This window comes from Arachis ipaensis, chromosome B7 (assembly GCF_059453495.1).
Source record: "Arachis ipaensis isolate K30076 ecotype BB chromosome B7, ASM5945349v1, whole genome shotgun sequence".
NCBI lineage: Eukaryota > Viridiplantae > Streptophyta > Magnoliopsida > Fabales > Fabaceae > Arachis > Arachis ipaensis.
The window spans coordinates 25,621,120-25,693,208 of NC_142442.1; the positions used below are offsets into that span (position 1 = coordinate 25,621,120).

Consider the following 72,089-nt stretch of genomic DNA (forward strand, 5'->3'; position numbering starts at 1 on the left):
AAAAATAATCCAATTGTAACTCTAAATAAGAAATAAGAATATGGAATAATAAAAGAGTAAGAAAACAAACTAGAATAGTATCTTCAATGGAGGTGATGACTCTTCAATATCCAAAGCAAAAGCAATAAACTATGAAACTATAAATGTAAAGAAAACCTAGAGGAAGAGTAATTTTCTCTCTAGATTCAGATCTAAAAACTAAAACTATGCTAATGAGATTGTGTCTTGAGTCTCTACACGTTCCCTGGCTCTAGTCTGTGTTTTTGGGCCGAAAACTGGGTCAAAACCCGGCCCGAAATTGCCCCCAGCATTTTCTGTCAATTCTGCAAATTGCGCATGTCACGCGTACGCGTCAGTCACGCGTGCGCGTCGCTGGTCGTTTTGGCGTGTCACGCGTACGCGTCAAGCACGCGCACGCGTCTTTGTGCAAACTCCAATCCACGCGTACGCGTTAGGCACGCGCACGCGTCGCTGTAAATTTCTCCATATCGCGCGCTCGTGTGAACTATGCGTGCGCGTCGATGTTCGCTAGTTACCTCCTTAGTTTCTTGTGTTCCTTCCATTTTTGCAAGCTTTCTTTCCATTTTCTACACTATTCCTGCCCTATAAAGTCTGAAACACTTAACACACGGATCACGGCATCGAATGGTATAAATGAAAATTAAAATACACAAATTAAATATTTCTAGGAAGCAAGTGTTCAACCATAGAACAAAACTAGGAAGAAATTGTAAAATCATGTAAATCATATAAATAAGTGGGTAAGGACTTGATAAAAACCACTCAAATGAGCACAAGATAAACCATAAAATAGTGGTTTATCAACCTCCCCACACTTAAACATTAGCATGTCCTCATGCTTAGCTCAAGGAAATCAAAAGACTAAATAAGGGAAAAGTAAGACTCATGCAATGCAATGCAACCTATGCAAATACATGCTAAGATGATTCCGTTTACTTGGTTAAAAGTAAATAGATTCTTCAAGACAACATCAATCAAGTTCCACTAATTCAAATCATATAATAAAAGACAAGTAAACTTGTGAGAATATAGCTCATAAAAGCAGGGAACATACAATCAAGCATTGAACCCTCACTGATGATGTATATGCACTCTAGTCACTCAAGTGTATAGGGTAATTACTCTGCTCTTCTCTAATCATGCCTTCTAAACTTTGTTCTTCACCTAACCAATCAACAAGTATTTAATGTACCAATGCAAAAATCATGAGGTCTTTTCAAAGTTGTAATGGGGGCTAAAGTAAAGGTGAGGGTATATATATACGGCTAAGTGAGCTATGAATTGAATCCTTGATTAACCTAAGCTCTCACCTATACATACTCTATATACTTTTAAATTCATGCCTAGCTGCCCAAAATTCCCACTTTTGCATTACATACTCATGCATCAACCTTTCTTTTAATTTTATCACATATGCATTGATCTTTTATTTAACTTAACTTAGCATTGGGGTAATTTTGTCCCCTTATTTATTTACTTATTTATTAAATATTTTTAGATTTTTTTAAATAAACATAATATATCAATGCACATGGATTTTTAATTTTTCTGGTCTCGCATGAATAGGTACCCAAATTCCCAATATTTTATCAAAGTAAAAACATATATTCCCTTATTAACCCATGTTCCCACAGTTTTTCCACACTTGATTGACACACAATCTCTATCTTAAGCTAACCAAAGATTAAATTTGGGGTATTTAATTGTTTTTCCGCTTAAGGCTAGCGATGTGGTAAATTATAGAATAATTGGGGATTAAAAGGCTCAAAGTGGCTAACAAAGGTGATTTAAAAGGGTAGGCTATTTGGGATAAGTGAGCTAATAATCAAATGATGGCCTCAATCATATGCATGCATATAACACATTAAACATTGGACATATAGGATAGAACAAAATAAAAATTACAATCATAGAGAAAAAAACACACAAGAATAAAATATTATGATTAATTAATGTAACCATGCAATTAAGCTCAAGTCTCACAGGTTGTGTGTTCTAACTTTAAACCATGTTCCAATTTACAGTCTTCAAACAAGTTTTAACACAAAAGTTTTGATTTAAATTAGTGAAATTTTTCAAAAATAGGGTTTTAAACAGAAACTTATTATTTTTCAACCAATTAGAACATGCATGCAAATACCTATTACTATGCAATCTATCATATCCTAACAAAAGAAAAATAAATATCCTATTGGTGCTAAGAAAGAGCAGTTACCTCCGGAAGTCAGGTACTGACCGACCTCCCCACACTTAAAGCTTGGCACCATCCTCGGTGCCATCAGTCAGGAACAAAAGGGGGCTGGTAGCAGCATCTCCACAGTCGGGATTGTCATGGCTCCCTGTGCTAGTAGATGAAGTAGAGTCCGGAGTGTGTGATTCTTCTTCAGGTGGGTGGTTACCAACAAGCAGCTCCTTGAGGTATGTAAATCGGCGCTTGTTATGGTGCTCTCTTCGCTTTCTCTGCCGGTCAAGTTGGTCTAACTTCTCAAGTATCTGAAGGAGCAGTCAATTTGTTGAAGGTGCTTGTGATGTGGAAGGAGAGGAAATATCTCCGGCCGATTCTGCAGGCCGGCTAGTAGTAGTTGCTGGAGGTCTGATATACTTCCTGTTAGGGACGTACTGATCATCCCGTGGAATCATGGCCTTGGTGTCCCCAGCTCTGTAGGTGACTCCGGCTGCTAAAACTAGATCTGAAACCAAGGCGGGAAAGGATAGGTTGCCCGCAATCTGTACGTGTCCCATAGCATGTCGAAGGTGTCTTGGTAAATTGAGAGGCTGGTCTGTAAGGATACACCAGAGGAGAACAGTCATGTCTGCAGAGAAGGAGGACTCGTGAGTGCTCGAAAAGATGCAATGGGACATAATCTGTGTCCATACTCGAGCCTCCAAGGTGAGTGCTGAAGCAAATATCCCTTAGGTCGGGATCGATGGTATCCATAGATCCATCTGCTGCCAGGTTGTGCTATAACTCTGAGGACGGCGTCCCAGTCAAATTGGTATGTCTGGCGCTCGAAAAAGGCTTCTTGGAATGCGTCCAATCCTTCTAGAGCAGGGGAAAGATCTAAAGCTCGCTGAATGGATTCTTCAGTTATGGGAACTTGCTTCTGACGGACATAGACAGATTACAGGGTTGGCATGTAAAAATTGGAGTAGAATTCAACTACCCAAGAAAGATTAACCTGTCGTGGCTGTCTCCGTAGGAATCCCCATTGTCTTCGCTCAATGCGGGACGCAACAAATTCAACAATGTGGGTCAGGAGGATGAGTAGGTGCTCATTGTTATAGTTCCGCTTAGCCAGAATGGGGAATATCTGCTCACAGTAGCGGTTAGTGAACTGCGCAGTGTCCTTTGCTGGAAAGGCTTTCTCTTTTTCATCAACCTTGATGATCCTCTTGACTCGCTTTGTTGAGGGCTTTACTGCTGTTGAAGAAAGTTCTGCAGCTAATGCTCTTTTTGTTCCTTTCCTTGCCGATGGTTTGGGAGTAGCTTTCCCTTTACCCTTCTTGGTGGCCATCCTGAAAAGGAAAAAGGTAAGTAACATTTAAGGCTAAGGGTTAGAGCAAGGAAGAGAACGGTACAAGTGATAATCATTGCACGGTAAAGAAGGATGTCGTTAACACATGCTTGCGACTACATATGATAAGTTCATCAATGGAAATATAGCAAGTGCATGTTATGGCAAGTAGATGCAAGATGTTTATTGGCATGCCAGCAAAGGCATGAGTAGCATAGATCAAGCATCAATAACTTAAATGTATTATCACTCGTAACAAACTAGCCATCACGTTTGTATTGACAATTATATTCAATTAATAAAATATTTAAGGAATTTTGTGAAAAACATGCATTAGAGTAGAATGATGGAATAATTAAAATGCACAATGCCATACGGGCTTTTTTACAAACACTTAGTATGCATGGTAGGTATGTTATTGAAAGTATTAAAATTGAACATGCAACAATCCTTAAGAAGTAATATTAATTGTCAAACAATGCCTCAATATATTCACAAGCAAAATATAGAAGAAAATAATCACCCAATTAAATTTCTAACACCAATTAAAAGGATGTAAAAAGAAAAAGAAAGACAAAGAAAGCATAGATAATGAAAGTAAAAAATAAAAAGAAGAAGAAAATATAAATAAAAGTAATAATGGAAAAGTAAAAAGGGAAGGAAGAAAAGAAAAGAACCTTGATGATGAAGATGAAAAAGGGGGGAGAAAGTAGTAGAAAGTAAGAAAGAATAAAGAAGAAAGAAGGAAGAAAAAAGAAATAAGAAGGGAGAAGAAAGAATTAGGATTGGGGGAGAAAAGATAAGAATTCTAGTGCAGATCTAGTTAAACTGTGCGTCGCATGTGACGCGGACGCGTGTATCATGCGATCGCGTGGGTTGTGCTATTTTCAAGTGACGCGTACGCGTAGAATGAATTGTGCTATTGGCGCGAGAGCAGCCTCGCGTACGCACAACTCTCTGTTCAATTCGCACATTTGCCAAAAATTCAACTGACGCGTGCGCGTGAGGGACGCGCACGCGTGGATGGCCTGGAGGGGAGAGTGATGCGTTCACGCTAGGGACGCGCACGCGTGATGTTGCTCATGCTCCTAGCACCATTCCAGCATCAAGGCATCACAACTCTCTACCCAAACCTTATTTACGTCGATTTTTCAGGGTCACGCGTACACGTGGGTGACCACACGCGTGGATGGCTGATTTTTCAAGTGACGCGGATGCATCAAGGATGCGTACGCGTGGGCGTGTTTGTGCCTAAAGCACACCTCCAGCCATGCTCCCGCGCAACTCCCTGTTTCTTTACTTCTTGTTTCAAATGCACGTATGACGCGTACACGTCAGCAACGCTCGCACGTCATGTGCCCCTTTTTTTTATGCAAAATGCAAATGCAAATGCAGACTATATGCAGAGATTATAAGAAGAGTCACTAAGAAAAATAAAGTAGAATAAAATAAAACAAAACTAAGATTGAAACGGAACGATCATACCATAGTGGGTTGTCTCCCACCTAGCACTTTGCTTTTACGTCCTTAAGTTGGACGGTCTTCAAGCTCATTCTGCTTCTGTTGGTGGGTCCTCCAAGAGGAAGACCTCTAGCTCTTTGTGTTCCTTCATCTTCTCACCATGATAAAGCTTTAGGCGATGTCCATTGACCTTGATGCAATTGGAACTTAAGGGATGACGCAGGTGGAAGACGCCATATAGCTCTGCTTTCTCCACTCTGTAGGGACCTTCCCATCTGGATCTCAGCTTGCCTGGCATGAGTCTCAGCCTGGAGTTGTAAAGGAGAACTAGATCTCCTGGTCTGAACTCTCTCCTCTTGATGTGCTTGTCATGCACAGCCTTCATCTTCTCTTTGTATAATCTGGAGTTATCATAAGCTTCGAGTCGAAGGGTCTCCAGTTCTGTTAGTTGCAGCTTCCTTTCAGCACCAGCTTGCTCGAATCCCATGTTGCACTCCCTCACAGCCCAGAAAGCCTTGTGTTCCACCTCTACTGGAAGGTGGCAAGCTTTTCCGTACACTAAACCGAAGGGGCTCATCCCAATGGGTGTCTTGTATGCTGTCCGATATGTCCAAAGCGCATCTTGTAGCCTGGCACTCCAGTCCTTCCTATGAGGATTGAATATCTTCTCCAGGATACGCTTTATCTCTCTGTTAGATACCTCTGCTTGTCCATTGGTCTGGAGATGGTATGTTGTTGCTACTTTGTGAACAATCCCATGCTTCTTCAGTAATCCTGCTAATCTCCTGTTACAAAAGTGAGTGCCTTGATCACTCACGATTGCTCGTGGTGATCCAAAGCGACATATAATATGATTTCTAACAAAGGAAACAACAATGTTAGCATCATTAGTACGGGTAGGAATTGCTTCCACCCATTTAGAAACATAATCTACAACTAACAGTATATAAAGGTAACCACTAGAGTTTGGAAATGGACCCATGAAGTCAATGCCCCAAACATAAAAAATTTCACAGAATAACATAATCTGTTGGGGCATCTCATCCCTCTCGGATATATTCCCAAACCTTTGGCATGGGGAACAAGATTTACAAAAAGCAGCAGCATCCTTAAAAAAAGTAGGCCACCAGAATCCACAGTCTAAGATTTTTCTAGCTGTTCTTTGAGGGCCAAAATGTCCTCCACTCTCAGAAGAGTGGCAGGCCTCTAAATGGACTGGAATTCTAATGGAGGCACACACCTTCTAATTACCTGGTCAACACCACACCTCCATAAATATGGGTCATCCCATATATAATATTTGGACTCGCTTTTTAGCTTGTCTCTCTGATGCCTAGTAAAATTAGGAGGGAAAGTATGGCTAACTAGATAATTGCGTTTTCTGCACGTGGCGCAAGTCACGCGTACGCGTCAGTCACGCGTTCGCGTCATTTGTGCAGATTCCAGTCCACGCGTTCGCGTCAGGCACGCGATCGCGTCATTGCGATTTCCTCCATTCCGCGCGGTCGCGTGAGCCATGCGTCCGCGTCGGTATTCGCTGGTCATCTCCTTGGTTTCTTCTCTTTCTCTGTAGAAACTTCATCAAATCCATCTGAATGCTACCTAAAATGAATAAAATTGCACAAAACTCAAAATAACATCCATAGTGGCTAAAATATAATTAATTCTTAATTAAACTCAACAAGTTAGATGCAAATTCACTAGGAAAAGATAGGAAAGATGCTCACGCATCACAACACCAAACTTAAACTGTTGCTTGTCCTCAAGCAACCAAAAACTAATATAAGCTTAGGATGTGAATTTGCATGAGAATGAGAGTTCGATTAAGCTCATGTCTCTTCTTATAGTGGGGTTTACAACTGCAATCCTGAATAGTTTTGGCATCTCACTTTATCCTTTGAAGTTCAGAATGATTGGCATCCATAGGAACTCAGAATCCAGATAGTGTTATTGATTCTCCCAGTTCAGTATGTTGATTCTTGAACCACTACAACAAATAAGGCTTTTTGCAACGGTCAAAAACCGTTGCCGTAGATTGAAAAACCGTTCCCAAAACTTTAGGCAACGCTTTGGCAACGGTTTTTGACCTGTGGTATATGCGGCCGTTGCCAATGCTCAAAGGCAACGGTTTTTTACCTAAGGCAACGGTAACAGAAAAATCGTTGCCACAGTTAGTGGCATAGACAACGGTTTTAACGGAAAATTTTAAACAACAGTTTTCATCCGTTACTCAATAAGCAACGGTTTTAAACCGTTCCTATTAATATGACAACGGTTTAAAACCGTAACTGAATAGGCAACGGTTTTAAACTGTTGTAATTTTATTATTCACAAAGCCAACGGTTTTAAAGCGTTGCCATTGATGTCATTTTTTTTGCAACAGTTTTAATACCATTGCCATTTTATAGTTGTCTTTGACAACGGTTTTAACACCATTGCTTTTTGTGACTTTTGACGACGGTTTTTTGTAAGATATATTCTTTATTTACAATAGTTTTCTCATTAATGAAATTAGTTCCAACTTATTTTTTTAATTTAGTGTCAATAAATAACCTAAACTATTTGAATCAAATTACTAAAGAAAACTTATTGAACATTTACCATCAAATTTGACTTATAAAAATTGTTGTAAGATCTACAATCGCAATATATCATCATTGTAAAATAATACTAGTCTAGGTCATAACTGCTTTTACTTATATCATCATCATTTTTCAAAACACCATAATAGTATACCCTAAGGTTGACAATTTCTTCATTTTTCTTCAAAAAAGTTGGTGTGGTAACTCTTCCATCACATCGCACTTCCCCGGCCTTCTCTTTCCCAAATATAGATTGGAAAGCTCTAATTGCTGATTCTTTAGACTTTTCATTCTCAGCTTGCAGATGTGCCTATATTAATTTGAAAAAAAATAAGAATAATTAAAAAAATAACTACACAATTGGACTAAAAACATATATCATTTGACAACATCAAAGTAAATAGTAGAAATTAAAAATAATATCAGGAGTCTTTAACTCAACTGTAAACGTAAAAGTAACAACAATCGATGGACAAATTGCCAAGAGACAAGAAATCTATAACCTATTTTAAATCAACCCCAAAGCTAGCTCAAAGGCGAAGAATGTCTCACATTTATAAACCACCAAGAAACCTCATTTTTTAATGATGTTGGATTTGTAATGCTGGCAATGTTCATTACCTCACAAAAGTCACCAGAAATCTGCTTAGATTTTGCTTGTAAAGTCGTATGGTACTCACGCAACAAGCACTGGTCAAGAGTTTAAAATCTACCCTCTCGTATCTGCATCAGTTAGACGGTTTACATTATAGTAAGCAGCTTTTTGTATGGAAGGAAGAAAGCATAGTAATCAAGAACTCAAATGAGTTTTGACAAGAAAAAGAAACTCACTGATCTCAGGAAACCTTCAAGCTCAATGGCAAAGCTTCTTTAAGTCTATTTAGGGTAGAAATGCACCATGCATCATTTGTTTCACTTGCCACTCTTTCCTAATGGAAATTTAAGTAATTAGATGGAAAAAAAACCATAAAATGTTACCAGAAAGTTAAGCCACTCACAATAGATAGATGTTAATCCAGACTAGCTGGTACAAATAGAGTTAATGAGATAAGAGACTACAACTAAGAGCAACACTAAAGACATTTTAGTAGCAGAATAAATGAAATTCTAAGATAAAGTTGTGCTGGAGGTTCTTAAATTTAATGGAAGATGTAAAGCTCACCAAAGAATCAACAATCCGTTCCATTGTGTCATGGCAAAAGCATTTATCTACAATTTCAATCCTGAAGAAAATGAAACGTATAAAAAAGGGCTATCTTAAACTGTGAATCAGAATATAAGAAACAAAGTTAGTAAAGAGAGCATCTAAACAGCTATAGGAATTTTTCATTTTCAGAGAACCAGTTTCCAAATCAAAATCAGAACAACATTAGACATGTATCTTCTCAACACACTCTTGCAGACTACAGCATACACATATCAACATGTTCTACCTTACTATCGTAAAATCAACAAGAGGCACAACCAGTCACACATTTAATCTACAACCAAAATCCATTACATATGAAGCATTCAACTATTCGTAATAATCCAGTAAACTTTTCAGGCATTCAAAATTTAAAATATTTAATTTAATAAAATATTCCCTACCTCGATGTCACAACTCGCGAAAATCACTAAACACAGCAGCTCCATCAGTGGTTCCAATACCAGCTCCCATGGCAGCAGCAGTAGTGATTCTGGGCAGCTCCAGTGCTGGTTCCCGGCGACTGAGGACTCTGGCAACTTGCAGAACCTAGAGGCGAGGCAGAACAGAGCCGTTTTCCTCAAATCCCAAGTAGCAGCTTCCCTGTTTTCTTTTCCATTCACGTTCCTCTCCATGGCCACGGTGAAACAACGGCGGCACCCAGCGGCTCTCCATCCTCCACGTGACCTTTTCTCCTTACAGACGCGACAACGAGGCTGGCACCATCAATCAACAACGACAAATGCTCCTTGCGACTTTATGGATGGCGATGGGATTGAACGGCGGCGTAGCCAGGATGCAACGGCGGTGGCTCCCTTTCCCTGGCCCCTGGCTCATGCGTAGTTCTTTCTCTCCGCAACATGAAAGTGACGGAAATGGAAGCTTCTGTGACAAAAACGCATGCGACTGCATCGGCTCAGCGACCCCTCGACGGCTCCTTCTCCTTTCTCGCACGATGATGGCGACCGCTCAACGGAGGCGACGACGTAGTGGCGTTGCGGGGTTGGCGCGGCTTCTCTTCTCCGTCCCTCACTCTCCCTTTGCGGACTCTCTTTCTCCTTCGGGCTTGGCAACGACGGCGATGGTGGCATGATGAGCGGATAATTTATACGCTTTTTGACATTGTTTTTAGTATGTTTTTAGTAGGATCTAGTTACTTTTAGGGATGTTTCTAATAGATTTTGTGTTAAATTCACATTTCTGGACTTTACTATGAGTTTGTGTGTTTTTCTGTGATTTCAGGTATTTTCTGGATGAAATTGAGGGACTTGAGCAGAAATCAGATTCAGAGGTTGAAAAAGGACTGCTGATGCTGTTGGATTCTGACCTCCCTGCACTCAAAGTGGATTTTCTGGAGCTACAGAACTCAAAATGGCGCGCTTCCAATTGCGTTGGAAAGTAGACATCCAGGGCTTTCCAGCAATATATAATAGTCTATACTTTGGCCAAGAATTGACGACGTAAACTGGCGTTCAACGCCAGCTTTCTACCCAAATCTGGCGTCCAGCGCCAGAAAAGGATCCAAAACCAGAGTTGAACGCCCAAACTGGCACAGAAACTGACGTTCAACTCCACAAATGGCCTCTGCACGTACAACACTTAGGCTCAGCCCAAACACACACCAAGTGGGCCCAGGAAGTGGATTTATGCATCAATTACTTACTCATGTAAACCCTAGAAGCTAGTTTATTATAAATAGGACCTTTTACTAGTCTTTTTGACCATCTCTGAACGCATTGTTCTTAGACCATAGGGGCTGGCCATCTCGGCCATGCCTGGACCTTCACTTATGTATTTTCAACGGTAGAGTTTCTACACTCCATAGATTAAGGTGTGGAGCTCTGCTGTTCCTCAAAGATTAATGCAAGTACTACTGTTTTCTATTCAATTCATCTTATTTCGCTTCTAAGATATCCATTCGCACCCAAGAACGTGATGAAGGTGATGATTATGTGTGACGCTCATCACCATCTCCCCTATGAACGCGTGCCTGACAAACACTTCTGTTCTACATGAATTAAGCTAGAATGAATATCTCTTAGATCTCCTAACAGGAATCTTCGTGGCGTAAGCTAGAATGATGGCGGCATTCAAGAGAATCCGGAAGGTCTAAACCTTGTCTGTGGTATTCTGAGTAGGATTCAATGATTGAATGACTGTGACGAGCTTCAAACTCGCGAGTGCTGGGCGTTAGTGACAGACGCAAAAGGAGGGTGAATCCTATTCCAGCATGATCGGGAACCGACAGATGAATAGCCGTGCCGTGACAGGGTGCGTGAGCATATTATTCACTGAGAGGAGGGGATGTAGCCACTGACAACGGTGATGCCCTTGCATAAAGCCAGCCATGGAAAGGAGTAAGACTGATTGGATGAAGATAGCAGGAAAGCAGAGGTTCAGAAGAACGAAAAGCATCTCCATTCGCTTATCTGAAATTCCTACCAATGATTTACATAAGTATCTCTATCCCTATTTTATTATATAATATTCGAAAACACCATTATCACTTTATATCTGCCTGACTGATATTTACAAGGTGACCATAGCTTGCTTCATACCAACAATCTCCGTGGGATTCGACCCTTACTCACGTAAGGTATTACTTGGATGACCCAGTGCACTTGCTGGTTAGTTGTATCGAAGTTGTGACAATTATGTATTGAGATCAGAGCACCAAGTTGCTCACGTTGCCGGGGATTGTTTGAGCCTGGACATCACAATTTCGTGCACCATGGCACCTAACACGCCGGCGCCGTCCTCTTCTCCTTCCTCCTCTCTTGTCCGTGTGTGTGTGTGTATGTGTTACGCTTATGAGTGGGGGTTGTGTGCTCAGTGAGGGACTGAGGGGGTGTTTAGGGTTTTGGAATTTGGAAATTAGGATTTTTTATTTAATTTGGGAATTTAGAGTTAGAAATGAGAGATTTTATAAAAGGATATAGATAAAATACATATTTTGATAAAAATGGGTGGATAGAATAATAATTTTAAAATCTAATATACTATATTAAAATCATTTTAAAATATTATTTATCAATCTATTGCTGAATTTAAATAATTATTTCTAACAAAAAATATATATTTGTTATAACAAAATAATTATTTATAATAAAAATATATAATATTTATTATAAATTTATTTTAATTTTATTTTTCCAAAAATAATATTTGCTATATATTTGCTATATAATAATCAATAATAGATATATAATATTTATTTTAAAATTATTTTAATTTTATTTCTTTATATTAATATTTATTATATATTTATAATAAAAATATATAATATTTATTATAAATTTATTTTAGCTCTATGTGTTCAAAATATAATATTTTTTATATATTTATAATAATATATAATATTTATAATAAATTTATTTTAATTTTATTTTTTTAAAATAATATTTGTTATTTATTTATAACAATAGTTTTTGAGTATTTTATAAATTCAGTATTTATAGAAAAAATAGTTTCAATTTATATAATTATCTGAATTTATTTTTATTAGTATTGTTTAATTTGTATAATTATTTAAATAATATTAGAAAATAGTTGTTTCATAAATAATTGTTGTAATGGTTGTAAAACCGTTCTTTAAAATAGTCAAAAGGAACGGTTTTATTTTGTTACTATAGCATAATGAAAAAATGAACTTCAACAACAACACTGTAAAAACCGTTGTCTAAGACCATCTAATGGAACGGTTTTAAAGTGTAGCATTTCGGCAACGGTTTTAATGCGTTTCTTTTGTACAATTCTTTAAACAACAATAAAAAACCGTTGCTTAAAGCCAAATCATGGTAACGGTTATAAAACCGTTCTTTAAAATAGTCAAAGAGAACGGTTTTAATTTGTTGCTAGAAATTGATGAAAAACTGAATTCAACAGTAACACTTTAAAAAATCATTGTCTAAACCTATCTAAGAGAACGGTTTTAAGGCGTTGCAAAATTTGGCGTTGCTAAAGGCCATATTTGTTGTAGTGAACACAGCTACTTTATGAGTCTTGGCCATGACCCTAAGCATTTTGTTTTCCAGTATTACCACCGGATACATAAATGCCACAGACACATAACTGGGTGAACCTTTTCAGATTGTGACTCAGCTTTGCTGGAGTCCCCAGTTAGAGGTGCCCAGAGTTCTTAAGCACACTCTTTTTGCTTTGGATCACGACTTTAACCGCTCAGTCTCAAGTTTTTCACTTGACACCTTCACGCCACAAGCACATAGTTAGGGACAGCTTGATTTAGCCGCTTAGGCCAGAATTTTATTCCTTTGGGCCCTCCTATCCATTAATGCTCAAAGCCTTGGATCCTTTTTACCCTTGCCTTTTAGTTAAAAGGGTTATTGGCTTTTTCTGCTTGCTTTTTCTTTTTCTTTTTTTTATTTTATTATTTTTTTCGCAAGCTTTGAGTTTTTCACTGCTTTTTCTTGCTTCAAGAATCAATTTTATGATTTTTCAGATTATCAATAACATTTCTATTTTTTCATCATTCTTTCAAGAGCCAACAATTTTAACATTCATAAACTTCACTATCAAAAATATGCATTGTTCAAGCATTCATTCAGAATCATAGAAAATACCACCACATCTAAGTAAGTGAGACTACTCTAAAAATTAGATTCAAATTCTCATGCACTACATCTATTCTTCTTTCTTTTTTATTTCAAGCTTAGTGGGCAATACATGAGACATCTTTCAGAAATAAAGCACTTAACAGAAAAATTAAACTATAACCTATGAATCTACTAATAAAGGATCATGTAGCAAACAAAGCAAACTAGCAGAAAACCGGAATATACATAATAAAAGTGGGAAGGAAAAAAATGAAAGGAACTCAACCACCTTAGTTATCTGAGCGGTCATTTTATTCTTCAGGTTGTGCTCCTTTGTGAAGATAATTTGCCTCCCTTTTGGTTCCATAGGAATAAACAGAAAACCCTTAAGCGAAGCGTCAACACCAAACTTAAAGGTTTGCTTGTCCTCAAGCAAAGAAGAACTGAAAATAGAAAGATACAAATATTATTATGAAAGAAAAAGGAAAGGATAAAAGAACAAGAGAGAATAGGGATTGGGAGAGAGAGAGAGAGAGAGAGAAAGAAAAATGGGCGGCGCAAACGACACGTTCGCGTACAGCACGCGATCGCGTACAGCACGCGATCGCGTACGTCGCGTATTCTTCAACGCGTCAGGCACGCGTCCGCGTGCGCTGGATTTTGTGCGATTCGCGCAAAGCCAGCCACGCGCCCGCGTGACTTTCTGTTCGCATGGCTTGGGAGCCAAATTTTCATACGAAGCGTTCGCGTCATGCACGCGTACGCGTGGATGGCCATTTATGCAAATAACGCGGACGCGTCGGTCACGCGTTCGCGTGGGCAATTTTGTGCTTTTAGCATACTTCCAGCCCCAAGCCAGGATAACTCTCTGTCCAGACACCTTTTACGTCGATTTTTTGGGTCACGCGTCCACGTGGGTGACGCGGACGCGTGAAGTGCGAAAATCATGAGTGACGCGCACGCGTGGGGTACGCGTCCGCGTGGGCTTGTTCGTGCGAAAGGCTTCATGCCGGCGCCACTCCCGCGCAACTCTCTGTAACTTTTTTTTCCGGCTCCTGTTCTAAAATAGCTGCGTGATCAGAAAATTAGTAAGAACTTAATAAAAATCAAATAAGTAAGAAAACTATTACTACGAAAAAATAACTAAGGATACGAAATTATCGGGTTGTCTCCCGACAAGCGCTTCTTTAACGTCACTAGCTTGACGGTCAGCTCTGCTAGTTCAGCAGATGAGTGGACCTCTGGCGATCAATCTCACCTCCAAGATAGTGCTTCAACCTCTGGCCATTCACTGTAAATTTCTTGTCAGAATTCTCTTCCTGTATTTCCACATGACCGTATGGTGAAGCTCTGGTAACCACAAATGGTCTTGACCACCGGGATTTCAGCTTTCCGGGAAAGAATTTGAGCCTTGAATTGTATAGAAGCACTCTCTGTCCTGGCTCAAAGACTCTGATGGCTATCTTCTTGTTATGCAATAGCTTAGTTCTCTCCTTATAGAGCTTGGCATTCTCATAGGCTGAGTATCTGAATTCATCAAGCTCATTCAACTGAAGCATTCGCTTAATTCCTGAAGCTTCTGAATTAAGGTCCAGGTACCTGATTGCCCAGTAAGCTTTATGCTCCAGTTCGACTGGCAAGTGACAGGCTTTGCCATAGACCAACTGATAAAGGGACATGCCAATAGGAGTCTTGTACGCTGCCCGGTATGCCCAGGGAGCATCATCAAGCTTCCTAGACCAGTTCTTTCTTGAAATAATGACAGTCTTCTCTAAAATTCTCTTAAGTTCCCTGTTGGAAACTTCAACCTATCCACTTGTCTGAGGGTGATAGGGGGTTACCACTTTATGACGGACTCCATATCTATGCAGAAGAGAGTCCAGCTGTCTGTTACAGAAGTGACTTCCTCCATCACTAATGAGTGTCCTTGGGACACCAAACCGGCTAAAGATATATCTCTGAAGAAAGCTCATTACCACCTTGGCATCATTGGTGGGCAAAGCCACAGCTTCCACCCACTTGGACACATAGTCGACTGCCACCAGAATATAGTTGTTTGAATGTGAGGGTGGGAAAGGTCCCATGAAATCAATACCCCACACATCAAACAACTCAACCTCAAGAATCCCCTGCTGTGGCATTTCATGGTTGGCAGGGAGATTCGTGGCTTTTTCACATCTGTCATAGTGCTTTACAAATTCTCTTGAGTCTCTGAAGAGAGTCGGCCAGTAAAACCCGCTCTGAAGGACCTTTGTAGCTGTCCTTTCACCACCAAAGTGACCTCCATACTCAGAACCATGACAGTGCCAAAGAATCTGCTGTTTTTCTTCATTTGGGATACACCTCCGGATAATTCCATCTGAACACCTTTTAAAAAGGTATGATTCCTCCCAAATGTAGTATTTTGCATCAGTCAATAGCTTCTTCACTTGTTGCCTACTATACTCCCTTGGGATAAAATTCATGGCTTTATAATTTGCAATGTCTGCAAACCATGGAGCCTGCTGAATGAGGAACAATTGCTCATCCGGAAATGTCTCAGTTACAGCTGTGGGTGGTTGCACTCCTGCTTCAGGCTCAATTCTGGAGAGATGGTCAGCTACTTGATTTTCTGACCCTTTCCTGTCTTTTATCTCAATATCAAACTCCTGAAGGAGCAACACCCATCTGATTAATCTTGGTTTAGAATCCTGCTTGGTTAGAAGGTACTTCAAAGCAGCATGGTCAGTATAAACAATAACCTTAGAACCAAGTAAATAGGACCTAAACTTATCAACAGCATACACAACAGCTAATAATTCCTTTTCTGTAGTTGTGTAATTCTTTTGAGCATCATTTAACACACGACTGGCATAATAAATGACATGTACAAGCTTACCATGCCTCTGACCTAAAACAGCTCCTACAGCAAAATCACTAGCATCACACATTAATTCAAATGGTAAATCCCAGTCAGGGGGAGCTATAATGGGAGCAGAGGTAAGGTTTGCTTTTAGAGTTTCAAAAGCATGCAGACAATCAGAATCAAAGACAAAAGGAACATCAACAACCAACAGGTTGCTCAATGGTTTAGCAATTTTAGAAAAATCCTTTATAAATCTTCTATAAAATCCTGCATGTCCCAAGAAACTCCTGATTGCCTTAACATTGGTTGGTGGTGGTAATTTTTCAATTACCTCCACCTTTGCTCTGTCAACCTCAATCCCCTTACTTGAAATCCGGTGTCCAAGAACAATGCCTTCTGTAACCATAAAATGACATTTTTCCCAATTTAAAACAAGGTTTGATTCTTGACACCGTTTCAAGAGAAGAGATAAATGTTTAAGACAGGATTCAAAAGAATTACCAAAAACAGAAAAGTCATCCATAAATATCTCAATAAACGTTTCAACCGTATCAGAAAAAATTGAAAGCATACACCTCTGAAAAGTTGCTGGAGCATTGCAAAGTCCAAATGGCATTCTCCTATAGGCAAATACTCCAAAGGGGCATGTGAATGCTGTCTTCTCTTGATCTTGAGGGTCCACTGTAATTTGATTATATCCAGAATATCCATCTAGAAAACAATAAAAAGCATGACCAGCTAACCTCTCAAGCATCTGATCAATGAAAGGGAGGGGGAAATGATCCTTCCTTGTAGCAGTGTTGAGCCTCTTGTAATCTATGCACATTTTCCATCCTGTGACTGTTCTTGTAGGAATAAGCTCATTCTTTTCAATCTTGATCACTGTCATCCCTCCTTTCTTGGGAACTACCTGCACCGGACTTACCCAAGGACTGTCAGAAATAGGGTAAATAATACCTGCTTTCCATAACTTCATTACTTCTTTTTGGACCACCTCTTTCATAGTTGGATTGAGTCTCCTTTGTGGTTGCACAACTGGTTTGGCATCATCTTCAAGGAGGATCTTGTGCATACACTTGGTTGGACTAATCCCTTTCAAGTCACTAATGGTCCATCCAAGAGCTGTTTTATGGCTCTTGAGCACTGAAACAAGTGCCTCTTCCTCTTCAGGCTTCAGGGAAGAGCTAATAATTACTGGATATGAATTATTTCCACCCAAGAACACATATTTCAGAGAAGGGGGTAAGGGTTTAAGCTCAAGCTTGGGGGCTTTCTCCTCCTTGATTGGCGTGTTCATCAGCTCCTTTTGGGTGGTGAATCGTCAACTTCAACTAATTCACACTCAGAAATAGGATCCAGAACATCATTAAGTACCTCAGTTTCCAGTACTTCTTGAACAAGTGGTTCAATAACATCTATTTTCATGCACCCCTCAGAATCATTGGGGTGCTTGAGGGCTTCAAAAACATTTAGGACCACCTATTCTTCATTGACCCTCAAGGTTAATTCACCCTTTTGCACATCAATCAAAGCTCTACCTGTAGCTAAAAAGGGTCTACCAAGTATAATAGAGGGTTTTACCTCCTCTTTCATGTATAATATAACAAAATCAACAGGGAAAATAAATGGTCTTACTTTAACAAGTAAATCCTCAACCACACTCACAGGTAATTTAATAGAAAGATCAGCAAGTTGAAGAGAAATACGAGTGGGTTTTACCTCCTCAATTTGAAGCTTTTTCATCATTGAAAGTGGCATGAGGTTGATGCTAGCTCCAAGATCACATAAAGCTCTCTGAATGCCGACTTCTCCAATGGTGCAAAGAATGACAAAGCTCCCTGGGTCTGGCATCTTCTCAGGAAGGGTGTGTTGAATAATAGCACTGCATTCCTTGGTTAACACCACAGTTTCTTGCTTCTTCCAATTTCTCTTGTGGGTCAACAACTCTTTCATAAATTTAGCGTAGAGAGGCATTTGCTCCAGAGCCTCTGCAAAAGGAATGTTAATCTGTAGCTTCTTGAAGACATCTAAAAATTTAGAGAATTGCTTTTCTTTGGACGCCTTCTGAAGCCTCTGAGGATATGGCATTTTTGGCTTGTATTCAGGGGCCTTTGGTAAGGTGGGATAAGTGTCAAGAGAGTCAGGAAATGGGTTGTCTGCACGCTTAGGAGGGGCGTGCTCTACTTCTTCCTTCTACTCCTATGGAGTTTCCTTTTCAACTAGATCTTCATTGACCTTGGTCTCAGAACCAGCTACCTTACCACTTCTCAATTGAATAGCCTTGCAATCTTCTCTTGGGTTCACCACTGTATCACCAAGGAATGTATTTGAAGACCTTTCAGGTAATTGCTTGCTCATTTGACCCATTTGTACCTCCAAGTTTCTAATGGAGGCTCTGGTCTCTTGCATGAAACTCATCATCATCTCCCAATTAGAATCTTCTTGGGATTTAGAATTTGCCTGCTGAGGTGGTTGTTGTTGCTGAGACTGAAATTGGCAGTTATTATAGTTGTTCTTAGGGGTGTTCGCGGTGCGGTTTGGTTCGGTTTTGAAGGAAAAAGTCATCCGATCCGAACACTTAATTTATGTGCGGTGCGGTTTGGATTGAATGAACATTTTTTGAAAATCCGATCCGATCCGATCCGATCCGATTACAAGCGGTTTGGATCGGTTTGGATCCGCGGTTTTTTAAATACAAAATAATAACTTAATTTATAAAGTTATATAACCTTTCCAATAATCCATTATAATAATAAAACAAAAATTCCATAAAACATTATAAACTAACATGTCCAATTTTCCAACAATCCAACATATTCAACAAGTCTTGATAAAATAATAATTCTTTAGCATCAAAATAACTAAACAAGTCTCAACAACACAAAATTAAATAACATAGAAAAGTCTTAATAAAAACATAACATAAAAAACTCCAAACTGAAAGCTGAAGCACTGATCACTAATCAGATTCATCACCAGAGCCTTCTTCATCTATTAGTTGAGGAATTGGCTCAAGTTCTACAATAAAATGTAATAAAATAAATATTAGTAAGTTAAACATATTATCAAATAGTAAAGTTAATCACTGTGAAGATAAAATAAAACATAATATTAAAGAACATTACCTTTCTCAAGTTTTTCAAATTCTTCAAAAGACTCCTCAAGGTCAATTGGCAATGAATTGGCTCGAAACCAATTTTGTGCACAAATCAAAGCTTCAACAGTTTTTGGAGTAAGAGAGCTCCTATATTGATTAAGCACTCTACCTCCAGTGCTAAAGGCGGATTCAGAAGCAACCGTTGACACTGGCATAGCTAGAATATCCCTCACAATTTGACTTAAAACAGGATATTTGTAATTGTTAGAGCTCACTTTCCACCAAGTTAAAATATCAAAACTACTTGGATCAACTGGTTTCTCCAAGGACTCCATGAGATATAAATCCACTTCATTTGTGTTGACACTCTCACCTGCTTGTACATCATTTTCAAATGCTGCCGCAAAGCGAACATCATCAAAGGCACTATCATCCATATCCACATCTTGGCTGTGTTGTGCAGATTGGTGTGCTTGATCACTATTGAGAGCAACTCTATAGCTGTTAAACAAGTCATTGAATACTTCCTTCACCTTATCACATAAAAAATCAGCATCTTCCTTCTCAAACAACCTTTGAAAACTCCACTCAACAAACTTAATCTTGTATCTAGGATCAAGTACCACAGCAACAAAAATCATCATATTCATGTTCTTCAAGTTACCCCAATATTTATCATGCTTAGCCTTCATTTTTGTAGCCATACCCTTAAGTAGTATGTCATTACTATCAGCCCAAGCCTTCAAAGAACTAAGAATTGAACAAAAGTGATGAAAATATGAAGAAGAAGTCACAAATGTAGAACCCGAGACTTTTTTGGTTACATCAGAAAAAATCTTCAAAAACCTCACAAAGCATCTTGCATTATCCCAATCTTCATTCTTTGGAATGCCCCCTTGCATCATTACAAACTCAGCATCCCTCTCACTTAATCTCTTGAAGGCCTTTTGGAATTTTAAAGCACTATCAAGCATTATGTAAGTAGAATTCCACCTAGTGGGGACATCTAATTGCACACAAGAGCAGTCTTGGATCCTAGCCTCTTTAATGCAACTTTTAAACCTATCCATACGACTAGGAGAAGCACGGACATATCTAACAGTATTTCTAATTTTACTAATTGAAGAATGCATATCCTTCAAACCATCATTCACCACCAAGTTCAAGATATGAGCACAACACCTAACATGCAAATGTTCACCTTTTAAAGGATGTGAATTCCAATATTTCCATTCTACCTTTCAAGTAACAAATGGCAACATCATTTGAACTAGCATTATCAACTGTGATGCTAAAGACTCTACTTATTCCCCAATTCAAAAGACATTTTTATATCTTCCTACCAATTGTTTCACCTTTATGATTCTTGATGAGACAAAAGTTAAGAATTCTCTTTTGCAACTTCCAATCTTGATCAATAAAATATGCAGTGAGGCAAAGATAGTTTAGATTTTGTACAGAAGTCCAACAATCAGTGGTCAAACACACACTTTGATTTGAGTTTACAAAGACACTCTTCAACTTATGTTTTTCATTCATGAACAAGTTCAACAATCCCTAGCAACTGAAATTCTGCCCGGAATATGGAGTTTTGGCTGTAAAACACTCATGAAATAACGAAATCCCTCCCCTTCAACAAATCTAAAAGGCAACTCATCTATGATTATCATTCTAGCAAGAGCTTGTCTACATAAATCAGGATCAAATGATACAGAAGTCAAACAATTACCCAACCCATTTCCTTCTTCTTTTTTAAGTTGCTGCATAACAAGTGTTTTTTGAGTGGGATCAAGTGAATCTTTTGGAAATTTTCTACACTGACTCAACAAGTGACTTTTAAGATTGCTAGTACCATTTTTATGTGAATCAGCCGCATAAGATGCTCCACACCACTTACATATAGCCCTAGGTTTGGGACCACTATCATCTTTTTTAAAATGCTCCCAAGTCCAAGATCTAGGTCTAACAGGTTTTTTAGTGTTACCTGTACCTTGTTCCTCAGACTGGCCAGGATTAGATGACTCATTAGCAACATTTGCTTTGCCTCTCCACCTCTTAGATCTAGTTCCTTCATTGTTCTGATCACTGTGCGGCGGCAGTGGCGGCAGCGATGGTGGCTGCGTCTGCGTCTGAGTTTGTGGCTGCGATTGCTGCTGTGGAGGCGGCATTGACTCTAACTGTCCTGAAGATCTGACTGATTCAAAAGTGGATGGAGTAGCACTGGAAAATCCTGGCTCGCTACTTTGAACATCCTGTGATAACAAAGATAATTAATCAGTTTATGTTATTTTAATATTTTTCTCAATTAATTAACATATTGAGTTGTTACCAACATACACATTACACAATAAAAAATTACCTCAGGATATGAAGCTGACATTGTTGACCTTCGAATTGAAAGCTAAAATCACTGGAACAAATATAAAATCTGCAAAAGATAAAAAAATAGAATTCAATTTCAATCAACAAGAACAAAATACTTAATTTAATACAAAGTTTAACAAATAAAAATTAAAGCACAGTTTAACAAGTAAAAATTAAAGCAAGTAAAAATATACCTTGAACAGTTTAACACAGATTAACAAGTAAAAATTAAAATTAAACAAAATAAAATCTTAAAACAACAGAACAAAACAAAATAAACAAAAGCAAATAAAAATATACCTTCAACAATGAACAGTTTAACACAGATTAACAAGTAAAAAATAAAATTAAACAAAATCTTAAAACAACAGAACAAAACAACATAAACAAAACCAAATAAAAATATACCTTGAGGCTTGAACAGTTTAACACAGATTAACAAGTAAAATTTAAAATTAAACAAAATCTTAAAATAACAGAATAAAACAAAATAAATAAAAGCAAGTGAAAATCTACCTTCAACAATGAACAATTTAACATAGTTTAACACAGATTAACAAGTAAAAATTAAATTTAAACAAAATCTTAAAACAACAGAACAAAACAAAATAAACAAAACTAAGTAAAAATATACCTTGAAGAAGAGCAGCAGCACCGAGGGGAGAAGGCGGCAGCGGCGTCACCGCGGAGAGGAGCCGCCAACGGCGTCACTGAGAAGAGGAGGCGACGAAGGGCATTACTCAGAAGAAAAGCGGCGGACGACGTCGGCGTGTGTCAGTGGGAGTGACTGAGAGTGAGTGATGCTGTGAATCTGTGATAGTGAGAGTGAGTGATGTTGTGTAAGGAACTAAGGATGAAGAACGAAGACTAAGGACTAAGGAGCGAGAGAGAGCACTGAGCAAAAAGGGTTTCTTACTTTCTTTCTTTAGTTTAGGGTTTCAAATGGGAATCGGCGCTACTGCACTAGTGTGCTAGTGATACGGTAGGTATTATTATTATTATTATTATTATTATTATTATTATTATTATTATTATTATTGTTATTATTATTGTTATTATTATTGTTATTATTGTTATTATTATTATTGTTATTATTGTTATTATTATTGTTATTATTGTTATTATTATTATTATTATTTGTAATATATGCGGTTCGGTTCGGTTCGGTTCGGTTATGTAGAGTGGAACCGCAAACCGAACCTAACCGTAATAAAACCGATCCAAAATCCAAAAAATATCCAAAATAGAGTAGTTTAATTCGGTTTTCGGTTTGGATCGGTCCGGTTTTGTGGTTTTTTTTGGACCGGTTTGGATCTGAACACCCCTAGTTGTTCTGTTGAAAACCACCCTAAGAACTATTGTTGAAGTTCTGAGGTCTCTGAGGTTGATCTCTCCACCCAAAATTTGGGTGATTTCTCCACCCCTGATTGTATGTCTTGGAATATGGATCATTGTTGGGATTCCTCGGACCACTCCCCATGTAATTCACCTGTTCAGAAGAGGGTTGAGCATAATCATAATTATCATTTTGCATAAAGTTACCTGCCATGTCATAGGAGACTTCCTGTGGTGGATTTTGGGTGTTGATAGCTGAGACTTGCATGCCACCTATCTGTTGAGTAAGTAGATTTATTTGCTGAGACATCAGCTTGTTCTGAGCAAGAAGAGCATTAATAGCTTCTACTTCCAACACACCTATCTTCTGGGGGGTCTCAGAGTTCACAGGATTCCTGTTAGATGAGTATAAATATTAGTTGCTTGCAACCAATTCAATCAGCTCAATAGTCTCCTCTGGTGTCTTCTTCTTGTGCAATGAACTGCCTGCAGAAGTATCTAAGCTCATCTTGGACATCTCACCCAAGCCTTCATAGAAATCTATTTGGGTCCATTTGGAGAACATGTCCGGAGGGCATTGCCTAGTCAGTAGCTTGTATCTCTCCCAGGCTTCATAAAGTGTTTCTCCCTCCTTCTGTCTGAAGGTCTGAACCTCTAACCTAAGCTTAGTCAGCTTCTTTAGTGGGAAAAATTTAGTGAGAAACTCTGTAACAACCTTGTCCCAAGTATTCAGACTCTCCTTTGGTTGTGAATCTAGCCATAGCTTTGCTTTATCCCTCAGAGCAAACGGAAAAAGCATGAGTTTGTACACCTTTAGGTTAACTCCATTTGTCTTCACAGTATCACATATCTGTAGAAAATCAGATATAAATTGATTCGGGTCTTCGTGAGGAAGACCATGATACTGGCAGTTTTGTTGCACCAGGGTGACCAATTGTGGCTTCAACTCAAAGTTGTTTGCAGTTATAGGAGGCACCACAACGCTCTTTCCATAAAGATCTGTAGTAGGAGCAGAATAAGAGCCAAGCACTCTCCTCTGTTGATCATCCCCATTTGGATTTACCACATTGGCATTAGCGTTATTATTTGCCATATTGGATTCTGCAGTCTTGTAAAGTCTTACTTGTTGTAAACGTCGCCTGAAAGTTCTTTCAGGTTCAGGATCAAAGTCTAAGAGATGTTCTTTGTCTCTGTTCCTGCGCATACACAAGCAGAAAACAAGAAAAAATAAAACTCTCTACGTCAGAGTGCAGAGAAGTCCCTGTGAAGTAACCTATGTAAAATAATAAAATAAAAATACTAAATAAATAAATAAAAAAATTTCGAAAATTAACAAGGAAAAATAAACAAAAAAATTAAAATAAAATTAACTAGGCGACACCAAACTTAATTTCAAAAATTAGGTTAATATATATATTTTTGAAATTAAAGACAAAAATAAAATAAAATTAAAAAAAGATAAGTATTAATTGAAAAGAAATAAAATGAAAATATAAATAAAAAAAAGACAAATACGAAACGGACGAGAATTTGGAAAGAAAAAATTAAAAAGTAAAAGGAAGTAAAACAAAAAAGAAAGCACGGGGACTGGTAATAGGGAACAAGAAAACAAGGGAACTCTCTTTTTTTTTTCGAAAAATAATAAAATAATATTTAAATAAAATTAAAATTAAAACGCCTAATCTAAACAATCAAATAACTAATAGTTGTTAATCACAGTCAATCTCCGGCAACGGCGCCAAAAACTTGGTGCAGTATTTGTAACCCACTAACTTATCGGCAAGTGTACCGGGTCGTACCAAGTAATACCTTACGTGAGTAAGGGTCGATCCCATGAGGATTGATGGATTAAGCAACAATAGTATTTGATAGGCTTAGTTAGACAAACTGAAAAGAGTAATTGAGAGTTCAAAAGCATTAAACAATAAAGAAGAGTTTGAAGATAGGCAGGTGAATAGGTGAGGAATAAAATATTGAGAAAGCAGTTAAGACTTCAGAGTTATCTATTTTCTGGATTGACTTTTCTTATTAACTAATTTTAATCATGTAAGATTTAATTCATGGCAAACTATTTGTGACTAGACCCTAATTCCTTAGACCTTTTTAGTCTCCTCTAAAATTCATCAACTGCCAATTCCTTGATCAATTAATTCCAATTAGAGGGTGATGATCAAATTCTAGTTTATATGCCACAAGAATCCTAATTATCCAAAAATAAAAGGATTATATGTCACGTATCCCGTTAAATACAAACAATTAGAAATTCAGAATAATATGTTTTCAAGCTATTGTTCAAGTAAAGAGCTTTTCTAAGTTATACAAGAACTCAAATAGAACATGGGTCATACTTCCGTTCCACCCAAATTCATAAAATAAAGAACGAAAACAATTATTGAAATATAAATTAAAACATGAATTAAAAAAGAAAAATAATATTATCAATCCATACAATAGACAGAGCTCCTAACCTTGACAATGGAGGATTAGTTGCTCATGGGATATGGAATGTAAATTTGTATGGAATAATGTTGTGGAATGTTCTTCTGGAACCATCTTATTGGGATCTCTTTTATAACTAATCCTAATAATTTTAAAATCAAATTTCTAAAATTAAAATTAAAATTAAAATAATATTGTGGGGACCACTTGATTTGTCCCTTCTGCAACTTCTAATCTGTAATTTATGGGCTAAGAACTGGGTCAAAACAGCCCAGAAATCGCCCCCAGCATTTTTCTGCGTTTCTGCACGTGGCGCATGTCACGCGTATGCGTCGGTCACGTGTTCGCGTCATTTGTACAGATTTCAGTCCACGCGTTCGTGTCAAGCACGCAATCGTGTCATTGCGATTTCCTCCATTCTGCGCGGTCGCGTGAGCCATGCGTCCGCATCGGTATTCGCTGGTCATCTCCTTGGTTTCTTCTCTTTCTCTGCAGAAACTTCATCAAATCCATCCGAATGCTACCTAAAATGAATAAAATTGCACAAAACTCAAAATAGCATCCATAGTGGCTAAAATATAATTAATTCTTAATTAAACTCAACAAGTTAGATGCAAATTCACTAGGAAAAGATAGGAAAGATGCTCACGCATCAGTAATGTAATTAGACTGAGCAGCGTCTAAGGTCTTAGACGCATAAGAAATTACAAAAGGATCCTTACCTTCGCGCTGAGCCAGTGCCGCTCCTACTGCATTGTTGGATGCATCACACATAATCTCAAAAGGCTGGCTCCAGTCTGGTCCTCTCACAATCGGAGCTTGAGTCAGGGCGATTTTCAGCTTATCAAATGCTTGCATGCAATCCTCACTGAACTCGAACTCAACATCTTTCTGCAGCAGTCTGGATAAAGGCAATGCTACCTTACTGAAGTCCTTAATAAATCTCATGTAAAAACCTACATGGCCAAGGAACGAATGGACTTCCCTCACGGAGGAGGGGTAAAGTAAACTAGAAATGACATCTACCATTGCTGGATCTACAGAAATACTAGTATTAGACATAATATGTCCTAGAACAATCCCTTGTTTTACCATAAAGTGACATTTTTCAAAATTCAATACAAGGTTTGAGCTAACACACCTGTCTAATACTCTAGCTAAACTATCCAAGCAAAGGTTAAATGAATCACCATATACACTAAAATCATCCATAAAAACTTCCATACAGTTCTTAATAAGATCTGAAAAGATACTCATCATGCATCTTTGGAAAGTAGCCGGTGCATTACATAGGCCAAAAGGCATCCTCTTATATGCATACGTTCCAAAGGGACATAAAAGTAGTCTTTTCCTAATCTTCAGGAGCTATATGAATTTAAAAGTAGCCTGTATAACCATCTAAAAAGCAGTAATGGGATTTACCTGACAGGCGATCAAGCATCTGATCAATAAATGGCAAGGGGTAGTGATCCTTGCGAGTAGCTTGGTTGAGACGCCTATAATCAATGCAAACTTTCCATGAATTCTGCACTCTAGTTGTCAGGAGCTCTCCATGCTCATTCCTTACTGTTGTGACTCCAGACTTCTTGGGCACCATTTGTACTGGACTGACCCATTCACTGTCTGAGATGGGATAGATGATATCTACTTCAAGTAGCCTGGTCACTTCTTTCTTGACAACTTCTAAGATGGTGGGATTCAGTCTTCTTTGGGGTTGACGGACAGGTTTTGCTCCCTCTTCTAATATTCTGTGCTCACAAACTCGAGGGCTAATGCCTACTATATCCGCCAAACTCCACCCAATTGCTTTCTTGTGTTTTTTCTCAACACACTGAGCAGCTGCTCCTCCTGTTGGGAAGTGAGTTCCCTTGTAATGATAACTAGAAAATTCTGATTATCCTCAAGGTAAGCATACTTGAGGTAGGGAGGAAGGGGTTTTAATTCCAATTTCTGCTCATGGCTAGGCTCTGGATTATCTTGAGCTAATGATAATGGCAAAGTGCCCTCATTGTGTTCAGAGGGTGTCCCCACACTTGGACTTTGCTCCATGTGCCTCTCTTCTGCTTCTTCTTGGTGAACTTCAGCTACAGTTTCATCAATGATGTCGCACTGGAAGATAGAACGATCTTCCGAAGGGTGCTTCATAGCTTCATTTAAACTGAAACTTACAGCTCTGCCATCTATCTCAAAGGAATAAGTTCCTGAGAATGCATCCAGCTTGAACTTTGAAGTCTTCAGGAATAGTCTTCCAAGCAAGATTGATGATGGTCTTCCTGAGTCATTAGGGGGCATTTCCAAGATATAGAAGTCAATGGGAAATGTGAGCCCCTTAATGCTCACCAACACGTCTTCAACGATTCCAACCACTGTAATAATGCTTTTATCTGCTAACACAAAACGAGCTGCCAACCTTTTTAAGGGAGGGAGCCTCAAAGCATCATATATAGACAATGGCATTATACTAACACACGCTCCTAAATCACACATACAGTCAGAAAATATTACACCTCCAATGGTATAGTTAACCATGCATGGGCCTGGGTCACTACATTTTTCAGGTATACCCCACATTAAAGCAGATATAGAACTACCTAAAGGAATAGTTTCTAGTTCATTAATTTTATCTTTATGTATGCATAAATCTTTCAAAAACTTTGCATATTTAGGTACTTGTTAAATAACATAAAAAAAGGGGAACATTTACCTCAACCTTTTTGAAAATTTCTACCATTTTGGGATCAAGTTCCATCTGCTTCCTGGACTTCCTTGCAAGGTGTGGAAATGGGATAGGAATGGCGCCACTTGCAGCTTCTGTGTCATTTGGTGCTCCATTCCTTAGCTAAACTACTTCTTCTTCAACCATGTCTTGTACTTCCTCTTCCTCTTCAGCATCTTCCATTTCAACTAAGTCTTCAACTGGGGCGTGTTCTTGTGGGTTTGGCTCCTCCTGGTTCCTCTCTTGTAGTGTGGTTCCAGACCTCAAAGTGATGGCATTGATGCCACCTTTGGGATTAGGTAAGGGTTGAGAAGGAATTTCACTGGAGCTCGAAGGCTGGTTGGTGGGAGTAGGTAATGAATCTATCCAGGAGACGAGAGCTTGTAAGGTGGCATTCAGACTATTTAGAGTAGAGTTCAGTGTAGTATGCATGTCTTGTTGTCCTTGTGCAAGAGAACGAAGCATCTCGTCATTTAATGAGGAAGGAGGGTAAGTGATCTGAGGGGCCTGTTGTTGGTTGTGCTGGGGTCCTTGGGACTGCCTAAGGTGAGGTGCTCTGTAAGGCTGGTTCTGATTCTGCTATCTGTTGTTGTTGTTTCACCTCTGATTTCCATTGTTGTCTCTGTCTCCTCTGTTATAGTTGTCCCTCCAGCCATGGTTGGAATTATCTCTCCAACCCTGGTTGGAGTTGTCCTGCCACCCTTGGTTATAGTTCCCACCTTGGTTGTAGTTACCACCTTGTTGATTATATCCTTGATTCAGGCGGTCATAGAAGTTATGAGTAGCCGCCACAGTGTTGTCTTCTTGTTGGAGTTGCAGGCACTGATCAGTGTAATGACTATAATCAGCACAGATTCCACATACTCTTTGGGGGACCAACTGTTTGGCTTTGTTGTGGTGGGGGAGGCTGAGTTTGTTGTTGATTCAATTGCATCTGCTTCAGTAGGTTGGTCATTTCACATATAGCTTGTGTGACAGCAGTAGTCTCATTGCTAGAGGAAACCTCTGCAACAGCCTTTGAGTGGTTATTCCTGTGCCTGTGATTCTGAGTGGACTCAGCTAAGTCACTGATCAGTTGCCATGCTTCATCTGCGGTCTTGTACTTTTTCAAAGAACCATTACTAGCACCATCCAATGTAGTTTTATCCCGAGGCTTCATGCCTTGAGTGAAGTAGCTGATCAACACTAACTTGTCAATCATATGATGGGGGCATGTGTCCAGAAGATTCTTGAAGCACTCCCAGTACTCATAAAGAGTCTCCGATTTACCCTGAACAATGCAGGAGATCTCTTTCCTTAATCTATCTGTAACTTCAGCTGGAAAGTATTTTTCCAGGAATTCTCTCCTGAGCGTATCCCAGTTAGTGACAGTTGCTTCAGGTTGCGTGTAGTACCACTCTCTCGCCTTTTCCTCAAGAGAAAACGGGAAGGCAGTCAGCAAAATAGAAGTTTCATCTGCACCATGACGTCTAACAGTAGAACAGGCTATTTGAAAATCCCTTAGGTGCTTGATAGGCTCCTGAGCAGGTAAGCCATGAAACTTGGGCATCAAGTTGATTAGTGCAGTTTTCAGTTCAAAATCTGCAGCCAGATTTGGGTGACGCACTTGATACAGTTGCAAAGTAAAGTCTGGGGTTCCTGCCTCCTGGAGAGTAATCCTCCTGGGTGCCGCCATGTTACCTGCGCCTAAATCAACCGGATTAGTAGAGACGGAGCTTGTTTCTTCTTCAGATGGGGCTTCAAATTCGCCCTCAGATGAGACTGGTAAATTGATAATAATCACTTCACCACCCTCAGAGGCTAACCTGCGCCGAGCTCGCCTAATACCTGAAAGAGTTCTTTCAATTTCAGGATCAAATGCGGCTAAACTCGGATCAGGCAATGAACGCATCATTCAATGAAAGAAACATACAGCTCATGGTAATAAAATAAAATAAAATACGCGAAAATTAAAAATATGTATACTAATTAATAATTTAGCACATAATTGCAACTCCCCGGAAACGGCGCCAAAAATTGACGGGTGCGGAAATTTGACCAGTTAAGAATTCAATATAGAAATAGCGTTGTGAGTATAGTTCTTAACCAGCTAAAATCCGCTCATCAATTTAGAAAGGTTGTCACAAAATCAGAATAAAAATACTGGGAGTATGGGTCCCAGGTCGTCTCCCAATGAGTTGACAAAAAGGGTGCTATCTTATTAATCAGGAGTTTTCTGGGTAATTTTGAGTTTAGGCAATGGGCACAAGAATATGATTGTAAATTAAAGCAATGAAAATTAAAAGAGATTTATATTATTCTAAATAAAAGACCTTGACTGGGGATTGATTAATCAGAAGTTCTATCCTTGTTGGAATTTTCTCAAGTGTAGTATAAAGAGGTTGTTATTTTCACTTAGTTAACCATTACTAAATAAAGGAAAGTCAAGTGATTGAGCTAACTCTTATTCGCAAATCCTAGTCCTCTCCCTTGGGAAGGACTAGCATTAGTAAATACAGAATTAGCCAACAACTTCCAATTTAACTAATGCCCCATGTCAAGTTGGGAGTCTACTCCATTGACATGAGAATTACTTGCATAGAATTAAAAAGGGGATAAAAGACATGATAAACAATAACTACAATTTAATTAAAAGTAAAAGTAATCATTTGCATTAATAAATTCTAAAAATAATCCAATTGTAACTCTAAACAAAAATTAAGAATATGAAATAATAAAAGAGTAAGAAAACAAACTAGAATAGTATCTTCAATGGAGGTGATGACTCTTCAATATCCAAAGCAAAAGCAATAAACTATGAAACTATGAATGTAAAGAAAACCTAGAGGAAGAGTAATTTTCTCTCTAGATTCATATCTAAAAACTAAAACTATGCTAATGAGATTGTGTCTTGAGTCTCTGCACGTTCCATGGCTCTAGTCTGTGTTTCTGGGCTGAAAACTGGGTCAAAACCTGGCCCGAAATCGCCCCCAGCATTTTTTGTCAATTCTGCAGATCGCGCATGTCACGCGTATGCGTCAGTCACGCGTGCGCGTCGCTGGTCGTTTTGGCGTGTCACGCGTACGCGTCAAGGACGCGCACGCGTCGCTGCAAATTTCTCCATATCGCGAGCTCGCGTGAACCATGCGTGCGCGTCGATGTTCGCTGGTTACCTCCTTAGTTTCTTGTGTTCCTTCCATTTTTGCAAGATTCCTCTCCATTTTCTAAGCCATTCCTGCCCTATAAAGCCTGAAACACTTACACACGGATCACGGCATCAAATGGTATAAAGGAGAATTAAAATACACAAATTAAAGATTTCTAGGAAGCAAGTTTTCAACCATAGAATAAAACTAGGAAGAAATTGTAAAATCATGCAAATCATATGAATAAGTGGGTAAGGACTTGATAAAAACCACTCAAATGAGCATAAGATAAACCATAAAATAGTGGTTTATCAGTGCTTCCTAGGCTTGTCATTTCACTTTCTTCAATTAACCCCAAGTTAGGAATTTCAAAGCTGTTACTTTTTGCTTGACCGAAGACCTCAGATTAGCAAAGAGAAATGTTTCAATGGTAAACTCAAATCTGAACCCTTGAGCAAGTGCTTTGTTCCCAAGTAACAATTTTAACTTTTGATTCATAGCAGTGATTATCAGAGAACACTTTCTCCATTTATCCCAAATTGGAGTTGCAGAAATTTGGAGAAGGAGTAAAGAAAGTAAATTACATGCAAATGGAAATAAATCTCCTTTATCTTCTGACTTAGCTTAGCTTGTTTTAATTTGGGCGATTAGACACTAGCTTTTGAGATTTACCTTTCTCTCTCTTTCTTCTCTGGTGAAATGAACAAGGAGAACAACTCTCTCTCTCTCTCTCTCTCTCTCTCTCTCTCTCTCAGACCAAAGCAAATTATGTCAACATTGACTTTGGAAAGCTTTAGCTTGGTGGCTTCTTGGAGTTGAGTTGCATATATGCTCCATCTGGCCCAGCTGAATTCTTTACTTTATTATTTTTGGACTTTGTTATCTAGAGAACCCACTAACAATCTTTGTTTCAATTACTCTATCTTAATGGGTTGCTGCTATTGTAACTTAGGCCTGCAACATTAACCAAAACAATTAAAAGCCAATGGGTGTTTAACCCATTAGATTAATGTTTGTCATCATCAATTGAGTTAGTTAATTTCTTAACTCAACAATCTCCCCCTTGATGACAAACATAGTTATGAAATTGATCAAAGAGTTTGAATTCAATAATGTTAATGTACTTCCCTTTAAGTGATGTCACTTGCTTTTGATTTGCTCTCCCTTTCCTTTCCAAGAGTTGCTCCCCCTGAATTTATGCTCTTCTTTTCTTTCCTGTTTACATATTCACATAGAGAACACAACAATATACTATATATAATTTTTTGTCCATGGATGAAGCATTCAGCAAGATTTTCAAACAGTTTCAACAGCTCATGAAACAGATCCAAAAAATGTGCCAAAAATAGCAAGATCAATCAGCCCAAATAAAACAGAGCAACAAAAAAATGAGAAACACATAAATGATACTAAACAAGATACTACTCCCCTTTTTGTCATCAAGGGAGGAAATGCAACCAACTTTCAATCTGTAGCAACCAGTTAAGAAATAATCCAGATATTTAGAAAAGTAAAAGCAAAGCTAAAAGTTGTTAATCAGTTTACAGTCATCCGAGACTCATAAGAAGTCCAAACACAAAATACAATAGTTCCATAAGACAATTATCAAAATTAAACAACATAGAAAATAGCAATAGAGGATGCATCCTTAGGCATCTGAACCATCCTCCTCATCAGAATCAGCAGGATCTTTAGGATCAGTGGCCATTGTTTCATCTTCTTGGAGATTGTCAATGAACTTGATGAAAACTGCCACACTATTTCTGGACTTTCTGAGGAAGTTTTCATGCTTGACAGCAATTTTCCTATGTTCTTTGCTCATTTCAATTAGATGGTTAGATTGAGAGACAAATTCCTGGACTACATCATTCACCACTCCATATAAAAGTGATTTGTGTCCAGTGGAACTCGAAGTTCCAGAGGCAGATGAAGGAGAGGATTCTTTTGGTTCATAGTCATCATCATCATCATCATCATCAATAACCACCTTTTAAGTTTGAGTTGGTCCCTTTTTTACTGTTTCACTGAACCACCTCCTTTTATATATGAGTGTCTAATTTCATATGTCTCATTTGACAATTCAACACCAAAATGTTCAAAAATATAGGTTAAGAACATGCCATAAGGAAGAGCTTTATCTTTCTCACTTCTAACACAATCAAACATGTATCTTACCATTGGGTATGCAAAAGAAATTTCAATTTTTGTGAGAATAGCATACAAAACTAAAGTATCACAGAAAGACACCATTTGATATGAGCCACTTTGAGGAAGGATGATATAGTTTACTATGCGATGTAACTGAGCACGAGTGTAACCAAGAGCTTTATGAGTTGGAGTGATGCCATCAATGAAATATATGTGTTCACATACATAGAACAGAGCATCATTGTAAGAAAGACCTACCCCTTTATCTCACTTACCCGAGGTGTATGCACAAGCACCAACATCAGTGTATTTCAAAGAACCACTAATAGTTTCATTGTTTAAAACAATATCTCGGCCTTTGACATAGGAGTGAATGCTGCCCTCATGATAGGTCATGTTTGCATAAAACTCTTTAACTAAAATTGGGTAAACTGGTTTTTTTATTTTAAAAATATGGTTCCAATCCAGAAATTCAAAATTTTCAGCATAAACAAAACCTATCTTTTTCACATTTGGTAAATCAACCAAAAAGGTGGGACATATCGTACGATGAGCAATAACACCATCATAGAAATCATTGTTCATGGTAGATCAAAAACGAAGAGGATTGTAGTTTGAGTGGGAGGTTATAAAGTGTGATTTGTGTGCAAAAGGATCAATAGAGAGCTCTTTAACTGATTTGAGAGAGTAGAGGGTCTAGGTTTCTCTGGGAGTTTGAGGGTTTTAGCCTTTGGACTCTTTTGAATCATAGTTTTCTTCCTCATTGGAGTGAACTCAGGTTTTGAATGAAACAAAGCACTAAAGGTAGTGGGAAAGAATCGAAGAGGTAGTGGAAAGAGTTATGAAGAGAGAAGTTTGGAAACTGCACAAGAAAGGAGGTTTCTTGAAACATGCAACTGCATCACCTATGACTAGACCTTGAAAAGACTTGACATCATAAAAAAAGTTGATTTGATTTTATTAATAAATAAAACAAAATATTTTTAAAAGAAACTTTTTTCATTAAAAGACAAAAACACAAAATATCATATGGATAATGTAACACTCATTGGGCCCAGAGATTGTGGTGTTTAAGAAAACATATTTGACCAACGTATCTCTAAACTGAAGGGTTGGCCCAGAAGATTCAGATTGTACAAATGAGCCCAGAAAGTGATATTCAGAGAGATGGTTCTTCACTTGCAGAATTGTCTCATCCACACCTGAGAGACAAAAACTTCAGCAAAAATACCAGCAATGCGCAAATAACAAATTATGACTTAAAATTCCTAGATTAGTCCTAAGCTTTCAAAATCTATTTTCAGCTAGAGATTTGGTGAAAATATCTGCTAATTGATCTTCTAATTTAACAAATTGAATGCTAATATTCCCTTTTTGAACATGTTCTCTTATTGAGTGAAATCTCACCTCAATATGTTTAGTTCTAGAGTGCAAAACTGGATTTTTGGAAATATTTATGGCACTCATATTGTCACATAACAAGCAAATATTTTCAGCATTTAATTTATAATCAACAAGTTGGATTTTCAACCAAATAAGCTGAGAGCAACATAAAAAAGCAACTATATACTCAGTCTCTGCAGTGGATAATGCCACTGTTAACTGCTTCTTACTTGACCAAACATTTAGGGACTTCCCAAGAAAATAGCATATGCCTGATGTACTTCTTCTATCCACTCTATCTCTAGCAAAGTCTGCATCACAATAACCAACTGCAGAAAACTCATCAATCTTAGGATACCATAAACTAAAATTGGATGTGCCATGAACATATCTAATAATCCTTTTAACTACTAAAAGATGTGATTCTTTAGGTTTTGATTGGAATCTTGAACACATTCTAACACTTTGCACAATATCGGGCCTAGAAGAAGTTAGATACATAAGAGAACCAATTATTCCTCTATACCTAGTCTCATCAACATCTTTCTAAGTTTCACCCTTTTCTAATTTTGAGTTAGGGTGCATGGGTGTTCCCATGTGTTTGGCATTTTTCATACCAAATTTCTTAACTAGCTCTTTGGCATACTTCTCTTGAATAAAAATGCCATTTTCAGTTTGCTTAATTTGAAGCCAAAGAAAAAATTAAGTTCACCCATCATACTCATGTTAAATTCACTTGTCATGAGTTTTCCAAATTTAGTACAAAGGGTCTCATTTGCTGATCCAAAAATAATGCTATCAACATAAATTTGGATTAAAATGAAAGAATCATTAGAATTTGTAATAAATAGAGTAGTGTTAGTGGTGCCTCTTTAAAATCTATTTTTTAAAAGAAAGGAACTAAGTCTTTTATACCAAACCCTAGGAGCTTGTCTCAACCCATAAAGGGCTTTTGAGAGTTTGAAAATATGATTAGAAAATTTCTCATTTTCAAAACCAGGTGGATGTGCCACAATACACTTCTCTTTCTATTACACCATTCAGAAATGCACATTTCACATCTATTTGATGCCATTTGAAACCACAATGAGTAGTATAAGCTAGAAGTAGTCTTATGGCTTCCATTCGGACAACAGGGACAAAGGATTCATCAAAGTCTATCCCTTCCTCTTGATCATATCCTTGCGCCACTAGTCTTGCTTTGTTTCTAGCAATACTACCATCTTCTCCTAATTTGTTCCTAAATATCCACTTGGTGCTAGTCACTTTCTTTCCAATTGACTTTGGAACAAGTGTCCAAACTTAGTTCTTTTCAAATTTATCAAGCTCTTCTTCCATAGCCTTTACCCACGAAGGGTCATTGAGAGTTTCATGTATATTTTGAGGCTCAATTTGAGAGAGAAAAGCTAAATTTGTTTTTTCATTTGCTTTTTTTGTGGACGAACGTGTCTTGACACCTTGAAAAACATCACCAATGACAAATTCATATGGTTAATTCTTTAAGAATTTTCGCTCACAGGGTCTTGTAGACTTAGAAGCAGTTTCGGTCATTGTAGGATCCAAAGAAGTTGTATTGTCAGAAATTTCGCCAAATTCATGAGACAAAACAGAATTGTCTCCTGCAGAATCTCCTGCAGCAGCTTTATCAGATTCAGATGGCCCAGAAAATTCTTTCTCTTGATTTTTTTATTCTCTTTCTTTGCCCTAAAATTGATTTCCTGCATCATAATCTTTCAAAATACTTTGAACCAAGTTAGTGTCACAAAAGGTAATATGCATGGACTCATCTATAATTCTTGCATCTTGATGATAAATTCTATAGGCTTTGCTAGTTGTGGAATATTGGTGCGCGGAATTTAACTTCGCACAACTGAACCAGCAAGTGCACTGAGTCGTCCAAGTAATACCTGAGGTGAGTCAGGATCGATCCCACGAGGATTGTTGGCTTGAATCAAAGCTATGGACACCTTGTAAATCTTAGTCAGGCGGATAGAAAAGTTGTTTGGTTGTTTAAGCACATAAAAGTAAAATAAAGATAATGTTACTTAGTAATTGTGGATTCAATGATAAGAAGATGGTTAAGGCTTCGGAGGTGCTTTTTTCTTCTGGATCAATTCTTTTTTACTGTCTACTCCAACTGTGAATGATTTCTTCTATAGCAGGCTGTATGTGATCAATGGTAAAATATAACCTAAAAAAGACTTAAATTCAAAAAGAACATGCATGTGATTAATTATAATAAATTTATATATGAGGAGTAAAAATAAAATTAAAAATTAAAGATAAAATAAAGAGAACAATTAAAAGAAGTAAAAGAAGGTAAAATAAATAATATGTGAAATAAATAAAAAATGTATTGTAATAGAAGATTAATATAATCAATGAATATAACAGATAAAGAAAAAAAATTAAAATACGATCTCATTAAACAAATTTTAAGAAAAAATTTTTGAAGAAGAACCTATTAATCAACTTTAATAAAAATATTCTAACGAATTTAAAATGTCTTTTGTAATACCCGGTCTAACCGAAATTAATTAAATAATAAGTTAAATGGGAGCGAATATGGTTGGAAGATTTGGCAATTGGAATTTGATGATTTAAATATGATATTTGGATTCCGTGAATTTTTCCGAGTCAGAAAACATAGTTTTCTGCGTAAAAGCACGTAGTGGAATTTTGACCGGCAGTACCGGCTGAGATCTGTCTGGTACTACAGCTGAAGAAATTGATTATGAGTAAATGAGATTAAGAAATGAGGAATTATAATTAAGGAAGATAGAAATATTTAAAGTGCGATTTAGAGCGCTAATCTTAAAGGTTTTGGCCCAAAATTGGGCCAACGGACAAAAATAAGTGAACCGGGCCTAAGTGGGCCCAAGACCCAACCTATATAAACATTAGTTATGAGCATTTCAGCTCATTTTACCCTAAAGAGAAGGGTTGGGGCGCTGAAATTGAGAAGAGAGAAGAGAAGAGAGAAAACCTAACTCTCTTTGATCTTCAAACCACCATAACTTGAGCTACGAAGCTCCGATTGACGAGCTGTTTGCGGCCACGCGTCGCTCTTCTCATCGTCTACAATTCTATCAAAGTTTTGTGGCGAGTATTCCATTCATCTCTGCCCAGTTTTTGAAATTCCCCACTGTTACACATTTTTGGGTAATTAGTGTTGAAATCTTGTGATTTTGGGTGTTTAGGGATACTCCAACATGGATTCTAAGTGGGTTCTATCCCTACTTCATATGGGCTGAGGTAAGAAGTGCTCAAACCCTTGTGATTTGTCATTTTTATGAGCCCTAGGTTGATGTATGTATGTGATATTGGTTATGTTAGTGTATTTGGTGATGTTGGTGCACAATTGGGAGATTGGTATTGCTTGAGGAGCTTTGGTGAGGCTTGGAGCTAAGGTTGGTGAAGACTTCCATAGAAGAGGCTCAATTGGTTTGGCTACAAGAGGTACGGTTTAAGTTTCATTTAAGTACCGTGTGTTGTGATGAGAATTCCTAGGCTAAATGCCCCTAGGATTAAGTTTGGATTGTGTAAATGGTTGGTGCTAATATGCATAGTTGGTATGTAATGTGAATTAATGATTTGGGTTGAGAATTGTATGGCCTTGTATACTTGGTGTATTGAGAATTTGATGTACTGGGTAATGAGTATTGATTTGTGGTTTATGCATTTAAATTATGAAATTGGGCCGGAGGCCGTGAATTTTGGGCCGGAGGCCGGAAAAAGGCAAGAAAGGTAAGTTGATGTGTGCATTGTATGATGACACAAGTGATTGGATGAATTTCAGATAATGAATATATGAATGATTGGGTTGGTTATTGAATAATAAGGTTTGAGGAGTTGAGGTGTGGGATTTGGTAAATTTGGGTGCAATTATATAGATGAGGTATATTTGGTTTTGGTTGAGATATATTATATGGTCATATATGTGATTATGATTATTGATGCCTTGATGGTATGATGATGCACTAGAGATATGTATGTCGTGATATATGCTTGAGGAATGATTAATGTTGATTTGTGGGTGAAGCCGCGTGATAGTAAGTACAATATTGATTATGTATAATGATGGTTGATTGGAAATAGTGTTGTTGAAATTTGGCATGAGAAAGAGTATATGATATGTAAATGTGTTTGAGTTTGAGAAAGTGTCAACGTGCGAGTTGAGGAGGTTTGATGTTGATTTTGGTATATTTTGATTGATTTCAAAGAAAAGGCTGAAATTGGTATGTTTTGATTGATTTTGAAAAGAGTTGAAAATGGCACTTTGTGGTTTTGTATGAAAACATGATTTTTGGGCATACTTTGACGGGACATAACCTGGACTACGGATCTCTGTTTTCTGCCAAATCTGTTTAGAAATGAAATTGGATCCGAGATGTCCATGCCGTTCGAAGAACGGGTGAAAAACGATTTAAAATGAGAGAGTTATGTCCGTCGGAAGATTGGGGGTTGAATCTGTAAATTCTGCAGCTTTTAACTTGGAAATTTTTTAGCAGAACGACCCTACGCGCGTAGGCGCACCTGGCGCGTGCGCGCCGTTCTTCCAGAAAGCACCATCCACGCGTGCGCGTGGTGTGCGCGGGCGCGTCGATGCGCGGCACCATATACCCAGCTATTTTTCAGAGAGTTGTGCCAGAGTTGTGCCAGTTTTGTGCCTGGGCGCAAGAGCACCCACGCGTACGCGTGGCTGACGCTTGCGCGCCGTTTGGATATTTTTCAACCCGCGCGTTCGCGCGTATGACGCTTGCGCATCGATGAATTTTTGGCCATCCGCGCATGCGCGTGGAGTGCGCATACGCGTGGCCCTGTTTTCATGCCAAAGATGATTTTTGAGTTTTAAAAGCCAAATCTCTTACTTCTAAGCCTCCGATCTCACCCCTTATGTATTAAATCATTATGATATGCCTAGCAATGAGAAAGGAGCTAGGGAATGTGGTAACTTGCGAGTGAAGCAAGGGGAAAGGTTATGATCAATGATGATCAAAGATGATTATATGAGATATGGAGGATGACGGTGGAAGTACCGTGTATGCCATGAGCCGAAGGGCTATATTTATTGATCAATGGCTGGTTCTTGATTGAACCATGAGCCGAATGGCTGAGTTATTGACAGGTTACGACAAAGCCATTATTGTTTATGGCTGAGTATAATGCATATATGATAAATGAATGATTGTGTTAAATAGATAATAATGAAAAATGCTGAAATATGATGTGTGACCCCGGGTAGTAGGCAGTGGCGTTGTCCACTTTCTCCGGGTATGAGACGGGAAAGGATGTTTATGATAAATGAGTTTAATTGTGGAGTTTTGAATACATGTGTATTTGTGATACCTGGGTAGTAGTAAGGTGGTGGTTCGTCCCGCTTGCTCCAGGTTAATGTTTGAGATTTGATAACAGTGATGATTGCTTCTAAACTGAACGAATGTATGTTTTGAGATCCTGGGTAGTAGCAAGGGTTGTGGTTCGTCCCACTTGCTCCAGGTCAGAGATTGTGACGCCTGGGTAGTAGCGGCAGTAGTGGTGAATCCACTCGCTCCAGGTTGAGCTTTTAGACACCCGCCTGGGTAGTAGCCGCTGTAGTGATTATTTCATTGGCTCTGGGTTGAGCGGGCAGTAGCAAGGGGGTTGTAGCTCAAACCTACTTGCTCCGCAAGGGGTGTTTCTGTCCATGGTTAGCTACCAGGACGTGTCGGGTTGGCTATATAACCGACAGATGATATCATCAGCCATAGGGCAGGCATTCATCATTTGCATATGTTTGAATTGTTTGGGTTTGCCATTTGTCTTGGATTTCTACATCATATATGCCATGTTACCTGACTATATGCTACTTGTTCTACTTGTATCATGTTTGTGTATTACTTGCCTGTATTGCTTGTGTTTGTACAACTGAGAGGCCCTTCATGCTGGTGTCGGTGGGTGTGAGGGCTGTTCTTGATGGGATGAACTGATGATGCGATTGCATGATGATGATGATTATTGAATGAGATAATCGGAGCTCCCTGGGTAGACGCAGTGATGTAGTTTCACTAGCTCCAGGCGAGGGTATGATGTATTGATATAGAATTGCTGAGGCAGAACAACTGGTGATGGTTTTGCTTATAATTCTGAGTCTGATTCGTGGAAGAGTCAGCGAGTTGGGAAATATGTGAAACATGAATTAGATTTAGCACTCCCTTATGACAGTTGCCTATTCATGGATTAGCGAGAACCTAGGATGAATATTTGGTGAAGAAGTTTAGGATGCTTAGTGAGTTTTTATTGCAGTGCATTGTATTTATTTGGCACTTTTACCGTACTGGGAACCCATGGGCCCGGGGTTCTCATTCCGTATATATCTCTTGTTTTTCAGATACAGGTCCAGGTGCTCAGAAGTGAGTTGTGGGTCGTCTGAGAGACGGCAAAGATCTTTATTTCCTCTACTTTGTGTTTTGATTAGAATCTCTCCACCTTTGTTTTGAAAAGATTATATTATGTATTGAACTCTTTCGGAACTTGCCTATAGAGGCTCTTATGTTTCCTTTGGGAGAGATTAGGATATGTTGTTGTCATCTACTTTCATACTGTACCCTAGCCGGCCTAAACTTCGCGGGTCGCGACTAGTGGCTATTTACTTATGTTATATATATCTATCTCTTAATCTCCTTTATGCCTTGTCCGTATATCGCGTTTGGCTTAGCGGTTTATCTTTTGTTGTCGAAACGTGAGAGATACGTCTTCGCGATTTTATTTCTACTCTTTTCAGGCTTCTCGATTAATACTCCTTTCGAAATTACCTATATTTATTTATTAAAAATCCACCTGAGAGTCGTACCACCGTAATATCATTGACTTATGACTCGAGCATAAGGATTTGAATATTAGGGTGTTACATCTTTAATAAAAATAATTCTATTAATCAAAATGCATAAAAAAATAATTGATATAAAATAAAATTATAAAAATATTTAGCAACATTAAGATAGAAAAAATAAAAATAAAAAAATTACAAATATTACACCCGAAGCACAAAATAAAAAAAAAGGGATAGAAAGCACATTCTAATTATATATAATTAAAATATATTGTTGAATTATTAAATTAAAGAAATTGAATTGATGTCTACAAATAATTACTAAAAATAATAAACTCTGATGACTAAAAATAATAAATTAAACTAAAGAAAATTTGAAAATATTATCTGAGAATATAAGAATCATAGAATATATAATATAGGAGTATATATACATTAATAACAAAATAAAATTGTGGCATATAGAATTGGAATCCTTCAATATTTTTAAATGAATTAAATGAATTCATTTAAAAATAATAAATATTCATTCACTACAATGATTAATACCTGTTTTAGTTACTAAATTGTACTAATAAGAGAGCAATTAAAAAACATATGTGACTAGTTTAAATAATTTATTTAAGTATCTATTAATTAATACAAAGTATAAACTCGTTATTTTTTCCATAATTAATACTCGTTTTATTTAAGTATTAATTAATTAATACTCGTTTCATTTATTTTATTGCCTTATATATTATTTATTAAATCATTTAATATTTATGTGGTTTAATGAATCAAACAAAATTTTAAATAATTTAATATCTATTCTAATTAAATTAAATATTTGATTAGTTATGATTGATGTAATTTAATGAATCAAATAAAATATTAAATGATAGAATATTATTTATTCTAATAAAATCAAATTAAATATAATTAGTTAGTTATAATTAATATTGAATAAATCAAACACATTAAATTAAAAAATAATTTAGCTAATTTGTCTCTTAAGGACACATTTTAAAAATATTTATTTTTTAATATTTTTATAAAATATTTTTTTTCATAATATTTTTAGCCTATGTTCTAATAAGTACACAATTAGCAAAGTCCATAAAAAAAATACTTAATTAGTTAATACAAATAATTAGTATATTTGATTTGGTTCAATAAATTAAAAGAAATAAATGTGAAAGGAAGAGATAAAAAAAAGTAAACAAATAAAAATGTGTAGTTATCAAAAGACAATAAAAAAAAGTCTTTTTTATTTTTTTATTTATTAATTATTAACTTATTATAATTAATTTCACACTATTTATTATGTGTTATTCATCTTACAAATTAACACAATCAATTAGTTTAATTATAGATAATTAATTATAATTGATATAACTCATTTCACTATACTTTCTAAAAGAATAATTAAAAAGATACGTTTTAATTTTTTGTTAAAGTAAAATAAAATAAAATACATAAATTAAATAGATATAAATCTGAAAATTATAAAATTTTATTAACAATTCAAATAAATTAGTACCATAAAACTGAATTCAATGTCTATTTAAAATAATTACTGACCTTCTATTCTTCTAATTATTAATAATTTAAATAAAATAATACACTATAACTTATTTTTTTATTTATTTTAAGTAATTACTAATATTTTATTTTTAATTATTTTCTTGTCTTATTTATCATTCATACTTTCGATTAAATATATTAATAAATAAATAAATTAAATTAACTACCTCAATTATACTTGGACTATTCAACAATTTAACATAATATTTTTAATTTGGGTAACTACTAACCATAGAAAATAGAAAATTTAGAGTAATTTAGTATTATGAACATTAATTATGTATTGTGAAATAACCTAAAATCATAATGTAATTTATTTTTAAAAAATTAATCAAGCATTATTGTTAATTATGAAATAACCTAAAATTATAATGCATTTTATTTTAAAGAAATAATCAACCATTAACATCAATAAATCAAAACTATCGTCAAAATATTTTGATTAAAAATATAAGGGGTTAATTATTATTCATTATTAATAATATATCGATTATATCAAAAAGCAAAAATATAATTATCCGCATTTACATCATTAGAAGAATTAGCATCATAAGTAGAATTTTATCAAAAAAAAAGTAAAATTGCACACATATATATATATATATATATATATATATTGAATTTAAAAAATAAAGATTGTTAAGTAATTAAGATTTTTTTTTTGAAATAAATAGTAAGAAAATATATATATTATAAACTATATTCTTTCATAAGTAACCTTTTAAGTTGTACCTTATAAGTTGTACCTTATGTTTGACATGGTTTATTTGTATATCATTTAAATTGGCATTGTTTTTATAACGATCATTTATTCTTAATAATTGTTAGAGTTTTTGATACCTTATAATAATTATCTATAAAGAAGAAACATATATATTCTGAAAAAGTTATTAAATAAATTTAGTTTTTGCCCTATTTTCACATTAAAAAAATTTTTGTTCGGTCCTTTTTTAACTATTATCATGTTATTATAATTGTTCAAATAATATTAAAAAAAAATCTTTAAAAATAGAAATAGCGATGACACTTCGAATAATTACTTCAATAAAATTAAACTTAAACGAATAAGTTGATTCAATTAATTATACAGATAATAGTATATTTATAAATATTAATAATAAAAATAGTCTCACTAATGTAAATGACTAATACAATAATTATATGAAAAAATAAATAATTATATAATTGCATAATTTTCAAGATCCTATATGATTGAATTTAATGGACAGATTCAAAAATATCTATATGATAATATCCTAATATTTTTACATATTGTAAATCATACTATAATTTTATATATCATATTATAACTTTAAGTCAACTCTTTAAACACATTGAAGTACACCTGATAAAAGAGAATATTACAAAACAAAATTATAGTAAGATTATTTAAAAATACCTTAAAAAAGACACATCTCTTTTATTAATCAAAAGCTAGAAGGGAAAAAATATCCGCCTAATATTGAGCAACTAAAATAGACAAAAATCTTTAAAAAATATAAAAAATAAAATGTATAAGTAGTGATAAAAAAATAAAAATTAAATAAATTACAAAAATTATACCCTAAACACAAGAGAGAGAAAGAAAGAGAAAAAAGAGAAAGAATGAGTAAAAAACATATTATGATTTCATATAAATAGATGATATTGAAAAGAATAAACTAATTAAATTAATTCATATATTTCGTTATCATATTTATTATTTACTAAAATAATTTGATATTTACTCCAATCAAATCAAATCAAATAATTAATATAATTAACTAAATTAATTAATTAATATAATTAATTGTGAGATTTGAATGTCTAATCAAATTAATTAATTGATATCATTAATTAGTTATAATTGATTTGCTTTACAGAATTAAAAGAAATAAATCGAGAAACACTCTCAAAAGTATGCCACGTCAGTTCCATCATTAAGTCCAGAAATCCGATTTTTATATAATAGAATAGATTATGTTCCTAGAAAAGTAAATTATATAAATGTTGTAGGGATTAGTTTCAACTTTTGATGAGTAATTTTTCGGAGTGGATCATCAATTCTATCTTAGACATTTGTATTTTAATTTCAAAAAAAAAAATTTAAAACTCAAACTAAAGCGCTCATGATGTGTAATTGACGGCAGGATAACATTGAATCACTTTTACAAATGTTAGGGATACAAATAGAATGATTTAAACATTAAAGACACAAATAGAATTTATCCCAAATATTGAGAACAAAAACGATACTTTACTCTACATATAATAAGAAGCAAAGCATGAATAGTGGTGGTACAAGTGCAGAGGCAGAAACGGGTAAATTTGTGGAAGTTGATCCTAATAAAAGATATGAAAAAGTATATAACACAATAGATATTACAATAAAATCTCATATGTTTTCATAAATAGTTATTTAAAAATTGTCAAACCTGTAAATATTTAAGTTACTTAATTTCAAAGGACAAATAATATCTGAAACGAAATTTTTTTTACCATATCAAATATCAATAGATAAAAGCAAAGGAATTAAACAGTGACATCAATTTCAAAATTTTGAGTTTGGATATATTTTTAAATTAATTGGCAATCCAAATTAAATATGCCTAAGATGAAATACCATAAGAATAAAATTTTAAAAAATAAGTGTTGATAGGGAGTAAAATATTACTTTCCATGCATTGTCATTCTTGCCCATATAACATTACTGTTCCTAGAAACAAAGTATACTCCTCCTATGTCCATAGTTCTATCTGCGTTGCAATTGTATATGATTTTCTTGTTTGTAATTTGAATTTGAAGAAACGAAGGCGGTTATAAAAAAAATGAGAAAAAGATTCAAGTGAGAGATATAATTAAAATTAGATGTGTCATAAATTCTTTAATAAAATCGCTAAATGAAGTCAAGAAGCTAACAATTATCTATTCAAAGACAATTATTAGATTATATACTAATAGTTCACATTTTAGAGATATTTTTGCTGAGTTTTTGACAAGATTAAAAACTAAAACATTTTTGTTTATCAAATAGTCTGATCTATTTGTCTAAAACTCTATTTGTCTACTTGACATTTCAAGATTTAAAATGCACAAAAATAAATACATATCTAAATATTTAAAAAAAAGCTTTAATTTTCTCACTAAATTCCAAGTAAAAAAATTAAAATAGAAATGAGCATACATACAATTCTAGTAAAAGAATATTATAGTCATTGTGTTTGATTATGTAACTATTGAATCTCATACATTTACAAATCAAAGATAATAAAAAATTTTAACTTTAAAAAATAACACATAAGTTGGGTCATGACCAATTACTTTTTCGAGTACATATATATAGACATTTTTATTTATGTTATAAACGAGTAAACGACATAAATTTAATAATATCTCTTTTATCTTTGAGAGTACCCCATTACTTATACTTCTAAAATTATATATTTACAAATAAAAATATTTAAATTATTTTTTAAAAAATATTAAAAATATACAAAATTTATTATTTTTTATTAATAATTAGTTATTAATATTTAAAATATAAACTAAAATTATATTATTAAATTGTTAAGCTAAAAAAACAATAAATTTTGACTTATTCTTAAATTTTTTTCTTTAAAAAAAATCCCACAGTCTCTCCAAAGTCCAAACGAATTTTGAACAAATGTTTAATGTTATCCCACTTGCCGCGTGTTTGCTTCTGATTGTTCAACGTGTACATAGTTCTTGCATCAAGTTTTAACAAAAAAAAAAAAAGCAAAAAAAAAAAAAACAAAATAAATGTATTTCTATTTGGACGAGTGATCAGGAACTAGTGGCATAGTTCCCAGGCCATGGCCATTTCTTCTGCTCCATTCCTCCGCCCGTTGTGTCAAACGGAATTCCGCAAATGCCCCTTCCTCTCTTCGAAACCCCAGTTCCTCCCTCACCTCCTCCGCTTCAAGTCCCAAGGAACTATTCGTGCAAGCTCCGCTGTTACTCTAGAGTCGGTACAGTAAACCCTCTCACTCTGACAACTTTAATTTTTACAGTTAAGGTTTCCTGTTTTTTTACCTAAAAGTCAAAGGTTGATACAATAGCTTTGAACTATGGTATTTTGATTTTTCTCTTATTAATTGATGTCATGACAACGAAAAGTCTTCATTTTACGTATAGTAGTCCTTGTTTACTAAAGGTGATGAACGAACTATTATAGAAATGTAAAATTTATGATATTCCTTCTTTTTGAGTTTAATAGATTATATGTGCAGATGATTCTGATTCGGAAAGAGAGAAAGCTTTGCAAGGGATTTGATTGGAAATTTGTAATTGTGGTTTAACCTTCTTGTTTGGAAAATGTCTAATGGATGAATTTATGTTCTGGTTTCTAAAAAAAAGCCTCATGAGTTACAATTACATAGTTAGATATGGCTGTTGGTAGGGGTCACAGTTGGTATCCAAGATAAAATATAAACTTAATAAAATTATGAATAGTGTATGGAGAATGGGAGGCATTTCTCCGTCTTCACGACATCTCTAGCTATATGAGATGAAAGTGTTGATTTTTATTACTAGTGATATTTGCTTGGTGGCAGATTTCCGATGCTGTAATTGACTTGATCCTTCTTTCTTACGTGGTTTAGCCAGGAATGCTAAGATGGTCTGCCGTACCAATAACTGAGAACTATTGATTATAATTCTAGGGAAAGTAAGTAACGTTGATGTTTGAGTGACCGGAGAATCTGAAATTGTTGGAGTACATTAGTTTCTCCTTGTTAAATAACTCAAATTTGGTTTATTGTCCATTGTTAGTTCTAGAAAAAATAATTTTTGGCTACATGGATGGATGAAATGTGGTGATCAAGTGAATTTGATATTGGAATGAATGGAAATGATACCTATTATGTGATGATGTATACAGTACTTTAAATGTGTGCTTCTTGCCAAAATTTATAGGCTTCATTCACCGTCTTGTGATGCTTAACAATTTTTTGTTTAAGTACTCTAGATTTTTCTAGAATATCATAATTCATAGCAATAGATTCTAAACTTTTAGTGGCAGTCCATGACATGAAACTTTGAGATTTCTCCTTGAAAACTTTAATTTATGACATTACTTGAAATTCTCCTCCAATGTCTATTAGCTGTATTAATAGTGTGCTAAATTTGTTTAGCTCTTTGTCTATATAGACATAGATATTAAATTCACATGCATTGTGAATTTTGGCATTGCAGTGCATTCATAACACGGATATCTGTTTTATATCAATTTCTAGTCGAGGCCCCAAATCAATATTCCAACTTAGAATTATCATTATTTTAACCTGCAGGGTTTAAATACACAGAATGAGCAGGAAATACAAGTTGATGTCTTCTCTTGTCCAATATGCTTTGAGGCCCTGAAACGGAAAGGTCCTTCTGGCCTTAACATGTAGGTTGAGCTGATATGCATGAGTTTTGGTGTGTTCAATTCTGTATGTTTCTTAAACTCTGTCTCATTCTAATATACTAAATTCATTTGAAACTTCAGATCAGCAATCTACAGGTCTGCATTTGAGTGTAAGGGATGCAATAAATTCTACTCTAGCAAGGACACGTATTTAGATCTAACTGTGACTTCTGGCTTGAGAGATTACTCTGAAGTTCAACCAGCTCGAACAGAGCTTTTCAGGTATAAATAGATTGTGATTCAACTCTGTTTAGATGGGATAACTTTGTTACATATCATTACTCTTCAATTTTGGTGGGAAAAATTTCAATTCAATTGCAATGAGAGAGTGGCATGTGGTATATTTTGGTTGTAAAATTAGTAATAGATAATAGATAGATATACTATCCTTATAAGGAAACCACCAACACCTTTAAGCAATGCCATAGTAGAAGTCATATCACACAAAATGTATTATACCATTTTGCAACTATGATCATGACAATTATATTAATCAAACCTCACATGTTTTAAGTTAATTAAATCAGAAACTCTACTAAATGAAATACAATTGTCATTGGCTGTTATATAAAGTAAACAACTTTCAAGAAAGGAATCCATGTATTACACCCAGCTGTGCTGTAATTAAATGAACCAATGCCAATAATTGTATTTCACTATATAAAACCTTTGATAGGGGAAAATCTCCTTGTATCATATTGCAAAGTGGCAAAGAATAGTCGACATTGTGGTGCTGTTATATTATATATCAGAGTGGGTTTTGTCTCAACCTATGCAACACAAGTTGTAATTTAATGCAATTTTCTGCATGACCAAATCTTTGGGAAAGTATTTATGATTTCATTTTCATATAAATGTTAGGAGCCCACTTGTTTCATTCTTATATGAGAGAGGTTGGCGTCAGAACTTCAGGCAAAGTGGCTTTCCTGGTCCAGATGAAGAGGTATGCTTGAATCATGTTGATTGCAGATTTGTAGTTATCCAAAATGGCATTAGAATCTATATGTGGCTCTAGTCCTTTCTTTTTTTTCTCTGTTATTACTTAATTTAGCTTTCTTCATAATATATATTGAGCTCATCAACTTTTCTTTTTCATTCAGTTCAGAGTGGCCCAAGAGTACTTTGAATCTTCCAAAGGTGGTCTGCTTGTCGATGTCAGCTGTGGTAGTGGTTTATTTTCCCGAAAGTTTGCTAAATCTGGAAGTTATTCTGGAGTCGTTGCACTAGATTTTTCAGAGAATATGCTTCGCCAGTGTTATGATTTCATTAAGAAAGAGGACACTCTTTCAACAGCGTACTTTCCCCCTCTTTCAGCATAAATCTGAATTTAATCCTCCATAATGATAACTAATTCAATGTTTCAATCAGACATTGATGTCCTATGTTCTGATTAATCCCATTGGTCACACTTTGCAGCAATATTGCTCTAGTAAGGGCCGATGTTTCTAGGCTTCCATTCCCTTCAGGTTCAGTTGATGCTGTTCATGCTGGTGCAGCCTTGCACTGTTGGCCATCTCCCTCCAATGCTGTAAGTGCTGCCATTGCCTTATGAACAGTAGAATATTCTGGCAAACCTTATTAGTGACATGATATTGCAATAAGGTTGAGAAGCTTAAGCTAATCATCAGACAAACATGATGTTGCTTTAAGGTTGTCATTGCCTAACTTATTACTTTGTGCATATACTGCATTTCTGCATCTTAATGTGTCAAGCATTTTGCAGGACTCAGATGCTAGCTTAATTAAAATGTTGCCTAGATTTTTATATTGCAATCGAGAAAAAATCTGATAGAAAAATGCATGTTGAAACAGAATATTTACATGTGTCTAACCTAATTAGGGCAGCAGGAAAGCAAGATTTCTGGTCTTATATATTGAGGAGTAGATTATAAAGAGGAAGTTGACACTTGACAGTAGTTTCTGTTGAGTTTCTTCAATATATGAACCTATTATGTGCAGAAGAAATGTATACATACATGACACATGCATATATGATTACATGAATGTTTTGTGTATACAGCCTGCACATATAGACTATTATCCGGGTTGGCACACATTATAATCTTACAAATCTATGATATGGTACACACAGTCTTCTGGATGAGAATAAATTCTTTTGCGAAGAAGTAATTATATTACTTTACTTCAACACAAAAAAATTGCAACTAATTCCTAACTGTGCTGTCTCCGTGTGCACTACTTTTGTGCACTCCATATCTTCATGCGAAGGTGACTTTTATCTTTATCTGTTGTATCTGCATGCCCTTCAAAATAAATTCATAATGACTCCCCCAATATAAACTCTAAGATTGCTGAAATCACCCGGATACTAAGAAGTGGTGGAAAATTTGTGGGGACCACTTTTCTGCGTTACACTTCATCAACTCCCTGGATTATACGCCCTTTTAGAGAGGTAAACTCAGATCATAGTTATCTTTGTTCTTTTTCATTGGTTCTGAACCCTTAAGTTCTAAATATTTTGCAAGCTGAAGAAGATGTCCCTTGAAATCTTGTTCAGACGTGTTAGACGGGTTGGTTTGATTTCTGTTTTCTATTTCCAGTGTTTTGTTTTTCAAAATTTTGCAAAGAAAAGTCAAAACAGCGGAAATAATAAAATATATTTTTTATTTTCATTTATTGTTTTCACATTTTTTGTATAAAACCCTAAAAATAGAAAATACTAAATTAAAAGTAGGTAACGAAATAAAGAACAAAACATTTCTTTGAGCAGCAGCCAGGTAAATCATTTTTTGGGTTTGCAGAGGAGTCCTCAAGGCTATAGCTATTTGACAGAGGAGGAGATCGAGGACCTTTGTACATCAACCGGTCTTACAAATTATTCAAGCAAAACTCAACAATCTTATATTATGTTTACTGCTGAAAAGCCTTGATAATATTAGGCTTAGTCTATTTATAATACTTACTCTATTTTATCATAATTCTGTGTGTTTTTGTTGTATTAATAGTTTAATAAACATAGGTGAAAACATCAATACAATCAATCAATCTAGACTTGAAAAAAAAAAAATTATTACAAATTATAAATCACCAAATCTTCTGTGAATTATAAACACCATGAAGTAAGTTGCCAAAGACCTTACGATAAATAATATTTACAGTTTGATTTGATACTTTATCATTGTTATTCATGATCAAGACCTTTAGCTCTGAATTATTTACTCTGGACAGTATAATATATAGCTGACTATGTGTAAACACAGATTTAAGAAGATAAATACCAACAGTTGATAAAGTTTGTTCTTGTGATTTGTTTATTGTCGCAGCAAAACCCAATAAGCTGATTATTATAAACACTAATTGTATGGTGATTTCCTTATTTCTTTATATGTGATTTATCACATATATTTTATAGAGACTATGAAAATTGTTGTTTACTAAAAAAACGTTAATTTAAACTTTGAGGTCAATTAACTCAATTTTTATTTTCTTTATAAACTTTATATTTCAATTGGTGAACTCTAAAGTTGACATGAATAAGTTAATCACTGTGAACACTAACTATATAATGACTTTTTTATTTTTTCTATACGATTCATCACCTATATTCCATAAATACTATGAATTTTAGTGCAATCTAAAAAAAAAGCTAATTTAAACTTTGAGCTCAATTAATCTAACACTTATATTCATTATAAATCTTGTGTCTCAATTGGTGAATGGTAAAGTTTATATTAATAAGCTAATAAGTTAACTACTGTAAACACTAATCACATGATGACTATTTTATTTCTTTATATGTGATTTACCAATTGGTGTTATTAAAGAAGCGCTAATTCAAATTGAGATCAATTATCTCAACTCTTATTTTCATTCTAAGCCTTACATATCAATTGGTGTACCCTAAAATTGGCATGAATAAACTATCCATCATAAACATTAATCACATGGCGACTCTTATTTTTTATATGCGATTCATCTTCTGTATTCTATAAATATTATAAATATTGGTGCACTCTAAAAGATACAAATTTAAACTTCGAAGTCAATTAATCCAAGGCGTGAATTCGTGTCTTGCTATTAGATTGCGGTTTGAGTTTGTAACAGTCCCACACCATGAGAGGAAGAGAGCGTGAGAGAGAGAGAGAGAGGTTGGGCGGGAAACACCGGGAGGGTTAGATCTAGGGAACAGGGAAAAGATCATAGGGTTTGGAACCGAGAAGAGTATCGACGACTGGAGAATGAGTCCTTTACTGTTTTTGTGAGTAATCTTCCTGAAAACATATCAAAACGAGAATTGTTCCATTTGTTCAACTGGACGGGACGCATCAATGACATTTATCTATCCCGAAAACGAAAAGGCGAAACTATCTACATGTTTGCTTTCATTCGGTACACAACGAAAGGAGGGGTTTTGAAAGCTATAACAGAAATGAATTGATTGCGGCTGAGAGAAAAGGTTGTTTTTGTAGGGGAAGCAAAGTATAGAAGAGCGTCGGGAGTAACGAACACCGGTAGTGGAGAGATAGGCGCGGAAATACAAAACCTACTGGTTAGGAAGCCATATAGCGAAGTAGTGATGAATGGTGCCGAATCATCTGGACGAGAGAAACGGATGAAGGAAGTCGAAAAAGACATGCGTGGTAATGGCGAAACGAAGAAGTTAGAGGTAGCAGTGGTGAAAGACAATTTGGCATGGCTGAAGCGTAGCCTTGTAGGGGGTACGACAAAGCCTATCCACCTTGATTCTCTGAAGGAAACGATCGCGAAGAACATATCTAATATCGTTCAGGTCAGGGAAATGGGAGCATACAAAGCTCTACTGACTTTCGATAGCCCGATCCATGCTGAAGAAACCTACACGTTGCACATGAATAGCCTACTCCACTTGTTTCACAGGGTATGGAGGTAGGAGGAGTCGGAACATAGTGAAACTCGCAGAGTGTGGCTTGAATGCTTTGGAGTCCCGTTACAAGCATGGTCTGTCGACACTTTTAATATGATAGGAAGCCAATGGGGAGAAGTGGTAGGATGTGATAGAGAGACTGAATTATGCAGTTCTTTCACGGTAGGTTGTGTACAGATTGATACGTGCATAATGAATGGAATTTAAGAATGGATTCATATCACTGTGGGTACCGGAGGATATGACGTGTTCTTGAAGGAGGTAGGACATGAGGCGTGTGAACTACACTGTGCTAAAAGACCTGGTCATCAAATGACAACAAACAGAGAGAGATCAATTCAAGATAGCAGGGGCAAGGGGACAGGAGTAGAATTGGTGCAGCGCCATCAAAATCATTCATTGTACGGGGCCGGCCAAGAGGAGGAGATGCTGTTGATGCTAAAGCGAGGCGAGGAAGAAGACAATGGCAGATTAGGAATTTCACACATAATTTTGAATGAATGGACTGATAACAATAATTGCCAATATCGCTGGAGATCCGTAACTGATCAAGAAATTATTGGAGATAATCAAGGCATAATTGATGCTGGAAGAGATACCGGTACAAGAGATGAGGCAGAATCAGAGAGAACGGTCACATGTGTTTTAAGTGGAAAAGGAAGGGGGCTCACCAATGCTAAACAGAAATCTATCACCTTGAAGGAGATTTGGGCCTGCCACAAAAAATAGTAGGACAAGGGGCCAAACAAACTAATTGGGCCAGCTACACTTGATGGGAGCGGATCCACGTTTGGGCCTATGAGTGGAGAACCGGGGCGGGCGCTGGACCTGAAACCAATCGAAGAAGGAGGCGGTTCAATGGATGGGCCTGAGAGGAGAGGTTCGGGTCGGGCAAGGGGAGCGCTACCAGTTGAAGACGGCAAAGGGCATGGGTGCAACACCAACAGCGGCCGATTCTTCAAGGCGATCGACAGCACGATCGCTGGGGCTGGGCACGAGGGAAGTCAGCAGCCACCCCGCCTTGATCTCATGGCGCGCCGCGGTGGATCTACTCATGCCCACTATGCTGAGCACGGGCCAGGAGGGATCGGCGCAATGAGGCCCAGGCTCGGAGGAAGGATTCCCCGTAACAGGTCAGAAGGTTGGAGCTATTTGTTGGACACATGGCGATGAGGAGCAACACCCGAGAGACGCCAGTGATAGGGGCGGCTTGCATGTGGCTGTTACAGCAAGAGGATCGAAGGAAGCTGGCAGCGGCACTCAGAGGAGGCATGGGAGACCTGAGGGGTATGCGGTAATCGAGGAACAGATCGAACCGGACATAGACGGAGGTTAGATTGTTGTCCGGAGTGACAACAAATTGGAGATCGGGCATGAGGAGGACGAAAGGGAAGGGAATGCTTGTGGGAATGAACTAGTAGAGATAGCGGCAGAAGATGGTGATACCCAGTGTTCGGATTTGGAAGCGCAGATGCTGGAGAACCGAAGAACTTGGGAATTGGCAAAGGAGTCTGGCACCATGTTATACAATGAGGATGATGACATTATGGCCATACTCCAAGCGCAAAATGAAGAAATAGATTGCAAAAGGAAAATAGCAAGGAAGAAGGAGAAACTCAGACGATGCAGACCAAAGCATAAAAAACAAGTGTGTCAAAAACTTTTTAAATGGTCTTTAGTTCTTGGAATGTTAGGGGGCTAAGGGGTGATGGAAAGTTTAGTATGGTGAAGAACCTTAAGAATAAACATAGATTGAATTTGTTGGGTTTGATTGAGACTAAAAAGGAGACAGTGACGAGATATGATGTGGCCAGACTATGGGGACAGGATGGAGCGGGATGGGAATATGTAGGCTCTGAAGGTGCATCAGGTAGACTTTTATTAATATGGGATGAATCAGTATTTAAATTGAATACCTGCCATAAGGGAGATAGATGGTTGTGTGTGGAAGGGATCCTGATAAAAAGTAACTTCAACTGTGCTTTTTTTCTAGTCTATGGTGCACATGAAAGGGGTGCAAAGTTGCAAGTGTGGGAAGAGTTGAGTTATATAGCGGGGTTATGCCAAGTGCCTAATTGTTATATTGGAGATTTCAATGAAATAGTACAGGTGGAGGAACGACAAGGTGCTGGGGCCTTACCTCGGTCTGCAGAAGATTTTAAGGCTTGGATCCAAGATATGGAGTTAGTGGACTTGCCGCTCACTGATCGTATGTTCACATGGTTTAGGGGGCGCTCTTGTAGTGGCATTAATAGAGCTATGTTTAGCCTAGAGTGGCTGGAGGAGTTTCCGGAGACTCGGGTACGGGGTGGACCAAGGGGGCTGTCAGATCATTGCCCTATTATCGTAGAAGACAACAAAATGCGGGGAGGACCTAGGCCGTTCAGAAGTTTAGATTTCTGGTTTACGCATGAAGGCTTCCTTAGAATGGTGAAGGAGGTGTGGAGAGGCTTGGGGGAGATTTAGTTCACAGATAAATTGAAGGCGTTGTCGATTCTGCTAGGAAGGTGGCATAAGGCCAATTTTAGTGATATGGATAAGAAGATTACGACCTTTGAGGAAGAAATTAAGAAGATTGATGACTTGGTAAGCAATGGATTGTATGATGGAACTATGGAGGCTAGGCGAAAGGCGCTAGTAAGTTGCTGTGAGAAGTAGTATGTGAGAAAAGAGATTCATTGGAAGCAGATGTCCCGATTAAGACAAGCCAAGGAGATGGACAAAAATACAAGATACTTTCATCACATAGCCTCAGCAAGAAGGAGGAATAACAGGATAGATACTTTGCTAATCAACGGCAGACAGGTCAGGAATCAGGCAAGGATTAAAATTGCTATTATCGACTTCTATAAGGAATTATATCAGCAGAAACACTCTCCTATGGTGGGCTTCAGGGATGGTCTGGTGGGAAGGATACGCCAGGATGAGGCTGTAAAGTTGGAAATGTTGCCGTCAGCTGAGGAGATAAGAGAGACTGTCTGAGATTGTGACTCCTTTAAGGTGCCAGGCTGTGATGGGTACAACATGAATTTCATTAAGAAGTGTTGGGAGGAGATAGGGCCGGAATTCACGACAGTTGTGATCGGGTTATTTCAGACATCAAGATTACCGGCGGAGTCCAATATCACTTGGGTGGCACTGGCACCGAAGTTTGTGGGGGCAAGGGAGATTAAAGACCTGCGACCTATTAGTATGGTTGGGTGTGTGTACAAGGTTATTTCCAAAGTACTGGTGAGGAGGATGAGACAAGTAATGCTAGAGCTAGTAGGGGAGACTCAGAGCGCATTTGTGAAAGGCAGGAAAATACACGATGGGACACTCATTGCATGTGAAACTGTGGACTGGCTCAAGCGAAGGAAGGATGATGCAGCAATAATAAAGTTAGACTTCCAAAAAGCATATGATAGGGTCAAGTGGAGTTTTGTGGACTTAGTACTGCAGAAGATGGGATTTGGGATGAGATGGAGATCGTGGGTTATGGAGTGTGTAACGACAGCTTCTATGTCGGTCCTGATAAATGGTTCGCCGTCCAAACCCTTAAAAATGGAAAGAGACTTGAGACAAAGTGACCCACTCTCTCCGTTCCTGTTCGTACTGGTTGTAGATGTGCTATATCGGATTATTGGAGAGGCGGTCAGGAATGGCCATATATCACCATTGTTGGTTGGGCGAGATAGCATAGAGCTATCGCATCTCCAGTTTGCGAATGATACAATTCTGTTTAGCCCACCGGAGGAGGAGACTATCAAGAACTACAAGCGACTCTTGAGGTGCTTTGAGCTGATGTCAGGGTTGAGCATTAATTTTGACAAGTCGAGCTTGATTCTAGTAAACTATGACCAGCAGTGGGTCCAGAGTATGTGCCGTTTGTTAGGCTGCAAGGGAGGTTCCCTTCTAGTCAAATACTTGGGAATTCATTTAGGAGCAAATCCGAGGCTGGTGAAAACTTGGAAGCCCATCATAGATAAAGTGGAGGAAAAGCTAAGCCTATGGAAAGTGAAAGTGCTGAGTAAAGCTGGGAAGTTGGTGCTGATCAAGTCAGTGTTAAATAGCCTACCAGTATATTATCTGAGTTTGTTCAAGATGCTGAAAGCGGTTGCTGAAAAATTGATCTCTCTACAGAGAAGGTTCCTTTGGAGGAAGGAGGATGGAAATAATGGGATGGCACTCGTTAAATGGGAAGTGGTGCATGCTCCCAAGAGATTGGGAGTTGGAGATGCTATGATCCGCAACACGGCTATGTTATTTAAGTGGTGGTGGCGGTTTGCCAAGGAAGACTGCCCATTGTGAAAAAAAGTCGTGTGCTCTTGTAACAACCTAAATCCTAATGAGCTACTGTCAACTCAAGTACTACCTACTAGAAGAGGCCCCTGGAAGGATATATGCCAATTACAAATAACAAATCAACACTTAAGGGAGAAGATGATCACAGGTTTGTCCATGGAGGTTGATGATGGACGGCGTACTCATTTTTGGGAGGATGTATGGTTACACTGTGGATCTTTGAAGGATTGATTCCCCAGACTATTCTCTGTTTCAAACCAATGTGGATCTGTTATAGGGGATTGTGGGTTTTGGGATGGGCTAGAGTGGATTTGAAATTTCATTGGAGAAGAGAGCTCTTTCAATGGGAGTTAGAACTTCTGAGTGAATTACACGAAGTGTTGAGACCTGTGAATCTAATACAAAACAGAGAGGATAGTGTTGTATGGAAACTAGACAGAAAAGGAGTTTTTTCAACTAACTCATTTGTGCAGGTTTGGCAAGAAGAATTGATCCCAGAGGAGGTTACCAGTTACAGCTTCACGAAGACTATCTGGAAAGGTTTAGTACTACCTAGAGTGGAACTGTTTACTTGGTTTGTCCTAATAGGAAGAGTGAGTACAAAAGATAGGCTTAGCAGGTTTGGAATTATCAGACAAGAAGATAGTATTTGTGTTTTCTGTCATACTGAGGTGGAGCAAGCCCACCATTTGTTTCTAAGTTGTGGATTTGCCTGGCAGGTTTGGAGTGCTTGGATATCGACGTTATGCCGACAGTGGGCTTTTCCAGGTTCGATGCGAGAATATTTCTTAAGCTGGACAAAGGAACCAAGGAGGAAGGAGGATCGAGAGCAACGACTGAGATGCTTCTGTGAAATCGTCTGGAACATCTGGTTGGAAAGAAATAGAAGAGTATTCCGGAATGTAAGCAGAGGTGTGGAAGAGATCTTCAACATGACGGTGATGAGCGCCAACGAATGAAAAGGTGTAGATCCCTTTGGTTGTTGATGGCTATGCCGTAGATGATAGGGGACTCCTTTTTGTGCTGTTGTGTCACTTTTTACTAGGCTTTTTGGTACTGATGTGTCTGTTAGTTTGTTGCTCCACTGTATTGTGTTGAACTCTTGTGTTCAAAAAAAAAAATTAATCCAACACTACTGATGTTCATTATAAACCTTACGTTTCAGTTGTTGAATCCTAAAGTTTACATGAGGAAGTTAACCACCGTAAATATTAGCCACATGGCGACTAGGGCTGGTAATGGGTAGGGTAGGGTAGAGTTTGGACCATACCCTAACCCTACCCGCGGGTTGAAAATTTTATTAAAACTCTATCCTACCCTACCCGCGGGTTGAGAATCTCTCAACCCTAACCCTACCCGCACTCTAAAATTCTAAACCCTACCCTACCCTACCCTACCCGCAGGAATATCAAATTTTTTCAAAGTAAATATAAAATTCAATCATTTCGAATTTTATATATATTAATAACATAAAAAATAAAAAATTAATGCTCTAAATTACTAAATTAACTAACTAGTTTTAGTGGTTGTTCACTTATTGTAAGTCATTACATAAGGCAGGTTGTAGGTTCAATTCTCACTTCCTTCACTATATACCTAATTTTTATAACTTATGTATTATATATAAGGTGCGGGTAGGGTACACCCTAAACCCGTACCGTACCGTACCCGCACACATACCCGGATCGTACCCTATCCTACCCGCAGCGGGTTAAGTACCCGTAGGTAGGGTATGAATTGCCAACCCTAATGGCGACTCTTTTATTTCTTTACAGGCTGGATATTACCAAATGCGGGTCTTTTATTTCTTTACAGGCTGGGTATTACCAAATGCGGGTGGCTCCTCCAGATTGTCACAAGACCCGGTTTGCACTCACCAAAGTCTCTAAGAATGGCTCGTCATGCCATTTGATTTAACAAATGCTCCGGCCACTTTTCAATCATTGATGAACTCTATTTTCACTCACATATTTTTAATAAATGTAGTTTATGTCTAATATTGTGAAGCAAAATTTTTAAGTTCATTTCTTGATTTATCAAAGTTGCTATATATCTAAGTATTTTTTCATCTAAGTTCATCCAAGTAGGTCCAATATCAACAAAAATCACTCTCATAAAAAGAGCATGATTACACGCCCATCTTCTTCTTCTTTTTCCCCTTCTTCCTCCTCCTCCTCCTCCTTCTTTTTCACGTTCCTTCCTCATTCTTTTGTTGTTGTTGCTGCTGTATTTTTTTTCTTTCTTTTCCTCCTTCTTTCCCTGGTGAAGAAGTAGTAGAAAGTGAGGGAGAAGAGTTTTTTTGAATTGTGTAGAACAGAAATGAACTGAAATTATATTCATAATGAATCAAAATTATATTTAGAATGAACCAAAATTATATTTAGAATAAACCTAAAATTAAATTCATAATGTAAACTAGTTTCAAAACAAGCACAGACTAAATGCACCTTATTTAAATCCAGAATGAATCGAAATTACTTAATGATTGCGACACATAAACTTAATTCGAAAATAAACACACAAACAAAATTGAATCATGAACAAAAACACATCAAAATCCATCAAGTGATTTTGCAACATTATATGTTTTTTCTTCTTTATTTGATTAGATGTACAAAAAAGAAGAACATGATGAGAAGTTTTAAAGAATTTTTTCTTCTTATTTCTTCTTTTTTGTTTGATTTTTCTTCTATTTTTTTGGTTTTATTCCTTTCAAAATAGTGAAATAAGAAGAATTATAACAAAATAATTCACTCAAAAATGAACCAAAATTATATTTAGAAATAAACCAAAAATTACATTCAGAATGTAAACTCGTTTCAAAACAAGCACATACCAAGTGCACCTTATTTAAATCTAAGATAAATCGAAATTATTGAATGATTGTGACATACAAACTCAATTTGAAAACAAGCACACAAACGAAAATTGAATCATGAACAAAAAATGAGAAAAGAATAAGAAAGAGGAGGAGGAGGAGGAGGTGGTAGTGGTGGTGGTGGTGGTAACGGCAGTAACGAAAGTAAAAAAATAATAAAAAGGGAGGAGGAGGAGGGGGAGGAAGAGGAAGAGATATGCGTAAATTTGAAATAAGAAGAAGAAAAAGAAGAAGAAGCAGCAGGGTGCGGGAAGAGAAGAAAAATGGAACAAAGAAGCGTGTGACTCTAAATTATTCGGATAAATTTAAGAGTAATTCTCCACATCCAAGTAATTTTATATCCAATTGCTTTGAGTTACGCGTTCCTTTTTTCCATTTTCTTCCCCCCTTGTGCTTCTTCTTCTTCACTCTGGATACTACGTCTTTTTCTTCTTCTCCTCCATTTTTTTATTATTTTTTAATTTCATTACCATTGTCACCAACACTATCTATTCCTCTTCTTCTACCACCACCACTACCACCACCACCACCATTGTCGTCGTCGTCATTATCTTCTTCTAATACGTATCATTGTTATTGTTATCATCGAATTCGAATTTATATAATGGACACTTTTCGGTTCATTTGGTATTATACAATGGTTTTGTTTTGAGCTAATTTTTTGTTCATTCAAGATATAAGTGTTTCAGTTATAATGGACAATTTTTGGTTCATTTGGTATTATACAATGGTTTCGTTTTGATAATATTTTCGGTTCATTCAGGACGCAGATATTTCTGAAATCGAATTTATATAATGGACCATTTTCGGTTCATTTAGTATTATACAATGGTTTTATTTTGATAATATTTTCGGTTCATTCAATCACCACAGAGAATCAGAATCAATAAAGATATTACCAAAATGTTGGTGTTGTTGGTGATGACGATAATGATGATGGAGGAGGAAGAAGAAAAGGAAGGAGGAGGAAGAAGAAATTCAAATAAAAAAGAAACAGAAGGAGGAGGAGGAGATGGATATGGTGGTATAGTGGTGATGACGATGACGATAATGAAAAAAAGACGAAGAAAAAGAAGAAAAAACAACAGGAGGAGGAGGAGGAGGAGGAAGAAGACAAAAGTGTAATTTGGATGTGTAATAGAATTCTAAATCTAGATGCTAAAATTATTTGGATGTGAAGAATAATTCATAAATGTATGTATATAAATTTGACTTGGTTAAAAAAATTTCGTTAACTAATATTTTTATTTTTATCGAAGTTTAACTAGTGTATGACCCCGTGCTCAGCACGGAAAAATTTATAAAAGTAAAAAAAAAATTATATGCTTCGATATTTAAAATAAAAGTACAAAATAATTATTATTTTAAGAAATTTATAAAATTATTATTAAAATAAAGTTTAACTTAAAAAAAGTGAGTAATAATTATTTTATATTTTTTAAGGTCAAATAATTATACACTGATACAGAATTTAAAATAAAATTAAAATATTTACATTAGAATACTATTTTTTCAAAGACTTCTTTATAAACAACATTGATGATTGAATTTGCAGATATTCCTACGTGATTTATAAGTAAAACTTTTAAACCTCTCTTACTCTTAACTCTTGAAAGTGCCACATATAATTGGTCATGTGTAGAAACTGGTTTGGGCAAGTACAATCCAACATGAGATAAAGTTTGTCCCTGAGACTTGTTAATTGTCATAGCAAACGATACTATTATAGGAAACTGTCTTCGTTGGAATCTAACTGGGACGGTTTCATTGTTGGTACCATATTCATTCTTGGAATCAAAGCAATATGACCAACATTGTTACACGTTAAGACTTCACATTCTATGACATGATTTCCAAATTTCCTAACTTGTAGCCTTGTACCATTACAAAGACCATTGGATTGGTCAATATTCCTCAGTAACATCATCGGAACACCAATCTTGAGTATTAATTTATGTGGAGGAAAACCAGAGTAATTTATGCTATTCAGTAATTCAGGACCATAGAGATCTAGTTGACTCTACTCCATATTTCCTTCATCCATACAAATGGAATCCGAACTAAGATATAATTTTTTCCCTCCAGGAATGATAGCATCAGATGGTTGTTGACCTCTTCAACGATGTCTATTGTGGGAGCCAGTATAGTTCTTACTTTGAAAAAATCCTTTAAGGACATGTTTTCCAAAATATTTGGATAAGAAAAATGAACCAACTCATCAAATGCCTGGTCCGAAGAAGGAATAACAATATCTCCTGGAAGACATATCTCATATTCACCATCCATATTGTCACCTATTAGACCATCACCAACTTTCAATAACCACTCACCAAATTGCTCTGTCTCATCTTGATCTGAAGCAGTCGTCTCTACAGAGAGTCTCATGTTTTTTGTTAGTTTGAGCACCTGACAAAACTTCCAAAGGTAAGACGAATTCACGGTTGAATAAACGATATCTTGTCTCGATCCTCGTGGAATGACAGGAAGAATTTGTCTAAAGTCTCCACCTAGTACAACTACTTTTCCTCCAAAGGGCAAATCTTTGCTATATGTTGGAGAACACCTCATGATATCACCCAAGCATTTATCAGGCACTTCATAGCAGTACCTACTAACCATTGGAGTCTCATCCCAAATTATAAGTTTGGCTTTCAATAGCAACATTGCTTGAGGAGAACCAGGTTTGATGTTACATACAGAGTCCTCAGTTATGTTCAGCGGTATTTTGAACCTTGAGTGTGCCGTTCTTCTATTGGGAAGAAGTAAAGATGCAATACCACTCGAAGCAACGTTTAACACTATATCACCCCTTGAGCGAATCTCAGCAGACATAAGGTTCCAGAGAAATATTTTTTCAGTACCCCCATGACCATACACAAAGAAAAAACTCCCCTTCATCACAATACACAGCTGTAACAATTTTATCGAATGCATATCTCCGCTCAATTGTTGCGATGGCTAACATGTCTGAGGCATTTTTCTTTAAATCATCCCTGTTAAAGTTTATCTCTTCCCTAATAACCCTTTCGGTTAACAAAGAACTATCAACTTCAGTTGCTAAAGGCATTGGAGGATAGTCTTTCAAGGTTTTACCATAGGAATGTAAGATCTTGTCTATATCCATTAAGCACAACTGCTTAATCTCATCATCTGACATTATTAATTTTGCATATTATACGATACTGTAAAAATTCAATCAAACTAAAAATGATCAACAAGGAAGAACTTTTATCATTGTAATTAATAAAAACTCACCCCTCATGTTCATCACAGCTCTCTGTCGATACAAAATATCATCTGAGAGTTCATACCAATATCTATCCCAGACATGTTCTGGTCTTGAGATATTGTTGGATATTAATAGAATGACAAATAACCTCCTAACATATGATCCTGAGGCCCATGAGCTTGCTTTCTTAATTACATCAATGAATTCTTTGTCATCTTGCAAGAGTTCAAGGGCGAAGCATGTATCTCTATACATAGCATAAATTGTTCCTCCTACTGTTCTTATATCTCGAAAACTCATACATCCTCTTTGAGTATTCAAGAGAAGTTGTTGGTAATATTCTTCAATATTTGCTGCAAAAAATTTGGTTAAAATCCCACTTTTAAGTTGTTAAATGGATTAAGCTACGCTATTTTAATTATTATGTAGCTACACATTCGCATAAGAATAATTTTCCTAAAAAATATAGAAAAATAAAAAAATTGTATAATCTACAGATTATAATTGTTGAAAGTTATTTGAACATTTATTTTCTAGTGTAGATAAATCAAATAAAATGGACGTGGGGTATAGGCTGTTAAGATTTTAAATTTAAATTATTAAATAAGTAAGATCAAAATTGAATATAAACTCGTCATTATCTGTAGGTACATGAGTCTTCCAATTGCGAAGCCTTTCTTTCGAGGAAACCACTTTGAAGAATCGTCCTTCTAAACAAACTTGGTTGGAAACTCAGCATAAGTCAGACTTTGAGAATAGGGATATGACATGTTCGCCGCCATCCATCCCAAAAACATGGACTTATAAGATATTGCTCTTTCGACGATATCATTCACATTAGAAGTTTCACCATAAACCACATGTTGCTCATCCACCAAATGGAATGGAAGTCTAATCACAAATGGTTCTTTCTCTTGGATTTCGTATCTAAATAGACGCCAGACTGCCTCACATGCCAAAATGTACCTACAATCGTAGTAATTCCTAATTTCCCTCAACAACTTGTGTGGCTTCTGACGGATCACCAGCATTGTATAGAGTAGTTGTTACGTGGTCATTACCCTTGTGTACATACTTAAACAGATACTTAATAGAACTTGTTTGGCATGTGTATTCCACATTTATGTGGCACTCGAACTTGAGCAACAATTCTGGATTATACGGAACAATGAACTTATTGTCTAGTACACATTTCTTTTCTTTACTGTTCGACTGTTATCAGTACGCCTATATTTGGAAAATTCGGTCTCATCAATGAGTGTTCACTGTCTAAACTCTTTAGGATAGAACTTTGAACATGATCCATTCTTTATGCAAGGTGAATTCTTGTTGTACGGACCACATGGACCATATACCATGTAATTTTGAATAGCTCCATGTAGATTTGGCCTTTTATTTTCATGAGGAATCTCAACTGTTATAGATTTGGCCTTTCATTTTCACGTCAATTTCAGAGAGGAGAGGAGAGAAGTGTGGGAATGGGAATGGGTTACGGGCTTAAGTCGCTGGGGATTCAGTTTTTTTTTTTAAGTCAAAACGGCACCGTTTGGAGGAGTTATTAACAAACCGAAAACCCTTTAAAAAAATCAACCAGTTCTAACGGTTCACCGATTAATCACATATACGACCGGTTTTGTAATGAGTTTTCTTGTCAGACGATTTACTCATAACATCTGTTAAGTCATTTTTAAATTTTATAAAATTATTTATAATAATTACAAAAAGTGCTCATAATAAAAAATTTCAAAATTTTATAAAAATATTTTATTTAAAAATGTTAATAAAATCTTAGTTGTAGTCTGTTTCAAAATAAATAATTATAATAATATTAGTATTTTATACAACAACCCATACAAAAAAAATTTAAATTTCATACAATATTTTTTCGTTCATTTTTAATAGCTCATAAATACAAAAAAAATATTGTACAGAATTTAAATTATTTTTGTATTAATTTTTATATAAAATACCCATAACATTATAATTATTCAGAAGTTGCATATAATTCGAACCTTATGAATTTAATTTACTACGTATTTACCTAAATCGAATTTATTCAATTCGATTTATATAGAGATGCAAATTCGATTTATTTAATTTAATTTATTTTTGTATGTGGTATGATTTGATTGAAAGAGCAACAATTTATAATTTTACCTAACATCAATAAATGTAAATTATGATTTGATTCTTCTATAATTTTATCTAGCATCAATAAAATTTCACTATCATTGGTTTTTTAAAAAAATTAAAATCTAAAACGATGGTTAAAAATAAATAAAGAGGATAGATTTAATTCTTCTATAATTGTATGCGTTTTTTTTTCTGATTTGCGTTTTTATCACAATCTACAAGTTCTATGTTTTATAACTTAACGATAATTCATATATAGTATATAAATAAATTTAATTAGAATAAATAATAATTTATTTATTTTATTTTAGACTTTATAAATGAAAAGACTAATTCACCAATATAACGAATTATGATTAATGTAATATAATTAATTAAGTAATATAAATTATTATAAATTATATTAATTATATTAATATTTAAAAATTTAATCAAATTAATTAGTTGATATAATTAAGTCAGTGCAATAAATTGTATTGAATGAGTTAAAATAATTAAATCAGAAAACACTCTCTAAAGTATGCCACGTCAGTTTCATCATTAAGTGCAGACATCCGATTTTTATATAATAGAATAGATAGTAAAAATTTGTGAGTTTTCATGATGTTTAATAGTTTCAGGTAAGAAATTTTCGCATATGGAGGCAAAACCACCACCTGTCTATCAGAACCCTAGCGAAACATATTTCTTATATTATTTTCTATTGGAACCAAAAGTCCAAAATGCCCCTAACTACTTCACCTCTTCTTATACAAACCCCCACTGCCCCTTATACACGCACCCGTTCTCATCATTCCTAAAAGCAAAACCCTCAAAAATACAGAACCTAACAAAAACGCAATCGCACTCTACAAAAATTCCTACCTCCGATTCTCACCTTAACATCACAGATTCCATTCTTCTCTTCTTCTGCTTCTCCCAAGTTCCAACTGGTACGTTCCTTCATCTTCCTTTCATTCCATTTCCACACTCGAAATCTTCCATTTTCATTTTTTATTTGCTTGCTTCATCGCTTTGCATTCGAATCAAGATGCGACAGTTATTAGGGTTTTGGCTCTTAGCGTTGTTGCCTCTGATAATATCGTACTTCATCTCGCGAGATCTTCTCGCCGATCATTTTATTTCTAACTCGTTTGATTTTTCCCTCTTTGTGAAAATCTCCATCGTCGTTGTTGTTTTCGTTGCTGGTGCTGTTGCCTTTATGGTGCGATTTCGGTGTGGACGCGCGTGTAGCAGATTACTGCACTATATGCTTCCAAGAAAGAGACCTAGCGAAGGAGAGGTTGTAGAAGAAGGGACTGAAAACAATAACAACAGCAGCAACAACAGCGGAAGCAACAGCGGCGGCGGCGTTGTAGGTGGTGGTGCTGCTGCGGCCTCATTTCACAAGAAGTGCCGGATCGGGAGCCTAACTGCCTGCTCGCCCTCTGGTGCTGCCGAGGATTCGGCGGTGAACAACACTGACCGGAGCAGAGACGACAAGAACAGCGGCAGCAGCAACAACAGCATAAGCGTCGGAGGAGGACCGTCAGAAATGGCTTTGGGAGATTCCAACCCGCCGGAGATCGATGAGGATCTCCACAGCCGTCAGCTTGCGGTGTACGGACGCGAGACCATGAGGAAGCTCGTTGGTTCCAATGTCCTTGTTTCAGGGATGCAGGGTCTTGGCGTTGAGATCGGTAATTGTTACTTTCAGATTTGAGCGATCTATCAATTTGATTTGCTCTGATATTGTTGCTTGTTGAGTGAATGTTTAGTGCCTATTTTGTTGTGTTTGCAAACTTAATACTTGATCTTGATTTTGTCTGAATAGATTTTAGTGAAATGTGATTTTGAAGTGAAGTTAGGAACCTTCTATTTGAGAAGATTTGTCAAAATTAAAGTTTTTGGTATAGCACCCAACACCATGGTTCGACAGCAGAATCAATGTCAAATGACAAATGAAACTCAAAACCAAATATGATAAGAGTATATCATTCTTGAACTATTAAACTTATGTGAGAGCAATTCTAACATCCTTCTAAACTTGCTATTGGATTATCAGATGTTTGCTGTTCAAGATGTTTATATATATGATGAATGGAGTTTGTTGTTAAATTCTTCAGGGTTTTAGTAGACTGCTATTGAATTGGTTGTAAACTTGTAATCGGAAACTCACACAAATACTAAAATGATTTTATACGAATATACAATGACCTAGGGGGCAGCATGTACTATACTAGCAATGGTTTTTGTTGCTTTTAGTGCTCTCTAATTAAAAGGAAAGATTGATGCATTTGCTAAATTTGGTGATCTGGTCTCTGGTATCCATTATTGGCAAGAAATTAATATATGCAGTGAGATTGTGAGTCATGGGCATGTAGGCTTGGCTTGGTAAAGTTTTTAGAAAATAGCACAAGTTCTTCGTTTTGTGTTTGGTACAAAAAAAGATCATGTGCTTTTAGCCTTTTACTTGTTGCTTTTAAACGTTCAGGGTGCTTTTGAAAACACCGAAGGAGATGCTTTTCAAAGTTAGCTTGTGCTTATCAAAATTATAAAATCTAATATAACTTCATATATTAATAAATATCTAAATATATTCTTATATTTATGTTTATTATGGTATTTTTAAATTTTTAAATTTGTTTTACCAAACACAATTATTGCATGTACTTGTTAGTTATTGAAAACCATTTTTATTATGATTTTCCAAACATAGGCATTACAACTTATAGGAAGGTATCTTTCAAAACCAGTTTTGACAAGCTATTCTCGAAAAGTAAGAGCTTTAACAAACCGGCCTTGGGGAGTGCATTTTGCCAATGCACCGGTACTGGGTACGGGTATGTGTTGGGTATTGTTTTCTTTTACATAAAAATATGTTTTGGGTATGAATTGGGTGCGACTTGGCACTTATTTTGTTCAAATTGGTTCAAAGTTGTGTCGTTTTGAGTAAATTTTATTTATTTTTTATTTCGAAACTACTCTGATGTGCAGTTTAAGAATTCAAGTTGACTATTTAGGCTCTTTTTTAATTTAAGATCAACTAAATTTGATATAAAACATAATTTATTAGTTGAAAATTATCATTTATTTTTAAAAGTTTGTGAAATTTACATATATTTTTAAATTTACATATATTTCTATATGTACTGATGTACCCCTTTTTTTTCCTCCATAAAATTTTTGAGATCCTGTACCATATTCATACCGGGTATTGGTACCGTACCCGTATTCATGCAACTTAGACCGGCCCATAATATGTTGTTCATGCTGAATTAGTTCAATGAAATTGGTTGTTAGTTTCTCAAATTCAGTACTACAAGGTTAGTATTTTAAACTTAAGTTGTTCATGTGTTTTCTTATTGTTGTGTTGTTCTTAAGCGTCATTGCCTTCCCTTGTTTTGGAAACCTTGTTGCTGCAGAGTAACTATGGCAGAGTAGATATGGCCTCTATAATTTAGATTTTTGACTTAAGACAGTTTACTAATATGCAATGCAATTTTGAACTGTGATATTTGTTTTTTAAATTGGTTGGTTGATCATTTTGGGATATAATTACAGATACCAAATAGTTCCCGCTCTGCAAATTTTTTTTTTCCATTTTCTTATTCTATTTTAAGTTTTTTTGTTGTGATATAGATTCTATTTGTGCTAGCTCTGATGAAATTTACTACCTGCAGCGAAGAATCTCATTCTTGCTGGTGTCAAATCCGTGACTTTGCATGATGAAGGGAATGTGGAGTTATGGGATTTGTCCAGTAATTTTGTGTTTTCTGAGAATGATATTGGCAAGAACAGGGCAGAGGCTTCTGTTGCTAAGCTGCAGGAACTCAACAATGCTGTCCTTGTTCGAACCTTGACAACTACGTTGACGAGAGAACAACTTTCTGATTTCCAGGTAACTCTATTTGCATTCTACAAGTTATTTTCAACGTTCTTTCTAATTTAAACATCATTCCAAAAAAGAATTTATATCTATATATATGCTACATGTGAAGTTATTATAATTTGTAATTTCTCCTGCTTGAATATGTCTAGGGAATTATGGAAAGGATTTATCTTGTGCATACTTTAGTAATGAAGGGATAATAAATAATCTTGTACTTGTCTGTGTCTATTTATCTATTTGACTGTCTTGCTATTTTGTATGGGTCTATATTAACTTAAAGACCTGATGCTTAATAATTAGCAAATGAAGGGAGTTAATTACTGTAAATGGGAGGTTAGTAGTTTACATTTCGCATGGTATTTTCTTGACATATTTTTGTCTGGCATCACAAATGCTCAAAGTTACTTTCTAATACACTAATTGTTCTAACTATAATAAAGCACTTGACTATTTTTGCTGACTTTACTGTCATGCTTTTGTAATAACAGACTAGTCTTATTCATAAAGGTATAAGAGCATTTTAATATTGGATATTGGACATGCATTTTTGTGAATTAAATGTGAATATTACCTGCTTGATATATAAATTTTGAGCAGGTTGTATAGCTGCTTTTCTGCCACAATTCTTGTATGCTGACTTATTCTTATGCTCGAATTAAAATGTAGAGGATTTCTAACTACGTACTTAAAAATGTGGTGTATGTAACTATGTATATGGATATAGTAGTTAGTGTTGATATGGTAGTTGTGATCCTGTATTGCTTTCCGCTATGTGATATATAAGTATTGCTAATAACATGATTGGAGACAACTAATTGTGTAGACTTTTCATTGTTCATCACAAGATGTTCCTTAGATTGATTGATATATGTACTGAAAGCAAAGTAAAACTAAATAGCATTACATTATTGTAATTGTAAATAGTAATACCATGTGAGAGGAGTTTGAAATTTTGTACTGTTTTGGTAATACTTGTCCTTTTGAGTTATGAATATTATGATGCTTAAGGCTGCGCTTGGAAGAGAAACTAAGACTCAGATTGAGACTAAATTAAGTATGTATTATGTTTGGTGTAAAATGTACAAGATTGAGTTATGTCTTAGTATCCTGTTCGGTTCGAGATAAATATGGATATGAAATGAGAATATTTACTAAAATATCTTTGGTTATTAAGAAAATGTCGTTGAAGTTTTAGTTCCCGTCCCTAAAAATTCCAGTTCCTTGTGTCCTCACTTTTTGGAGGTACGGGACTGAAATTGTCTTGGAACTGAAATTTTAGTTTCAGTCTCTAGCCACTATACACAGTCCTGAGTCCTAGTCTCTTAGTCCCTGTTCTAGTCTCTGAAAATAAACACTACCTAAGTGATATCCGACATAAATAGAGACTCTTAGTTAAGGGTTTGATTTAATGTAAAAGTTTTCTTATTGTTTGGATGAATTGACATTTGTGTTTATCGACTGCTATGTAGGCGGTTGTTTTCACTGAAACCAGTCTTGAGAAAGCTGTTGAGTTCAATGATTACTGCCACAACCATCAGCCTGCCATTGCTTTTATTAAAACTGAAGTTAGAGGCCTCTTTGGATCTGTGTTTTGTGATTTTGGGCCCGAGTTCACTGTTACTGATGTCGATGGAAATGATCCCCATACTGGTATAATTGCATCCATCAGTAATGACAACCCAGCTCTGGTATCTTGTGTTGATGATGAGAGGCTCGAGTTTCAGGATGGAGATTTGGTTGTATTTTCTGAAGTTCATGGTATGACAGAGTTGAATGATGGAAAGCCAAGGAAGATTAAAAATGCTAGAGCATATTCATTTACTCTTGAAGAAGACACCTCAAAATATGGTACATATGAGAAAGGTGGTATTGTCACACAGGTCAAACAACCAAAGGTATTGAATTTTAAACCACTAAGGGAAGCGCTCCGTGATCCTGGTGAATTTCTTCTGAGTGACTTTTCCAAGTTTGATCGCCCGCCGCTCCTGCATTTGGCATTCCAGGCCTTGGATAAGTTTGTCTCTGATGTAGGTCGCTTTCCTGTCGCTGGTTCAGAGGATGATGCTCAGAAACTTGTATCTATTGCTAGTGATATTAATGGTAGCTTAGGTGATGGACGGTTGAACGATGTCAATCCAAAACTTCTGCGGCAATTTGCCTTTGGTGCTAGGGCAGTGTTGAACCCAATGGCTGCAATGTTTGGTGGAATTGTGGGACAAGAGGTTGTGAAGGCATGCTCTGGAAAATTTCATCCACTTTATCAGGTAAATATTTTT

The 72,089-nt window shown here is 36.2% G+C and overlaps 4 protein-coding genes and 1 non-coding gene across 9 annotated transcripts in view; 3 read left to right on the top strand and 2 right to left on the bottom strand.

Annotated features, from left to right (window-relative positions):
* Positions 1–8,218: 8,218 nt before the first annotated feature.
* LOC107608191 (uncharacterized) lies at positions 8,219–9,400 on the bottom strand. The gene is made up of 3 exons (XM_088492580.1): positions 9,170–9,400; positions 8,420–8,508; positions 8,219–8,312 (listed from the first exon to the last, which is right to left on the bottom strand). Exons 1-3 carry the CDS (start codon positions 9,398–9,400, stop codon positions 8,282–8,284), a joined length of 351 nt encoding a protein of 116 aa, XP_088348706.1. The 3' UTR covers positions 8,219–8,281.
* Positions 9,401–29,310: 19,910 nt separating this feature from the next.
* On the top strand, positions 29,311–29,417 carry LOC148550621 (small nucleolar RNA R71). Its single transcript, XR_015893637.1, has one exon. It is a non-coding gene; the product is annotated as a small nucleolar RNA R71 (small nucleolar RNA).
* A 17,360-nt stretch (positions 29,418–46,777) lies between these two features.
* LOC107609412 (putative methyltransferase At2g41040, chloroplastic) lies at positions 46,778–51,690 on the top strand. Of its 3 annotated transcripts, none has more exons than XM_088493714.1 (8): positions 46,778–47,115; positions 48,436–48,536; positions 48,636–48,776; positions 49,416–49,497; positions 49,655–49,848; positions 49,971–50,082; positions 50,863–50,967; positions 51,317–51,690. In XM_088493714.1, exons 1-8 carry the CDS (start codon positions 46,960–46,962, stop codon positions 51,443–51,445), a joined length of 1,020 nt encoding a protein of 339 aa, XP_088349840.1. In that variant the 5' UTR covers positions 46,778–46,959; the 3' UTR covers positions 51,446–51,690. The 3 variants fall into 3 exon arrangements, with proteins under 3 accessions (XP_088349840.1, XP_088349842.1, XP_088349841.1); XM_088493716.1 differs by having other exon boundaries at positions 46,819–47,115; positions 51,286–51,490; XM_088493715.1 differs by having other exon boundaries at positions 46,833–47,111.
* A 10,613-nt stretch (positions 51,691–62,303) lies between these two features.
* On the bottom strand, positions 62,304–63,412 carry LOC107607016 (uncharacterized). The gene is made up of 2 exons (XM_088494558.1): positions 62,693–63,412; positions 62,304–62,600 (listed from the first exon to the last, which is right to left on the bottom strand). The coding sequence occupies exons 1-2, from the start codon at positions 63,410–63,412 to the stop codon at positions 62,304–62,306; spliced, it is 1,017 nt and encodes a 338-aa protein (XP_088350684.1).
* Positions 63,413–66,575: 3,163 nt separating this feature from the next.
* Positions 66,576–72,089, top strand: part of LOC107608749 (ubiquitin-activating enzyme E1 2) — an 8,366-nt gene continuing 2,852 nt past the window's right edge. Inside the window, exons 1-4 of one of the 3 annotated variants that reach the window (XM_016310473.3) lie at positions 66,576–66,874; positions 67,179–67,621; positions 69,605–69,822; positions 71,283–72,077. In XM_016310473.3, the coding sequence (XP_016165959.1) occupies positions 67,192–67,621; positions 69,605–69,822; positions 71,283–72,077 (1,443 nt within the window). In that variant the 5' untranslated portion in view covers positions 66,576–66,874; positions 67,179–67,191. Of the gene's footprint in view, positions 66,875–66,914; positions 67,622–69,604; positions 69,823–71,282; positions 72,078–72,089 lie in introns of those variants that run through there. The other 2 variants (XM_021107503.2, XM_088493054.1) reach the window with 2 other exon arrangements.

Coding starts and splice junctions, on each gene's coding strand:
- LOC107608191 (XM_088492580.1), bottom strand. CDS start 9,400: ATGGAGAGGAACGTGAATGGAAAAGAAAACAGGGAAGCTGCTACTTGG. Junction 8,509..9,169: donor TCGCGAGTTGTGACATCGAG/GTAGGGAATATT, acceptor AATTTCCATTAG/GAAAGAGTGGCAAGTGAAAC. Junction 8,313..8,419: donor CCATTGAGCTTGAAGGTTTC/CTGAGATCAGTG, acceptor GTAAACCGTCTA/ACTGATGCAGATACGAGAGG.
- LOC107609412 (XM_088493714.1), top strand. CDS start 46,960: ATGGCCATTTCTTCTGCTCCATTCCTCCGCCCGTTGTGTCAAACGGAA. Junction 49,849..49,970: donor GAGGACACTCTTTCAACAGC/GTACTTTCCCCC, acceptor CACACTTTGCAG/CAATATTGCTCTAGTAAGGG. Junction 50,968..51,316: donor TTATACGCCCTTTTAGAGAG/GTAAACTCAGAT, acceptor TTGGGTTTGCAG/AGGAGTCCTCAAGGCTATAG.
- LOC107607016 (XM_088494558.1), bottom strand. CDS start 63,412: ATGTCTGCTGAGATTCGCTCAAGGGGTGATATAGTGTTAAACGTTGCT. Junction 62,601..62,692: donor CAATAGACATCGTTGAAGAG/GTCAACAACCAT, acceptor AATATGGAGTAG/AGTCAACTAGATCTCTATGG.